Source organism: Chiloscyllium punctatum, chromosome 31 (assembly GCF_047496795.1).
Source record: "Chiloscyllium punctatum isolate Juve2018m chromosome 31, sChiPun1.3, whole genome shotgun sequence".
Classification (NCBI taxonomy): domain Eukaryota; kingdom Metazoa; phylum Chordata; class Chondrichthyes; order Orectolobiformes; family Hemiscylliidae; genus Chiloscyllium; species Chiloscyllium punctatum.
The window spans coordinates 32,034,230-32,106,318 of NC_092769.1; the positions used below are offsets into that span (position 1 = coordinate 32,034,230).

At 42.0% G+C, this 72,089-nt stretch overlaps 2 gene segments (V, D, J or C); both read left to right on the plus strand.

The window, feature by feature from the left end:
* Positions 1–32,391: 32,391 nt before the first annotated feature.
* On the plus strand, positions 32,392–37,567 carry LOC140456868 (Ig heavy chain V region-like). The segment is given in 2 exon segments: positions 32,392–32,407; positions 37,200–37,567. Coding segments are annotated over 2 exon segments (384 nt in total).
* On the plus strand, positions 36,921–58,359 carry LOC140456931 (Ig heavy chain C region, membrane-bound form-like). The segment is given in 9 exon segments: positions 36,921–37,071; positions 37,200–37,514; positions 37,869–37,959; positions 48,187–48,492; positions 51,582–51,887; positions 53,827–54,135; positions 54,589–54,918; positions 57,742–57,869; positions 58,009–58,359. Coding segments are annotated over 7 exon segments (1,407 nt in total).
* Positions 58,360–72,089: the final 13,730 nt, after the last annotated feature.

The following is a 72,089-nucleotide window of genomic DNA, read 5'->3' on the forward strand; positions in this document are numbered from 1 at the left end:
ATCTCCCCCTGTCTGAGGAAATCCAGCCCAACAGACCCTGACACCAATCTGCACCTGTCTGATACAAACCAGACTCTCAGACCCTGACGCACATCTCCCCCGTCTAATATAATACAGCCCCACAGACATTGACCGCAATCTCCTCCTGTCTGATATAATCCAGCCCCACAGTCACTGACGTCAATCTCTCCCTGTCTGATATAAACCAGCCCCACAGTTACTGATGCCAATCTCCCCCTGTCTGATATAAACCAGGCCAACAGTCCCTGACACCAATCTCCCCCTGTCAGATATAATCCAGGCCCACAATTCCTGACAACAATCTCCACCTGTCTGATATAAACCAGCCCCACAGTCACTGACACCAATCTCCCCCGGTTTGATATAAATCACATCCACAATCACTGACAGCAATTCTCCCGTCTGATATAAACCAGACCCACAGTCACTGACACCAATCTCTCCCTGTCTGATATAAAACAGACCCACAGTCACTGACACCCATCTCCCCCTGTCTGATATGAACCAGCCCCACAGTCACTGATGCCAATCTCTCCCTGTCTGATATAAACCAGGCGCACAGTCACTGACAGCAATCTCCCCTTGTTTGATGTAAACCAGCCCGACAGTCAATGACACCAATCTCCCCCTGTCTGATATAAACCAGCCCCACAGTCCCTGACACCAATCTCCCCCTGTCTGATATAATCCAGCCCCACAGTCACTGACACCAATCTCCCCTTGTTTGATATAAACCAGCCCCACAGTCCCTGACACCAATCTCCCCCTGTCTGATATAAACCAGCCCCACAATCCCTGACACCAATGTCCCCCTGTCTCATATAAACCAGACCCAGTCACTGATGCCAATCTTCCCCTCGTCTGACATAAACCAGGCCCACAGACACAGACACCAAACTCCTCCTGTCTGACTTAAACCAGCCCCACAGTCCCTGACACCAATCTCCCCCTGTCTGATATAAACCAGCTGCACAGTCACTGATACCAATCTCCCCCTGTCTGATATAAACCAGCCCCACAGACACTGACACCAAACTCGTCCTGTCTAATATGAACCAGTCCCACAGTGCCTGACACCAATCCCCCACCTGTCCTATATAAACCAGCCCCACAGTCCCGGAAACCAATCTCCCCTGTCTGATATAAAGTAGCCCCACAGTCACTGACACCAATCTCCCCATGTCTGATATAAACCAGACCCACAGTCACTGACATCAATCTGCCCCTGTCTGATACAAACCAGACCCACAGTCACTGACACCAATCCACCCCTGTCTGATATAAAGCAGCTCTACAGTGACTGACACCAATCTCACCCTGTCTGATATAATCCAGCCCCAGAGACACTGACACCAATCTGCCCCTGTCTGATACAAACCAGACCCACAGTCACTGACACCAATCTCACCCTGTCTGATATAATACAGGCCCACAGTCCCTGACACCAATCTCACCCTATCTAATATATACCAGACCCACAGTGCCTGACACCAATATCCCCCTGTCTGATATAAACCAGACCCACAGTCACTGACACCAATCTCCCCCTGTCTGATAAAAGCCAGCCCCACAGTCCCTGACACCAATCTCACCCTATCTAATATATACCAGACCCACAGTGCCTGACACCAATATCCCCCTGTCTGATATAAACCAGACCCACAGTCACTGACACCAATCTCCCCCTGTCTGATAAAAGCCAGCCCCATAGTCCCGGACACCAATCTCCCCCTGTCTGATAGAAACCAGCTCGACAGTCCCTGACACCAATCTCCCCCAGTCTGATATAAACTAGACCCACAGTCACTGACACCAATCTCCCACTGTCTGACATAAACCAGCTCTACAGTCACTGACACCAATCTCCCCCTGTCTGATATAAACCAGACGCACAGTCACTGACACCAATCTTCCCCTGTCTGATAAAAAAAAGCCCCATAGTCCCGGACACCAATCTCCCCCTGTCTGATAGAAACCAGTCCAACAGTCACTGACACCAATCTCCCCCTGTCTGATAGAAACCAGACCCACAGTCACTGACACCAATCTCCCCCTGTCTGATATAATCCAGCCCAACAGACCCTGACACCAATCTGCCCCTGTCTGATACAAACCAGACTCTCAGACCCTGACGCACATCTCCCCCGTCTAATATAATACAGCCCCACAGACATTGACCGCAATCTCCTCCTGTCTGATATAATCCAGCCCCACAATCACTGACGTCAATCTCCCCCTGTCTGATATAAACCAGCCCCACAGTTACTGATGCCAATCTCCCCCTGTCTGATATAAACCAGGCCAACAGTCCCTGACACCAATCTCCCCCTGTCAGATATAATCCAGGCCCACAATTCCTGACAACAATCTCCACCTGTCTGATATAAACCAGCCCCACAGTCACTGACACCAATCTCCCCCGGTTTGATATAAATCACATCCACAATCACTGACAGCAATTCTCCCGTCTGATATAAACCAGACCCACAGTCACTGACACCAATCTCTCCCTGTCTGATATAAAACAGACCCACAGTCACTGACACCCATCTCCCCCTGTCTGATATGAACCAGCCCCACAGTCACTGATGCCAATCTCCCCCTGTCTCATTTAAACCAGGCCCACAGTCACTGACACCAATCTCCCCTTGTCTGATATAAACCAACCCTCGAGTCACTGACACCAATCTCTTCCTGTCTGATATAAACCAACCCCACAGTCACTGACACCAATCTCCCCCTGTCTGATATAATCCAACCCCACAGTCACTGACACCAATCTCCCCATGTCTGATGTAAACCGGACCCACAGTCACTGACACCAATCTCCCCCTGTCTGATATAAACCAACCCCACAGTCCCTGACACCAATCTCCCCCTGTCTAATATAAACCAGACCCACAGTCCCTGACATCAATCTTCCCCTCGTCTGACATAAACCAGGCCCACAGACACAGACACCAAACTCCTCCTGTCTGACTTAAACCAGCCCCACAGTCCCTGACACCAATCTCCCCCTGTCTGATATAAACCAGCTGCAAAGTCACTGATACCAATCTCCCCCTGTCTGATATAGTCCAGCCCCACAGACACTGACACCAAACTCGTCCTGTCTAATATGAACCAGTCCCACAGTGCCTGACACCAATCTCTCCCTGAATGATATACACCAGCTCCACAGTCAGTGACAAATATCTCCCCTTCTCTAATATAAACCAGACCCACAGTCACTGACCCCAATCTGCCCTGTCTGATATAAACCAGCACCACAGTCACTGACACCAACCTCACCCTGTCTGATATAAACCAGACCAACAGGCCCTGACACCAATCTCCCCCTGTCTGATATAAACCAGCCCCACAGACACTGACACCAATCTCCCCTTGTTTGATTTGAACCAGCCCCACAGTCCCTGACACCAATCTCCCCCTGTCTCATTTAAACCAGGCCCACAGTCACTGACACCAATCTCCCCTTGTCTGATATAAACCAACCCTCGAGTCACTGACACCAATCTCTTCCTGTCTGATATAAACCAGCACCACAGTCACTAACACCAATCTCCCCTTGTCTGATATAAACCAACCCTCGAGTCACTGACACCAATCTCTTCCTGTCTAATATAAACCAGACCCACAGTCACTGACACCAATCTCCTCTTGTCTGATATAAACAAGACCGACAGTCACTGATGCCAATCTCCCCCTGTCTGATATAAACCAGGCCCACAGGCCCTGACACCAATCTCCCCCTGTCTGACATTAACCAGTGCCACAGTCACTGACACCAATCTCCCCCTGTCTGATGTAAACCAGCCCCACAGTCACTGACACCAATCTTCCCCTGTCTGATATAATCCAGCCCCATAGTCCCTGACACCAATCTCCCCCTGTCTGATATAAACCACCTCCACTGTCACTAATACCTAATCTCACCCTGTCTAATATAAACGAGACACACAGTCACTGATTTATATCAGACAGGAGGAGACTGGCATCAGTGACTGTGGAGTTAGTTTATATCAACGCTACCTGTGCTTTTCCAGCAGCACTCTAATCTAGACTGTGGTTTCCAGCATCTGCAGTCCTTGTTTTTATCTAGTTGGTTTATATCAGACAGGCAGACATTGGTGTCACTGACTCTGGGTTTGGTTTATATCAGACAGGGGGAGATTGGGGTCAGTGACTGTGGGTCTGGTTTATATCAGACAGGGGGAGATTGGTGTCAGTGACTGTGGAGTTAGTTGATATCAACGCTACCTGTGCTTTTCCAGCAGCACTCTAATCTAGACTCTGGTTTCCAGCATCTGCAGTCCTTGTTTCTACCTAGTTGGTTTATATCAGACAGGCAGAGATTGGTGTCAGTGTGTGTGGGGCTGGATTATATCAGACAGGAAGAGATTGGTGTCACTGACTCTGGGTCTGGTTTATATCAGACAGGGGGAGATTGGTGTCAGTGATTGTGCAGGTGGTTTTTCTCAGACGGGGAGATTGGTGTCAGTGACTGTGGGGCTGGTTTATATCCGACAAGGGGAGATTGGTGTCAGGGACTGTGGGACTGGTTTATATCAGACAGGGGGAGATTGGTGTCAGTGACTGTGGGGCTGTTTTATATCAGACAGGGGAGAATTGGTGTCAGTGATTGTGGAGGTGGTGTATATCATACGGGGAGATTGGTGTCAGTGACTGTGGGTCTGGTTTATATCAGACAGGGGGAGATTGGTTTCAGGGACTTTGGGCCTGGTTTATATCAGACAGGGGGAGATTGGTGTCAGTGTGTGTGGGACTGGATTATATCAGACAGGAAGAGATTGGTGTCACTGACTCTAGGGTTGGTTTATATCAGACAAGGGGAGATTGCGGTCACCAATCTCCCCCTATCTGATATAAACCAGTCCCACAGTCCCTGACACCAATCTCTGCCTGTCTGATATAAACCAGTCCCACAGTCCCTGACACCAATCTCTGCCTGTTTGATTTAATCCAGCCCCACAGTCCCTGACACCAATCGCCTCAGGTCTGACATAAACTTTGATTCCCATTCTTCCTGGTAGGAAAGTATGGCCATGTGTGGAATGTTCAAGTCAGTAAGAATCGTCAGCAAGGATTCAGTAAGAATTGTCAGCAAGGATTCAGTAAGATTTGTCAGGAAGGATTCAGTCAGAATTGTCAGGAAGGATTCAGTAAGAATTGTCAGCAAGGATTCAGTAAGATTTGTCAGGAAGGATTCAGTAAGAATTGTCAGCAAGGATTCAGTAAGAATTGTCAGGAAGGATTCAGTACGAATTGTCAGGAAGGATTCAGTAAGAATTGTCAGCAAGGATTCATCAACACTGGAGATTTTAATGCCGGGAACCTTTCAGATATCAAATTTCAGTTCTTATCACAGGGAGCAAGTTCCATTTGAAGCAGAAATTCAATATTAGTTGCACACTAATTGCTTGTGAAATTTTCTGAATTTTACAGAATAATCACAGAGAGCTGGTTTTAAAGGGTCACTATACCCCGATGAACGCTGTCAGCTACAATGACAAGAATCTCCAACTCTACTCTCGTGATAAGGAAGTAACTTCAGCAGAAACAAACCCTAACTGTCAGGACATACCTGATTCAGTGCTGGATGTCACGAGCAACAGGAGTAATGGAATATTCCAACCTCTGCAGTCACATGCAGACTTGCTGGTGTATGCGCTGACTAAATCCACTTGCACTGGTTGAACAGGTCACTCCCAGGTGTGAATCTGCTGATGTGTCAGAAGTTGGATGAAGTTGTGAATCCTTTCTCTCACACAGAGGCAGGAGAATGGCCTTGACACAGTGTGAACTCACTGATGGGTCAGAAGGTTAGATGGATTCGGGAACCCTTTCTCCCACACGGCAGATGAATATTCTTTCCGCAGTTTGAACATGCTGATGGATCAGTCGCTGTGACAGTTGAGTCAATCCCTCTCTCAAATGGAGCAGGGGAATGAATAGCTTCTCCCCAGTATGAACCTGATCTACCAGTCACTCTGAGTGAATCCTTTCTCACAGAGACAACAGTTGAATGGTCTCTCACTTGTGTGAATTAGCTGGTGTGTCAGCAGAGCTGTTGACTGAGTGAATCTTTTCCCAAACTGAGTGCAGAAGAATGGCTTCTCTCCAGTGTGATTGTGCGGATGAATTCCCAACAGGAATGAGTATTTGAATGCCTTTCCACAATCCCCATGTTTACATTGTTTCCCTGTGGTACTGGTGTTATTGCTTGTCTCCAGGTTGGGTGATCAGTTCAAGCCTTGCCCACACACAAGCAGGGCGGTGGGAAATGGGAACTTACTGTCTGTAAGGGTGACAGAAGGAGAAAATCTCCAAATATTGAAGATGCTTTTATGAAGTTGAAGGTGTCTACTGTAACTTTAAGGGAGAGTGAAGGCTGTTTTGGAAGTGAGAGCAACTGCTGTGTGACTGACTAGCAGTCTCAGAGTGTTCTGGAAAATTGAAAATATGCAACATTTGGTTGTAAATTAGATACCTCAGTATTTTGACCACAATTTGAATTCAGCCAATCTGTTTAAATTATGCCCCAGTATACTAAAACCCAAAGAGAGAGAGAGAGAGAGACTGCCATCCAAAACACTCTTGATCAACAGTACTTTTTTTACCCTTGCAGCAGAAGTCCAAAGACGACCCAGGGAGATCTACAATCAGGTCTCCTCTCTTCCCCCTTCTCTCCAGAGAGAAAAGTCTGAGCTTCGTCAATCTCTCTTCATAAGGCAAGCCCTTCAGTCCAGGCAGCATCCCAGCAAACCTTCTTTCCACCCTCCCCAAAGCCTCTGTATCTTTCCTACAGTAGGGCAACCAGAACTGGACACAATATTCCAAGTGTGGTCTCACCAGGGACTTGTAGAGTTGTAGCAAAACCTCACGGCTCTTAAACTTGATCCCCCTGTTAATGAAAGCCAAAACACCATATGCTTTCTTAATAACCCTATCCACTTGGATGGAAAATCTGCGGGAACTATGTACTTGAACACCAAGATCCCTCTGCTCCTCCACATTGCCAATAATCCTGTCTTTAATCCTATATTCAGCATTCGAGTTCGACCTTTCAAATTGCATCATTTCGCATTTATCCAGGTTGAATTCCATCTGCCATTTCACAGCCCAGCTCTGCACCCTGCCTATGTTGCGCTGCAGCCTGTAATAGCTCTCGATACTATCAACGGTACCTCCAACCTTTGTGTCATCTTCAAATTTACTAACCCACCCCTCATCCAAGTCATTTATAAAAACTACAAAGAGCAGAGACCCAAGAACAGAGCCCTGTGGGACACCACTTAAGACTGATCTCCAGGCAGAACTTTCCATCTCGCCTTCTGTCAGCTAACCAATTCTGAATCCAAATAGCCAAATCTCCCTGTAACCCATACCTCCTGACTTTATGGATGAGACCACCTTATCAAATGCCTTGATGAAGTCCTCATACACCACATCCTCTTCATCAATCTGTCCTGTCACCTCCTCAAAGAACTCAATAAGATTTATGAGGCATGACCTTCCCCTCACAAAGCCATGCTGACTGCCTTTAATCACGCTATGCTTTATCAAATAGTCATAAATCCTATCCCTCAGAATTCTTTCCAAAACCTTGCTGACCACAAACATAAGACTGACTGGTCTGTAATTGCCAGGGATTTCCCTATTACCCTTCTTGAAATGGGGAACAACATTGGCCTCCTCGCAATCCTTCTGTATGACTCCCGTGGAGAGTGAGGATGCAAAAATCTTCACCAGCGGCTTTGCAACCTCCTTTCTTGCTTCCCGGAGTAGCCTAGGATAAATCTGGTCTGGTCCTGGGGACTTATCGATCTTAATGTTTGCCAAAATTTCCAGCACATCAAACTTATCAATCTTGATCGGTTCCAGCCTGTATCCCAGCTCCTCAAAGTTCTCATTCACAACAACGTTCCTTTCCTTCGTGAAAACCAAAGCAAAAAAACTCATTTAGGGCTTCCCCTATCTGCTCAGATTCCAAGCACAAGTTCCCTACGCTATCCCTGATTGGCCCTACCTTCTCCCTGATCATTCTCTATTCCTCATGTAGGAGTAAAATGCCTTTGGATTCTCCCTAATCCTTCTTGCCAAGCCTTTTTCGTGCCCCCTCCTGGCTCTCCTCAGTCCATTTACTGAGCTCCTTTCTAACAAGCCTGTAATCCTCTAAAGCTGTGCTATATCCTTGCTTCCTCCCCCTAACGTAAGCTGCCCTCTACCTTTTGCCGAGACGTTCCTCTGTTCTCGTCATCCAAGGTTCCTTAATCTTACCCCTTCGTACCTGTCTCACAGGAACAACTTCGTGCATCACTTGCAACAACTGCTCCTTAAATAGCCTCCACATGTCTGCTGTGCCCTATCTGTGGAACAATTGCTCTCAATTTGTACTTCCCAACTCCTGTCTGATCGCATCATAATTTCATTTTCCCCAATTAAAACGTTCATTTAAATGTTCATTTTTGTTTAATGTTTCATATTCACTTTTAGGGCTAAAGAATGAAATTGATAATTTTCTTTAAATAGTGGAATTTGGGAGTCCTCTGTCACTCATACTTTAACATATTACGAGGCAAGGTGAGTTTTTCTGTGTTTGGTTTAAATTGCAGAAGGGCTCAAGGATCTTATTCTGTTCTGTAGATCTCTGTAACTCTATGCTGTCCAGGTCCTGTCTGCTGCGAATGGTGCAAAGCTTTTTCTAGTGCTGAGCATCTGTTTGTAACACTCCTGCTTTCAAGTTCAAAGACCGATAGCATTCAGTTCCTGATTAATTGTGTTGTATCAGATTTTGACTGTTTTTGGTTTGGTTTGAGTTTCCTTTCTCTAGCTCTCTCCTGATGCCTGTAAAAGAAGTTTTTAAAGTGATCACTGTCAATACAGGAGAGAAGTTCAGACCATTCCAGTATTGGTGAATTATTTGTTCCTGTCCTGTTCCCCCACCCCCAGAGCTGTGAATGCGTATCACCCCCCTCCACCAGAGCTGTGAATGCCTGTCCCCCCACCCCCCGAGCTGTGAATGCCTGTTCCCCCCCAACCCCAGAGATGTGAATGCCTGTCACCCCCCCTAGAGCTGTGAATGCCTGTTCCCCCCTCCCCCAGAGCTGTGAATGCCTGTTCCCCCCTCCCCCAGAGCTGTGAATGCCTGTTCCCCCCCAGATTTGTGAATGCCTGTCCCCCCCAGAGCTGTGAATGCCTGTCCCCCCTCCCCCAGATGTGAATGCCTGTCCCCGCCCCTCCCCCAGAGCTGTGAATGCCTGTCCGCCCCCCCCAGAGCTGTGAATGCCTGTCCCACCTCCCCCAGATTTGTGAATGCCTCTCCCCCCCAGATCTGTGAATGCCTGTCCCCACCTCCCCCAGAGCTGTGAATGCCTGTCCCCCAACCCCTCCCCCAGATCTGTGAATGCCTGTCCCCCACCCCCTCACCCAGATCTGTGAATGCCTGTCTCCCACCCCTCCCCCACATCTGTGAATGCCTGTCCCCCCATCCCCCAAAGCTGTGAATGCCTGTCCCCCACCCCCTCACCCAGATCTGTGAATGCCTGTCCCCCACCCCCAGATCTGTGAATGCCTGTCCCCCCTCCCCCACAGCTGTGAATGCCTGTCCCCCACCCCCTCCCCCAGATCTGTGAATGCCTGTCCCCCCCACCCCAGGCTCTCCCTCCTCCCTGGGTCAGTCCCACAGGCCCCTCCCCGTCTCCATTGTCTCCATTGTCTCCGTCACTGGGACTGTAGGCCCCGCCCACCCCCTTGCGTCACCAATATAACCGCGCATGCGCCTCGCCCCAAACAAAATGGTGGCCACGGCACAGGTCGCGCGCCCTCTTCAGGAATGTTCTAGAACTTCATCCTGCAGCCAGGTCTCAGGGATGACCATTCAGTCAGATTGTGGCCTTCTCACTCACTTTCCTTCTCTTTAATTAGCTTCATAGATTATGTGAAGGAGACACTCTGTGGTCAGGAAACAGAACCAGGTATCATATTAGAATTGGAAAGATTGATTTTTATTTTATGTTTGGAATATTGTTCAATTCTGAATTTGGAAGGAGAAAACACCAAGTGAGGAGAAACTGTGCACCTGTCCTGTGTGTGGATGAAATCATCTGAACTCTCGAGATATAATCACAGTCAAGCTGGGGAGAAAGTATGGAAATATGAGGACAGTGAAGGAGGATTCAAATCCCCACCTCAACTGGAAATTCAGCAATGCACTCACACTGAGGAAAGGCCATTCATCTGCTCCAAGTGTGGGAAGGGATTCACTCAGTCTTCTCAACTGCAGGCAGACCATAGAGTACACCCAGATAAAAGACCTTTTTAAATCACAAGACTGTGGAAAATGCCATAGAAATTCTGGGCAACTGATGTGCCATTGATGTATTCGAACAGAGGAGAGACCATTCAGGAGTTCTCACTGCGGCATTAAGTTCAGACAATTATTTCAACTCATTACACACTAGCGAGATCACACTGGGTAGAGGCTGAGAACCTGCTCTGACTGTAGCAAGGAGTTCATTCAGTCATCCAGCTGCAGATATATCGGCAAACTCAGACTGAGCCGAATGAGAAGGCATCGTGTACCATATCCTATGTGCAAAAACACTGGTGAGTTCACACAAGCGTGAGACCATTTCATTGCGACGTGTTTAGGGAGGGATTTACTCACTCTTCTGCCCTACTGGGAGGCCAGTGAGTTCACACTGAGACTAGGCCTTTTAAATGTCCAGACTGTGGGAAGTGCTTTAAAGGTTCCAGGAAACTGATGTTCCATCGACATGTTTACAATGATGAGAAACCTTTCTGGGGCTCTCACTGCAGGACCAGGTTCAGTCAATCATCTGACATCAAACATCAGTGAGTTCACACCAGGGAGAGGCCATTCACCTGCTCTGTGTGTAAGAAGGGTTTGCTCGCTCATTCAACCTGCTGAGACACCGATGTGTTCATAAGGAACTGCAGCAATGAGATTGTGCTGTTAACCACATCCAGGCCCAAACCATGTTCACTGAGTCTGTTTATGCTCAGGTTAATTAACCTGTGTGAGACAGGTTAAATATTTTGGATAAAAGTCAAATAAATTAGTTTTGCATTAGCTATATTGAGCCATTTTAGCATCTCTGACACAAGTTAGTTCATTTTTGAAGGCATCACCCCCACTGTGGTATTTCACCATTGGCCCTATTGAAGGTTGAAGGTTCATGGATTAAGAACTCCAGAAATGGACTGGAGGACAGCCAAGTTTCAGTATCTTAAGGAATAGCTGGTGAGAAACAAGAGAAAACCTGACTGAAGTCTGGGCTTTCCTTGTCAGTGTAAGTCTGGGGTGAATGATGCCTAACTCCCTGATCTGTCTGACATTCAACCAGTTTGGTACAAGATGAGCTCAGTTTCTACGAGAATAGGGACAAATATTCTTCACAACTGAAGGCAATAAATATAGCCATTAGAGAAGTGGAAAGGACTTTAAAAAGAAGATAGTGAATTATTGTAATAGAACTGAACAAAACCAAAATGTTGCGAAAAGAAAAACAAAATTGATCATTTCTGCCCTACACTGGTCAGGATTAGAAGACAAGTAAGCAAACTGAAACAGGGAGAACCAATTAATGAGTGATAAGGATTGACATGGAGATGGAGCAAAAGCTATCAGGATTTGGGTAATCCAAGATGGAGGATGGGAAAAGTTTTGGCTGTAAGAACTGCTCGCTTTTGGAGTATTTTACGTGTTGGAAGTGAGTTCCTCGAATTCCACAAGCAGTAATTACTGTTTTTAAGCTGTTGCATTGTTTTGGAAGTTTGGGAGAAAAGATCAAAACAATGGCTCTTTAAAAAGGAGGAAGTGAAGAAAGGTAGTGACCACATGGTCAGGGAGAGAAACAGAGAGGGAGAGAGACAGAGACAGAGACAGAGAGAAAGAAACTTACACTGCTAACTGACTCAGCAGTGAATCTGCACAGTTACTGCCTTTGCTGTTTGAGTTCAAGTGTTTCCGGATATTGGAGTGTGTTGAAGAAAAATTGACAAACAGCGAAATTCACAGCTGACATTTGAGGAACCTATGTTGGAGAGCACACAGCACAGGAGCAGATAAGTACATGGTTTTTAAGTGTAATATTGCTGTCATTTTTAATGGTCAGTGTTTTTTTTGAGATCTGTCCTTTGATTAAAATTTAAAAATATGAAACATAGATACTAAGTTAGACTGGATTACTTTTTTTTTAGTGCATATGACTATGCTATTTTCTGTAGGTTGTTAAGGTACAAAGATGGCCTTGAGTAGAGTGATGTGCTCTTCCTGTCAGCTGTTGGAGATTAGGGACAGTTTCCTTAATACTGATGATTATGTCAGCAGTAAGTGTGTTTGGTTCTGAATCCTATCAGATCGCATCGATCAGTTGGAGCGGCAGTTTGAGGCAAGGAGGAATTTACAGGAACTAGGGGCATCTGACGGATGGTAGTTTTAAGAAAGGGAGAAAAACCAGGAAAAGTAGGAGAGGGAGGCAGGTAGTGCAGGATCTCCTGTGGTTAACCTCATCTCAAACAAGTATGTTGTTTTGGAAAATGTAGGGGGTGATTGCCTTTCATGAGAACGCAACATGAACAGCCAAGTTTCTGGGACCGAGACAGGCTGTAATGTAACAAGGGGTATGTCAGGTACCAAGCGATCGATTGTGAGAGGGGACTCTCTAGTCAGAGGCACAGACAGATGTTTCTGCGGTCGACAGTGAGAAATCAGAATGGTGTGTTGTCTCCCTGTTTCCAGGATCAAGGCAGAATATTCTCAAAGGGCAGTGGGACCAGCAGCAGGTCACTGTGCACACTGGAACGAATGACACAGGAAGGAAAAAGGATGAAATGCTGAAGAGAGGAGATAGAAAGTTAGGCAGGAATTTTAAAAGGAGGTCCTCGAGGGTAGTAATATCTGGATTACTCCCGATGCTGTGAGCTGGTGAGGCTCGGAATAGGAGGATCAAGCAGATGAACGTCTAGGAAAAAGTGAAGACCGCAGATGTTGGAGATCAGAGTCGAGAACGTGGTGCTGGAAAAGCACAACAGGTCAGGCAGCATTTGAGCAGCAGGAGAATCGACATTTTAGGAAAAGGCCCTTCATCAGGAATGAGGCTGTGAGCCAAGGGGGTGGAGAGATAACTGAGAGGAGGGGGTGGGCCTGGGGAAAGGTAGATGAGAGTGCATTAGATGGATGGATTTGGGGGTAAAGGTGAAAGGTCGGGGGGAGGGTGGCGTGGATAGGTGGGAAGGAAGATTGACAGATAGGATAGGTCATGATGGTGGTGCTGATTTGGAAGGTTGGGGCTGGGATTGGGGGGATGGTGAGGGGGAGGAGAAAAGAGGAAACTGGTGAAATCCACATTGATAGTGTATGGTTGCTATGTCCCAAGTTAGAATGTGAGGCATTCTGTCTCCACGAGACGAATGGTTAGGGTTTAGTGATAGAGGAGGACCAGGAACTGCATGTCCTCAGCGGAGTGGGAGGGGTGGGGGGTGTTGAGAGGTTTTCAGCCACAGTGGTGGGGTTGGTTGGTGCGGGTGTCCTGGAGATGTTCTCTGAAGCACTCAGCAAGTAGGCGACCTGTATCCCCAATGTAAAGGAGACTGCATCGGGAGCATCGGATACAGTAAATGACGTGTGTGGAAGTGCAGCAAAAGCTCTGTTGACGTGGAAGGCTGCTTTGGGGCATTTGAGAAGTGAGAGGGAGATCGGGGCACAGGTCTTACAATTCCTGTGGTGACAGAGGAAGGTGCCAGGAGGGGAGGGTGGGTCGGTGGGGTGTGGGGTGTGGACTTGACAAGGGAGTGGCGGAGGGAATGGTCTTTTCAAAACGCAAATAAGTGTGTGGAGGGAAATATATCTGTGGTGCTGGGGTCCATTTGTAGGTGGCGGAGGATGATGAAATGTATCCGGAAATTGGTGGGGTGGAACGTGAAGATCGGGGGATTCTGTCCTTGTTTAGCTGTGGGAGCCGGTGGGTTTGTAGAAGATCTTGTGTTGAGTTGGACACTGTTGATGGAGATGGAGCGGTCTAGGAAGGAGAGGGAAGGTGGTGTCAGAGATTAATATGTAGCCAAGGAGCTTGTGTGTGGGAGAAAGATTCACATTTTAGATCATTGGAAGCTCTTCTAGGGCTGAAGTGACCCATATAAGAGGGATGAATTGCACCTGAATTCGAAAGGGACTAATATACTGGCAGGGAGATTGCTGCAACTGCTTGGGAGGAATTAAATGAATAAGGTGGGCAAGGGGATGGGACCCAGGGCGATAGTGAGGAAAGAGATCAATCTGACACTGGTACAGTTGGGAAAAGGAGCAAGTCAAACAGTCAGGGCAGGCAGGAACAAAGCAGAGAACAACGTAGGACTGATAAATCAAACTGCATTTTCATCAATGCAAGCGACCTAGCAGGGAAGGCAGATGAACTCAGGACATGGTTAGGAACATGGGTCTGGGATATCAGAGCAATTGCAGAAACGTCGCTCAAGGATGGGCAGGCCTGGCAGCTTCATGTTCCAAGATACAAATGCTACAGGAAGGAGAGAAAGGGAGGCAGGTGAGGAGGAGGAGTGTCATTTTTGATAAGGGATAACATTATGACTGTAATTAGGGAGGATATTCCTGGGAATACATCCGGGAATTCATTTGGGTGGAAGTGAGAAATAAGAAAGGGACTATTACCTTTTTGGGATTGTACTATAGAGCTCCACATAATCAGTGGGGAATTGAGTAACAAATTTGTAAGGAGATCGCAGTTATCTATAAGAATAATAGTGTGTTATGGTAAGGATTTTTAACATTCTAAATGTAGACTGGAACTGGCATAGTGCTCAGGGTTTAGATTCGATTAGATAAAGTTAGATTAGATTTGATTAGATTACTTACACTGTGGAATACAGGACATTCGGCCCAACGAGTCCACACCGATCCTCCGAAGACCAACCCACCCAGACCCATTCCCTTACATTTACCCCTTCACCTAACACTACAGGCAACTTTGCTTTGCCAATTCACCTAACCTGCATACTTTTGGACTGTGGGAGGAAACCGGAGCACCCAAGGAGCGGAATTTGTTAAGTGTGTACAAGAAGATTTTCTGATTCAGTATGTGGATGTACCTACTAGAGAAGGTGCAAAGCTTGACCTACCCTTGGGAAATAAGGCAGAGCAGGTGTCAGTGGGGGAGCACTTTGGTGCCAGTGACCATAATTCGATTAGTTTTAAAATAGTACTGGCAAAGGATAGACAGGATCTAACTGTTAAATTTCGAAATTGGATAAAGGACAATTTTGGCAGTATGAGGGAAGAACTTTGAAAATGTGATTATATGCGGATTTTTGCAGGTAAAGGGATGGTTGGAAAATTAGTAGCCTTCGAAAATGAGATAATGAGACAGTATGTTCCTATTGGGGTGAAAGGCAAGGGTGGGAGGTGTGGGGAATGCTGGATGACTCGAGAACTTGAAGGTTTGCGCAAGAAAGAGAAGGAAGCATACGTCAGGTATAGACAGTAGAGATTGAGTGAATTCTTCAAGTATAAGGGCAGTAGGAGTATACTTAAGAGGGGAAATCAGGAGGGCAAAAAGGGGGCATGAGATACATTTGGCAAACTGGGTTAAGGAGAATCCAAAATGATTCTACGAAAAAAGCATTAAGGACAAAAGGGTAACTCGGGAGAGGATCGGGCACTTCAAAGATCAGCAAAGCAGCCATTTGTATCAAACTGCAAGAGATGGGAGGGGGATATTAAAGGAGTATTTGCGTCAGTGCTTACTGTGGAGAAGGGCATGGAAGAAATAGAATGTGGGGAAATAAACAGTGACATCTTGAAAAATGTCCACATACAGAGGAGAAGGTGCTGGATGTCTTAAAACACAAATGTGGGTAAATCCCCAGGACCTGATCAGGTGTACGCTTGAACTCTGTGGGAAGCTCGAAGTGATTGCTGGACCCATTGCTGAGATATTTTTATCATCGAGAGTTACGATGAGGTGCTGGAAGGCAGCAGGTTGGCTAACATGGTGCCACTATTAAGGAAAGGTGGTATGGAAAGCCAGGGAGCTATAGCCCAGTGAGCCTGATATCATTGGGGGCGGGGTGCATTGCAGTTGAAGGGAATCCTGAAGGACAGAATGTATTTGGAAAGGCAAAGACTGATTAGGGATAGTCAACATGGCTTTGTGCATGGGAAATCATGTCTCTCAAACTTGATTGAGTTTTTTGAATAAGGAGCAAAGAGATTTGATGAGGGCAGAGCAGTAGACGTGATTTATATGCACCTCAGTAAGGCGTATGACAAGGTTCTCCATGGGAGACTGGTTAGCAAGGTTAAATCTCATGGAATACAGGGAGAACTAGCCACTTGGATACAGAACTGGGTTGAAGGTAGAAGACAGAGGATGGTGGTAGATGTTTGATTTTCAGACTGGAGGCCTGTGACCTGTGATGTGCCACAAGGATCAATGCTGGATCCACTGCTTTTCATCACTTACATTTAAGATTTGGATGTGAACATAGAAGGTATATGTAGTAAGTTTGCAGATGACACCAACATTGTACGTGTAATGGACAGCGAAGAAGGTTACCTCAAAGTATAACGGGATCTTGATCAGATGGGCCAATAGAGCAAAGGTTGGTAGATGGAGTTTAATTTAGATAAACGCAAGGTGCTGCATTTTGGAAAGGCAAGTCAGGGCTGGGCTTACACACTTAATGGTAATGTCCTGGGGAGTGTTGGTGATCAAAGAAACCTTGGAGTTCCTAGTTCCGTGGAAGTGGATTCCCAGGAAGACAGCATAGTGAAGAAGGCATTGAGTATGCTTCCCTTTGTTGGTCAGAACATTGAGTATAGGAGTTGGGAGGTCATGTTGCGGCTATACAGGGCAATGGTTAGGCCACTGTTAGAATATTACGTGCAATTTCCCTCATAAAGGAAGGGTGCTGTGAAACTTGAAAGGGTTCAGAAAAGATATACAAGGATGTTGCCAGGGTTGGAGGGTTTGAGCGACAAGGAAAGGCTGAAGAAGCTGCAGCTAATTTCCCTGGAGTGTCGGTGGCTGAGGCGTGACCATATAGAGGTTTGTAAAATCATTGAGGCATGGATAGGGTAAATAAGGTTTTCTTTGTTTAAAGGCAAATGTGACATTGATGTTCCAGATGTGATGCAACTGGTGAAACCACTCGGCATTAAGCCAAACAGAATTGACTTAAACACTACGGTTGAAACACAAACAAAAGAAAGTGGCATTAAACGATTGGAAAACATAACCGACTACTTGATACAGTAACTCACTAATTTCCTGATCCAATGTTGTAACATCTCATAAACACACCCCTTGGCAAAAAGGTAAATTCAAACTCGTATTCGAACAGGCAGGAGGGAACAACATCCAGAGAAATGTCCACGTGCTCAGTTAGGAATCATTTACTGAAGCTTGCAACCTTCTGTAACTCAAAACATCTTGGGAATGCTGCAGCGAGACCAAAACTTGAAGAACTTGAACTGGCCACTCCTTTTCCATTGTTAAACATTTTTAAAGAAAAAGCTACAAACACTCTGGATTCTTCAGCACCTCTGCCCTTCCAATCTCTCTTCAAAAAACACAGGACAAAAATAACCTTTTTAAGATAACAGTATCCTCACATCACCACACCCTCACTCCCCCTGCCCCCGACAAACAAACACACGCACACACACACACACACACACACACACACACACACACACAGAGTCTTTTGCTATCTCTCTCTCACGCACACACACAGAGGCATGGTCTCTCTCTCTCTCTCGCTCTCTCTGACTCACTCGCTTACACACACACGCTCAGGCACAGTGTTTTTCTCTCTCTCTTACACAGATTCCACATTGTCGAAGCTAATGTCCTAAAAAGAGATGAACAAAAATACGTGACCAGGAATTGAGATATTTTTGCTCAAATATTGATCTTGGTTTGCTGCTAATTAGCCTTGTCGACTTTCAATGAGTTGCTTCGTAAAATCTGGGACCGCCAGCAGAAGGTGAGGAGCGAGAACATTTGTGGAATTGCTTACTCAGTAAATGAACATAGATACATTTTGTTGAGATTTTCACAGTAGATGCAATGACAGTGCTTCTCCAGCAGTTGGAAGTGAGGGCTGATAGTAGATCCTTCACCCAACACCTTTACTCATAAAAAGTTAAGGCACACAAAAGATTGACTGATGTTAGTTTAACATCATTGATTGAAAAAAAAATGGTGGAGTCTTTAAAAAAGGATGTTCTCGCAGAAAACTGAGAATGGCTTTACAAAATGGAAATCTTGCCTGAGAAAAGTATTGGAATTCTTGGAGAAAATGGAGGAAACCATGATTGTAATATGTTTTGATTTTCTGAAGGTGTTTGATAGCACCCATGCATAAGATTACTGAATAAGATAGGAGCCTTGGCTTTGGAGGTACTGTATTAACATGGAGAGAGGATTTTTGAAATCCCAATCAGAAAAGTTTGACTAAGGGTTTTATTTTACAGGATGTGAATCTGTGGAGTACCACATAAATCTGTTCTGGGGACAAAAAAAATTACAAAGTATTTTGATGACTTCGATGAGGAAAGTGAATATATTGTAGGCAAGTTTGCGAATGACTCAAAAATTGGAGCAGAGACAAGTGGTGAATATGACACAAAAAGAAGTTTGCGGAGGCATACAGATAGGACAAGAGAGTGAACAAGGAGCTTTGCATAATAATGTAATGTGGATGAAATAAATGAGAACAGACATAAACCGTGAATTTATGCATTTTAACAGGCAAGATAGAGATTGAATTCAAAAATCTACAGGGAGTCTGCATCTCCGAACCACAAAAAGTTAGCTTTTCATTTCAACTGACAATAAGAATGGCAAATGTCATGTTAGGGTTTGTTTAAAAACTAATGGAATATTGAGATTAGGAACAATCAGATAGAGCAGCTAATGTGTAGCTGAGGAGCTGGTGCAGGGGTTAGGATTCCCATTTTTCAATCATTGGGATCTCTTCAGGGATAGAAATGACCTGTATAAGAGGGATCTGAATTGGAAGGGGACAGATATTCTTGTGGGGAAATTTGCTAGCAGTATGCTGAAGGTTTTAAACTAGTAAGGGGGATGGTGGGAACTAACAAGATAGTGAGAAAAGAGAAATGTTTGAGGTGAGATGCGGTGAGCAATTCTAGGGGTCAAGGCAGATAACAGTTTGGCAAGAGCGAGGGAAGACTGCTAAACTGCATTTACTTTGATGCAATAGGCCTGACATGTGAGACAGATGAAAGTAGGGCATAGATGGGAATGTGGGACAAGGATATCATTACCATTACAGAAATGTGGCTCAGGGATGAACAGGACTGGCAGCTTAATGTTCCAGGATATAGATGCTATAGAATGTATAGACAGAGGAGCAAGAGAGGAGATGGAGTGGTGTTTTTGGTTAGAAAGAACATTACAGCTGGATGTAGAGAGGTATTTTCTTGGAGACTGCCCAGTGAAGTTATATGGATGAAACATAAAAATAAGAAAGAGGTGATGAACTTGCTGGGATTGTAAAATGGGCCTCCTAATAGCTAGTGGGAAATTTACAAGCGATTACGCTATCTGTAAGAAAAAAACGGATAATGATAGTGAATTTTAACTTTCGAAACAGAGTTTGGGGTAGTGTTAAGATCTTGGAATGTGGAGAAATTGGTTAAGTGTGCACAAGAAAATGTTGTTATTCAATATGTAGATGCACCTACAAGACAGTTCGCAATACTTGACCTTCTGTTGGGAACCAAGGCAGGGCAAGTGACTGAGGTGTCCATAGGGGCACGCTTCAGGGAAAGTGATCATAATTCTATTGGTTTAATAATAATGATGAGAAAGGATAGAATTGATTTAAAAATGAAAGTTTCAAATTAGAGTGTGGCCAGTTTTGATGGTATTAGACTTTGAGAAGTCGGTTGGGGGAGGTTATTCACAGGTAAAGGGACGGCTGACAAGTGGGAGGCCTTTAAGAATGAGACAATGAGAGTTCAGTGATGGTATGTTTCTGTTTGTGTGAAGGGCAAGGCATGGGAAAAGCACATTGATGAGGGAAATTGTAACTCCTGTCCAGAAAAAGAAGGGGGCATTCATCCGATATAGACAGCTGGGATTGAGTGAATCCTGAGAAGGGTATAAGGGCAGTCGGAGTATACTTAAACAGGAAATCATGAGGGAAAAAAGAGGACATAAAATAGAATTAAGGAGAATCCGAAAAGATTCCAAAATTATTTGAAGGTTAAAAGAATAACTAAGGAGAGAATACAGCCCTTAAAGATCAACATGGCTTTCCATGCATGGAACCACAGGGGATGGCAGAGACACTAAGCAAATATTTTGCATCAATATTTACAGTAGACAGGAGCATGGAAGCGAAGAAACTTGGGAAATAAATAATGTGATCTAAAAATGAGTTCATTTTACAGAAAAGGAGATGTTGAAGGTCTAAAGTAGAAAAATGGAAATAAATCCTGGAGACCTGATTAGGTATTTCCCAGAACTTTGTGGGAAGCTAGGGAAGAGATTCCTGGACCCCTTGCTGAGATATTTGTATCGTTGATAATCATAGATGAGATGCCAGAAGACTGGAGAGTGACTAATGTGGCAGCATTATTGAAGAAAGTTGGATGGAAAAGCCAGGGAACCATAAACTGGTGAGCCTTTCACCCCAGAGATGCTGCCAGACCTTCTGAGCATTTCCAGCAGTTTCTGCTTTTGTTTCTGATACACAGCATCCACAGTTCTTTCAGTTTTTATTTAGTAGTCAGAGAGCATTACTTTTTGAATTGGAGGCCTGTTAGAACATAACAACATCCGAACATAAGAAATACAATCAGGAGGAGGCCATCTGACTCCATGAGTCAGCTCTGCTTTTCAATAATATCGTGGATCATCTTTCAATGGACTGAGACTCCACTTACCCACCCCTCACGATAACCCTTCATTCCTTTACTGTTCACAAATCTATCTTCACCTTTAAAACATTCAACAGGTTAACCTCAGCTGCTTCACTAGGCAGGGGATTCCAGAGATTCACAACCCTTTGGGTGAAGACTTTGGCTTGACCAGCTATCCTTAGTAGCCACACATGCAGATGACAAGCACCATGAGTTCGACTGGGACAACACGACTATTATAGGACAAGCTAAACAGAGAACAGCCAGGGAATTCCTAGAGGCATGGCACTCATCCACAGATTCTATCAACAAACACATCGACCTGGACCCAATATAGCGACCACTGCAACGAAAAGCTGGAACTGACCACCGGAAGCGGCAGATACCAATCAATATAAATACCGGAGGAAACGTCACAGAAGCGCTTCACAGGAGGCTCCCAAGCACTGAGGATGTCACCAAGACAGGCGATGAAATGTTTGCAACACAAATTCCCAGCTCGGCAAACACAACCACAACGAGCACCCGAGCTTCAAATCTTCTCCCAAACTTCGAGCCTCCCTGCTTCTGTCTTATCTATCCCATTTATAATTTTACAAACCCGGTCCCCCATTCTTCTGAATTCCAATGAGTATAATCCCAGTCTGATCAATCTCTCCTCGTAAGCCCACCCCCTCATATCCAGAATCAACACAGTCAACCTCCTCAGCAAACCCCACCCCCAGTGCCATCTCATGTAAGGCGATGAAGAGTGTACAGAGTACTCCAGGTGTGGCCACACCAGCGCCCTATACAGCTGCAGCTCCTAATTTTAAACTCTATCCACTGGCAATGAAGGACATTATTCCTTTTTTCTTCCTAATTAGCTGCTGTACTCGCAAACCATGCTTTTGTGTTTCATGCACAAGAACACCCAGGTCCCCCTGCACAGCAGCATTCTGTAATTTTTCACCATTTTAAAGTAGTCCACTTTGTTATTGTTCCTACCAAAATGGATGACCTCACATTTACTAACATTGTACTCCATCTGCCAGACCCTTGCCCACTCACTTAGCCTGTCGAAATCCTTCTGCACACTTTGCCCTATCACTCATTTAAGTGGCTTCTGTGAATTACAACACTCTACACTTGGTTCTCTAACTTGAAGCAATCTATCTGAATTGTAAACAATTGCAGTCCCAACAATTGTAAATAATTGCTGTCTCAACACTGATCCCTGAGACACATCACTAGCCACTGATTGTCAACCAGAAAAACACCCATTGATCCCCAATATTTGCATTCTGTTAGTTAACCATTCTTCTGTCCATGCTAATGCATTGCCCGTAACACTATGCATCTTTATCTTATGCAGCAGCCTTTTGTGCAGCACCTTGCTGAATGCCTTTTGGAAATCCAGATACACCACGTTCACCAGTTCCCCATTGTCTACCACGCTCGTTATAACCTTAAAGAATTCCAATAAATCAGTTCAAGATGACTTGCCTTTCATGAACCCATGCTTCATTAAATAAATGTAGGTGTTGCGTTTTTGTAAGGCAAACCAGGGCAGGACTTACACAATTAATGGCTGGGCCTTGGGGAGTGTTGCTGAGCAAAGAAACCAAAGCGTGCAGATGCATCATTCCTTGAAAGTGGAGTTGCAGGGAGACAGAGTGGGGAAGATGGTGTTTGGCATGCTTTCCTTCATCGGTCATAACATTAAGTGGAGGAGTCGAGATATCATGTCTCAGCTCTACAGAACGTTTGTGAGGCCACATTTAGAATTATTACAGACAAATCTGGCTGACCATTCCTATGAAGGATTTTGTGAAACTTGAGAGGGTGTAGAAAAGATTTCCAAGAATGATGCTGGAACTGGAGTGTTTAAGGTATAAGGTGAGGCTGAATAGGTTGGGACTTTTCTTTTCCCTGCAGTGAGAGGAAAGGAGGCTGAGGAGTGGCCTGAACAAGACCTATAAAATCATGGGGGGCATTGATATGGTGAATAGCCAAGGCCTTTTTCCTCGAGTGGGAGAGTCCAAAACTAGAGGACAGCGGATTAAGGTGAGAGGAGAAACGTTTGAAAAGAACCTGAGGGGTAACCTTTTCATGGTTGTCTGTATGGTTAAAGCTGCCAGTGGTAGTGGTGGAGGCGGGTTCAATTACTGCATTTAAAAGGCAGCTGGATGGGTGTATGAACAGGTAACATTTAGAGGAAGATGGGCCAAATGTTTGGCAAATGGTACTCAGTCAGATTGGGATATCTGGTCAGTGCAGTTGGTCCGAAGGGTCTGTTTCTTTGCTGGATGTCTGTATGATTATAATCTTTGTTAAAACTGAAAAAAACCTCTATTCTTACCACAGCTGGAATACTGTGAATTGTTCTTTGGATTCATATCACAAAGGAAATGTACACTGGAATGTGAGACAATCCACACGAGGTTTAGTCGACTGATCCTGAGGATGCAGGGACTGTCTTGAGAGTAGAGATTGAGTCATTTGGGAACATAGAAGATTCAGTACTGACTTTCTGAAACATCTATTATTTTCAGGAAACTTGATGGTGTAAATGCAGAAATGTTGTTTCTCCTTGTGGGAGAGTTTCGGACCAGGGAGTAGAATCTCTGAATTAGAGGTCACAAATTTCAGGCAGAAGAGAATTTGTCTTCCAGAATGTAGTGAATCTGTGGAATTCATTTCCACCGAAGACTGTCGAGGTTGGGTCATTCAGTATTTCGAAGGCTGAAATGGACAGAATTTGATTTGGTAATTGAATCAATGCTTACAGTTAAAACGCTGGAAATTGGAGGTGAGGATTATCAGTTCAGCCCTGATGTCATTGTTTGGAAGACCAAACTCCATTGGCTGAACAAGCTGCTTCTGGTTCCCTATCATTGACCTTTGCTCTAAGTTACTCTTTTCAGAATTATATAGGCCTCATTTAAATTTCATGTTTGAAGCCCAGCTGCTTCAATCTCTCCTCATCATGAAAAAAGACAGGGATCATCTTTCTCCCTGTTTGATGGCATTGCATTCTTCCTCGAATGCAGTGACTGCATTTATAGTCATAGAGTCCTCCAGTTCTGTTGGATATTTGTCAAACACAACGACGACTGTCAAAGAAAAGGTTAAAGACAAATCAAAACTACATTTAAACTACCATATCAAGCACACTGTCGGCATATGTTGCATGGAATAGACACGTATTGCATATTAAAGCTCTCTCAGCACTCATCCATTAAACACTGCAAGGGTTGTTCATAGATGATTTGCGTATGTGCCTGTAGATGATAATCTGCATGTATAACAACGTTTCGGTGCATAGTGTTGTTCCTTTTTATTCTGGTATCAAGCATTTCAAAACCAGAAAGACAGTGGGTAGGAGTCCAAGCCCCTTTACACGGCTACATCAAATGTTTTCTGTGATTGTACAGCTCATGTAATGTGCTGGGTAAATCTCCCTCTATATTGTGCTGTCCAATGCAATCATGTCAAATATATTTTAGTTTAGACATAGAGTAGAGCTGCATCCAGGGTTCCCTAAAAAAAAACCCTCCCAGAGAAGGTACAACACAGAGTTGATACAGAATAAATCGACCTCTACAATATTAAACATTCCATGAGATGTGCAGTAAAGGTTAATTATAGTCTAAATAAGCATTGCCCTGAACCATTAAACATTCCTCAGCCAAGAATAATACTGCTGAGATACAATGAAAACGCTATCACAGTCTTGCAGCCTCATTCCTATCAAGTATTTCCAGATCACTCAATACTCAGACAGATTTTTGAGAAAATCTTGACTCAAATCCCTCTAATGAAATGGATGAATTTGGCTGAGAGGATATGTTGGTGAGGTGTTGGCTTCAGGTTATTAAGGAAAACATCTTCCGATTGTGGAGAGGCAAAACACGGCATCAGATATAAAGAAAAAAGGGGAGAAGGCAGGAGGGGAAGAGAGAAAAATAGAGACAGAAATATTAGCTGTGCCAATGTATCTCTGAATTATAGACTTTTGACGAAACATGACAACTGATACCTCTGTCATTCAACAGTCATACAACTTATGTGTTAAAAAGTCCTAACATCAATTAGTATTGGAATCCATTGAGTTATTTGCATTTTTTCCACAATTCGTGTGCTGTGCTTGTGGGGAAATATAAATTAGGGTTTTGTGGTTCTGTAATCTATTCTGAGAATTCTATTTCTGTGTTTATTTACATAAATGCTTAATTGGCTTCAAAGAAGTGATGATGACAGCAAAACCAGATGAACAAAGTGATTTGTTGGTAAGATTCAAATCGAAACAAGTATGTTTTAAGAATATTGACCATTTGTAGAAGTGAATACAAATTTATGAAGACGAATTGCAACAGATTTTATTGATTGAAAACTTTTATTTAGGTTAAAAATTCAGTGCTGAAAATTCTGCAATTAAACTTAAATGTTAAACTGATCTACTCTGAATGACCAATGATTTATATTGTAGTCCGTTTAGACGGTGCAGCATCACTCAAACTGTGTTAGAACATTCACATGAAATACTTGAAATGACATCAGGAACTGCCGCAACAATTGCATTTAATTGATATAGTTGTTGTGAGGTTTTGTTACACGTACTACTTTCTGGTTAGGGTCAGCGATGAGTCCCTATCCCCAATTGTCCATTGAATAACTTGCTAAAGCCACTTCAGAACACAGTCAGTTACTTCCCAGTGGGTCTGGAATCTCATGTCGGCCAGACCATGGAAAGGTGACAGATGCCTTGGCATTCGTGCAGCAGCTGTTTTTGTATTTTTCCATTGACTCGGGCTACATGGTCTCCATTTGGCTTTCTTTCCGATTCCAGGATTTCTTTAAATTTAAATTTCACCCTGGGCAAACGATGGTATTCCAAACCCTGGCCATTCAACATCAAACTGGAGTTCGAGAATCCTGGTCTCATGATATCACCACTGTGATCCTAATGTGGGAAATGCACAGAAAGCACAGAAATGCAATAAATCTGACACTTTACTTCATGAACAATTATTGGAGTGCAATACTGGCAAGAACTCTCTTGCTGTTCACAGCAACACCACAGGAGACTTTGCATCCAATCATCAATCTTAAATGTGTACCGGACTCTGAACAGCCTGACTCACCATAATTTGCATTTTTGAATTCTGCACTGACTTATGAAAAAGTTAGTCACATATCCCAAGAAGGTGGTCATCAGCTACCTTTTTGAAGGACTGCCAACTTGCTTGGCTAATTATGGTTGATCTTTCTTAAGCTTTATTACAACCAAATGGCTTCTCAGTCGAGACTGTAGTGCTGGAAAAGTACAGCAGGTCAGGCAGCATCCGGAACAGGAGAATCGGCGTTTCGGGCATGAGGTCTTCATTAAGATACCTGATGAAGTTGTTATGCCTGGAACGTTGATTCTCCTGCTCCTTGGATGCTGCCTGACCTGCCGTGCTTTTCCAGCACTACACTCTCAACTCTGATCTCCAGCACCTGCAGTCCTCACTTTCTTAGTCAGGTTCGTCGCAGGAAAGGAACCATCGCCTTCTTGTTGAACAGGTAGGAAAGTCACACATCCTCCTCTGAAGGACAATACTGAACCATGTAACGTGTTTCAAAACTTTAGTAGGTCTGTGATTATCATTCATTACCCCAGCATTTTCATTTCATACTCTTTCATTAATTGAAGCTACCATGGTAGAGATTGATTCTGGAACTTTGCTCCAAACCTTTTGATTGCTTATTACATACCCATAATGCCTCCTCAACCACTTTCTCAAACTGTCATGTTAGCTTGAATGATTTTTTTTATTGACTCATGGAACACGGTGGTTGCTTTCAGTTGTCTGTAGGTGTCCTTCAGAAGATGGCAGTAAGCTGCCTTTCTGAAATAACATGTTCCAAAATTGCCTGAGGAAGGGAGTTCCAGATTTTGACCCAATTACAGTAAAGGATCGATGATATATTTCCATGTCAGGAGTGGATTAGAGAGGACCTTACAGTGATGCTGTTCCCATGTATCTGCTGTTCTTGTCCATCGAGATGCAAGTGGTAGTGGGAAGGTACTTTCTAAGGAAGTGGCTAAGTTTCTGCAGTGCAGTATTTTAGATCGTGCATATGGCAGGTATGCCTGAAGAAGGGCTTATGCCTGAAACGTTGATTTTCCTGCTCCTTGGATGCTGCCTAACCTGCTGCACTTTTCCAGCAACTCATTTTTCAGCATACGGCTGGTACTAAGCGTCAGATATGGAGGCAATGGACGCTTGTGGATGTGCTGCTGATCAAGTGGGATGCTTTGTCCTGGACAATGCCTAACTTCTTGAGTGCAGTTGAAGGTGCTCCTATCCAGCCAAGGGGCGAGCTGTGCTATTACTCTCCTGACTTCTGTCTCTTAAATAGTCAATTGATTTTGCAAGTCAGAAGGGTGAGTTACTCGCTGCAGTATTCCTCACCTCTGTCCTGTTGTAACAACCATTGTATTTATATGGAGTGTCCAGCTCAATTTCTAATGAACAATAAAACCCAGGATGTCGATAGTGAGGGATTCACTGATGGTAACAATATTGAATGTCAAGGGGTTTTGGTTAGATTCACTCCTATTGTCAATGGCCTTCGTCTCGCAGTTTTGTGGTGTGAATGCTATTTGTCAGTTGTCAGCTGAAGTCTGGATATTGTCCAGATTTTGTTGCGTTTGAATGTGGACTGAGGAGTCACAGAAAAAGTGCTAGATAAATGCAGATTTCACTTCTGACCTTCTGATGGAGGGAAGGTCATTGCTGAAGCAGCGGAACATGATTGGGCCAAGAACACTTTCTTTAGGAACTCCAACAGAGATTTGCTTTGGCTGAGACGACTGACCTCTAACCAGCAGAGCCATCTTCCAATGTGGGAGGTCTGACTGCAGGCAGCAGGGAGGTTGTCAACTGATACCCATTGAATTTGGTTTTGCTAGGACTCCATAATATCACACTCTGTCGAATGTGACCTTAATGTGAAGGGCTGTCACTCTCCCCTCATTTCTAGAATTCAGTTCTTTGACCATGTTTAAATCAAGTCTGTAATTCAGTCATGAGCTGAATAGGCCTTGCATGACCCACATTTACGCAGGTTATTGCTGAGATAGTGCTGCTTGATAGCACTGTGGAAAGCACTTTCCTACACCTAACTCATGATTGAGCATGGACTGATGTGGCAATAATTCACCAGGGTGGTTTGACCTGTTTTCTGTGCCCAGGACATGCCTGGCCTATTTTCCACATTGTCCATGCCAGTGTTGTAGCTGTACCGGGAGTGCTTGGCTAGCACAAGTCATCAGTATTATTGCCAGAATTTTGTCAGGCTCCATAGCATTTACAGTAACCAGTGCCACTCGCCCAACAGTGTCTTGATTTCACGTGGAGCGAAGGGAATTCTCTGCTGACAGGTATCTGTAATATTGGTGATCTATGGAAGATGCTGAGATGGATCAGACAGTTGGCACATCTGGCTGAAGGTTGCTGTGAATGCTTCAGCCTTAACTTTTGCGCTGATGTGTTGTTCTTTCCAAAGCAGAGCAAGGGAATATCTGTGGAGCTTATTCCTTCAATGAGTTGTTTAATTATCAACCTTAATTCATGACTCAATGTGGCAGCACTGTGGGCTCAGACCCCAGCTTCCTGAATTAATGGTCTAGCCACAATATCGAGGAGAAAGTGAGGACTGCAGATGCTGGAGATCAGAGCTGAAAATGTGTTGCTGGAAAAGTGCAGCAGGTCAGGCAGCATCCAAGGAGCAGGAGAATCGACGTTTCGGGCATGAGCCCTTCTTCAGGATTCCTGAAGATCGCTTATCGTTTGTATTTTGTAGATTCCAACAATACATCATATATTCGCTTAACTTGTTAGTCTCGAAAATGCTTTACTTCACAGACTTTAGGATATAATGTTCTGTTTTCAATTCTTCTCTCCGACAGGCGAGGTCATTGATGTCACACTCGCTTTCCTCCTCACTAATTGCAAAACCAAACGTTTTTCACCTCATCTTTTAACTTACTAATCACATTTGCTCCATTCTTGACTAAACTATTCATATATGCTGCAAACAGCAAAGGATCCAGCACCAAGTCATATAGTAAGCTACTGGACACAAGATGTCTTCACAATGACTACCTTCGACCATTACCTTCTGCCAACAAATAAACCTTCGATGCATTTGCCAAACTGCACCAGATCCCATGAACCCTTACCTTATTGAAGATGCAAGATCTGGTCAAAAACCTGATTGAAGTCAAGAAGCATTACATCCACTTTTTACACCCGATGTCACATCTCATTGCCTCTCCGAAAAACAGAATCAACCACTTCCGATATGATATCACTTCCACAGTGTCAAGAACAAACGGACAGATTGCTGTAGGTCTCAACATTGTATTTAATTCCATTCCCATTTCCCAGAATGAAACAGAAGAGACACAAGATTATTTCAGCTAGAGTAAATTATCTGTCAGAGAGATAAGAAGAGTTACCATGCTGAATTTTATTGTTTAAACTTTACTTTTCCAACTTTTAATGAATGCTGTCTCTTAGATTTATTTATTAACTTCACCCAAGCTTTCTACATTTAAACACAGGTTTATGAGCGAAACTACATATTGTCATTTAGCTCCTTTCACCCGATGGTAACTCTTCTTATCTCTCTGACAGATAGATAATTTACTCTAGCTGAAATAATCTTGTGTCTCTTCTGTTTCATTCTGGGAAATGGGAATGGAATTGATTACAATGCTGAGACCTACAGCAATCTGTCCGTTTGTTCTTGACCCTGTCAGTGGGTGTTCACCCTCAGAGGTAGGAAGACTGTTTGTGCTGATAATACGGAAAGTAGCGCCTGATGTATCATTCTCAGCTGGCGCACAACTTCCTGTTTCTATGTGCCAGCAGCAAGCCACACATCTCACTTCTGATCAGAAAATAAACCCAGGGGATGCAATCTGGCGGAAACATCTGCCAATGTAGGCAATATCAGGACACAGAGTGTGAAGTGATCACATCGAAGTGACATTTGCAAATCGACATTTCGATCTCTGTTTCATGGTTTAGATTAGATTAGATTACTTACAGTGTGGAAACAGGCCCTTCGGCCCAACAATTCCACACCGCCCCGCCGAAGCGCAACCCACCCATATCCCTACATTTACCCCTTACCTAACACTAGGGGCAATTTAGCATGGCCAATTCACCTAACCTGCACATCTTTGGACTGTGGAGGAAACCGGAGCACCCGGAGGAAACCCACGCAGACACGGGGAGAATGTGCACAGTCAGTCGCCTGTGGCGGGAATTGAACGCGGATCTCAGGCACTGTGAGGCAACAGTGCTAACCACTGTGCCACCGTGTGGTCTGAGTCCAGGCCGTCATTGGACGAGTCTCTCGACCATCGAACAAGCTCATTCGAAACACTAGCGTCTGGAACATATCGACATGCACCTTGTCATGTCTTTGATCTTGTACTCCTTGTTACTCTCTCTTCAGATTTAATGTTCCCAGTTTTTGATTCTGTCTTCTGTATCCATCACCTTCCCAGCTGAATACATTCTGTTTGATCTGTTTCCTAAATTTTAATCAACTAAACAAATAATACAGTTTTGTACAGACAGGTAAGTCGGTGTGTCAGATTAACAGAATCAATATATGGAGAGATCACCTTGGCTGTATCTAACTCTGACCGACATTGAATTCAAATAAACCACAGCACTGTATGGTTTCAAACTTTGCAAATCCTCTCTCTTTGAAAGAGCTTGTTCTAACGGTTAATTATTTTCTTGATTATTTCAGAAACTATGACTAAAAATCCCTATTTTTAACAAAGTTTCAAATATTATTAAAAGTTGCAGTTCTCGCATTTCCTACAGCGAGCTTTGTGGTGTTTAAATGTTCTGGTCAAAATTTGCTTCATGCAGAAGACCTAATCATTGGTTTCTCCGAGTTCCCAGCCATTGCACTTGCAGTTCCATAATAACTGCAAACAATTGATAAGCCCCAGAATGAACAGAATGTCCAGGCCGTGTACACATCCAAACGCCATGATGTAGGCCTTCTTCCTGTCACCCCAACCCAAGCAGTACATGCTCAACCTCAACTACATTTCCTTTCAATCCTCCCACTTCCTCCAAACCAAAGGGGTAGCCATGGACCCCTATATGGACCCCAAGTATGCCTGCCTCTTCGTCAGATATGTGGAACAGTCAATCTTCCACAGCTACACTAGTACCATTGCCCACCTTTACCACCGCTACATTGATGACTGTATCAATGCCACCTCATGCTACCACTAGGAGGTTGAACAGTTCATCAACTTTAATAAGACCTTCCACCCTGACCTAAACTTCAGAGGGACCATCTCGGACACCTCCCTCCCTTTCCTAGACCTCTCCACCTCTATCTCCAGTGACCAACTAAACATTTACTACAAGCCTTCTGACTCCCACAGCTACCTGGACGACACTCCTCCCACCCGACCTCCTGTAAAAATGCCATCCCTTTATTGTCAATTTCTCTGCCTCCACCGCACCTGCTCCCAGGAGGAGCAGTTCCACCATAAAATATCCCAGATAACCTCCTTTTTCAAAAATTGCAATTTCCCCTCCCACGTGGTGGATGATGCCCTTGAACCCCATTCCTGCAATCTCAACAGGGAGCCCTCCTGGTCCTCAACTTCCAATGCACCGACCTTGCATACATCATATCATCCTCCGCTGCTTCCACCGCCTGTAAACAGACCCCATAACTCGGGTACATTTCGCTCCCTACCCCTATCTGCATTCCGGTGGCACATTCCCTCCGCGACTCCCTCGTCAGGTCCATGCCCCTCCACCAGCCCACTCCCCACACCTATCACCTTCCCTTGCCACCACAGGAAGTGCAAACTCTGCGCCCACACCTCCCCCTCACCTCCGAAAAGGCCCCAAATGATCCAGAGAAATTTATCTATACTTCCACAAATGTCATCTGCTGTGTCTGTTCCACCTGATGTGGTCTCCTCTACATCAGGGAGACAGGACACTAACTTGCTGATCATTTCAGAGAACATCTCTGGGACACCCATGCCAAGCAACCCCACGGCCCAGTGGCTGAACACTTTAACTCCCTCTCCCACTCCACCAAGAACAGATCAGTCATATTCTGTTCATTTCCAATGAATAAATACAAAATAACCGAGCCTGAATTTGGGATGATATTAACAGGATTCCTTTCGAACTAAGCATGAACAGATTATTTTGACGTAACAGGTGGAGAGATTCACTTCCTGAAAAAGCAGCTCAAGTGATATAAGCTGGCACCAAACCGAGTTTGGTCAATACTGAGGCAAGAATACAGCATACAGTCTTGAGTGAAGTAAATAAAGAAACTATCTTAACACCGGAACAAGATAGAGTTTATTAAATATGAACGAAGACGCAAGTATTTTAGGATATAATAGAAAAGCGATCTATAGTATATTGAAATGCAAACAGAGATGTGAATTTGTGTCTCTACATCTATCCTAGCTAAATTAATCATTTCAGAAATGCCTTTGTTAAATTTCATGAATCATTCGTTGGTCCATTCACGAACCTTGTTAGGTCCTTGTTAAATTCTGAACCATCACCTTCCAGGTTCACAGTGTTTGCGAATTTCATGTTACAGCAAATTGTGAAGTTGTGCACTGTATGCCAATGTCTTAGTTAAAAATATAAGCAATCACAGCTCCAAACATTTACAAAATATCACTATGGATCTTCCTTGAATCCAAAAAAAATTGTCCCTTTGATCAATGATTTCTAAAATTTACTCACATATCTGTTATGAAGGACGTTTTCAAATAACTTGAAGTGCAAATGGTTCACATCAGTCGGAATACAGTAACATTTCATGTGTTACCCCAGACAAAAAGAAATCAAGTAATATTTCACGAGTTGCTCTAAGCAAGTCTATGATGGACTGTTTTATCAAACAAAATCATTCCCAATGTTGTGAGGGCTTGTCTATCTTCTGTACAATGGTCTGAATTTTTTGTCTGACTGCAGATGACACTGGCTGATCTGGGTATAAGTACAGTTTGTGCCTTTCACATTTTTAATGTATATTGCTGACTTTAGTTGAATAAAGTGATGTTGTCCCAGGCATCGTCTGGCACCATTAATTTGACCATTAATTTCTACATCACGAGCCAGACTATCAGGTGGAGTGTATTGATCTCATTGAAACGAATGCTTGGAATATTTCTGGTATGAAGAGCCTCTGAACGAGACAAAGTAGGAAAGATGAATTTAGAGTAGTAGAAAATTTTTCACGACAGAGAGATCACTTCGCCCATCACACCTGTATCACGTGAAGACAGAGGCTTCCAGCCAACACCCAATTTATAGCATGTTGTCCATAACCCTGCAGGTGATAGCACTGTAAACATTCGGGAACATTGTGTAGGGTCTAATCCATTATAAACATAGATATGATCTCCAATGCTGTAAATCCTGGCTTATGGGGAAAAAGTAGGGGCAGAACTGTATCAATATTCAAACAGTTGGTACAGCCCTGAGGAGCTAATAGGCCCATTTCTAAACGTTGTTTCTCAGAACATTTTGACAATTCTTGACTTAATATCATTGTAAACTGACATGAAAAAAATGCAGACATGATCCCCAGAAATGCTGACAGCAACATACCTTTACTCAGCCAAGATCAGCAACATGAATTAAGAAAGTTTAAAAAAAAACTTTCTTTTAACTGATTATCGACAACACGGATTTCACAAAGTGCAAAGTCCAGAGGGGAATGGTGGACGGTTGGGTGTGGGCGATGTTCATTGTTCCCTGATGTCTGGTTGCATTTGTGAGCAACAGATGAACCTGCGAACCAGATTCAGGATGGTATGGCAGCTATTTCAGCAGATATTGTGTACACGGCATTCTCCCATAAATCAGCAATGATACAAACATTTATTTTTGATGGTGTTTGAAGCCAAAGAAAATTGAAAAATATGGTGGGACAAGTTCCTTTCATTTCTTTGAATTAGTATCAAGGGACACTGTCTGTGGACCTGGGGTGGCCGGAGGATCTTAAATAGCAGAATGTGAGGGAACAGAACCACCGTTGGAAATCCAGATAGACTGGAACCTTTATCACTGGAGGGTGAGAGTGCGGGGGGGCGACCTCATATAAGTTTATCAAGCCATGAGTGGAAAGGTGAATGGCTCTAATTGACATGATTCTTACTGGAAATGTACGAAGCTTTCGTTTCAAAAATATCACATATCAATAAACTCCACCTGATAATCTGGCTAGTGATGTGGAAATTAATGGTCTAATTAATGGTGCCAGACGATGCCTGGGACAACACCTCTTTATTCAACTAAAGTCAGCAATATACATCAACAATGTGAAAGGCACAAACTATACTTATACCCAGATCAGTCAGTTCCATCTGCAGTCAGACACAACTTAAAATTCAGACCATTGCACAGAAGACAGACGAGCGCTCACAACAGTGGAAATGATTTTGTTTGATAAAAGAATCCATCGTAGACTTCGTCAGAGCAAATCATGTTAACAAAGTAGTTCTTTTTTTGTGTGTGGGGTAGTGCACGAAATGTTACTTTAATCCGATTGATGTGAACCATTTGCATTTAAGAAGTTATTTGAAAACATCTATCACAGCAGATACACGAGTAAATTTTACAAATCATTGATCAAAGGGGACAATCTTTTTTGGACTCGAGGAAGATCCATAGTGATATTTTGTAAATGTTTGGAGTTGGGATTGTTTTCAATTTTTGACTAAGACATTGGCGAATTTTCCCTATGGTGGGGGATTTCAACAATAGGGAACATGTTTTTACAATGAGAGGAGAAAAATAAAAAAAACATATCAGAGACAACTTTTTACACAGAGAATGGTTTTTGTGTGGGATGATCTTACAACCTTTAGAAGACATTTGGATAAGTAAATGAATATCAAATGTTTGGAAGTATATGGGCCAAGTACACACAGGTGGGATTAGTTTAGTTTGGGATTATGACTGGCATGGACTGGTTGGACCGAAGGGTCTGTAACCATGCTGTATCACCACATGACCCTCTGACTATTTATCAATTTTTCTCAATATCAAACAGTGCTGTAGTGATCCTCGAATGAACTGTTGATGTTAAGGTTGTGTCTGAGACGCTGCGAACATTTCCTTCAATGAGAGGAGTGACTAGTTCTCCAAGTTACATAACTGAAAAATAAACTTTCCTCCAGCATTGTTGCTGAGTCGATTTGTTTCTGAGGAGGCGGTGGTTATGGTTTGCAGTTTGCTTTCCACCAACTGGTCAACAGTGAGACAAAATATCTTTGATCCACTGCAGAAACTCCACCTGCTTCCAGTAAATGAAACTGGGAACTCAAGGACCTTTTCTGCAGTCAGTTTAATTGCTGCCAACTATTGTATCTGGCCTATTAAAGGGAAAATGAATCAACTAAAGTAAAATCCTAACAGACAAACGATATTTTCCCATTTACTCACAATGGATACATTTCACTTGGCATTTCTTCTTTAAAAAGGAAAGTCACTAAATACAGCATTCACTGTGTGACTGTCAGAAAACAGGACATTGAATGCAATGACGTTCTGGTTAGTTCAGCCTGTTTATTGAGTATCTTTAAAGCTCCTGAATATGAAGTTAATGGATCCAAAATCCCACATTGCAGTAACATTTGTTATCATCTCAAAGTAAATTAACAAACTTGAATTGGTTCAAACTCACATCACTTGTTACACCATTCTCGGATTCATACATCTCATTCAAACTGAGTGGGCCCTTTGTACATGATTAACACTGGTGTCGTGTAACAGCAAATTTTTACTGATTTTTATGAGTTATCTGCCCCTGTCAGAGCTATCAGTGAGCAGAGACATGTACTGTTTATAACCTACATCCGTGGTAATGATTATTGTAATACTCTCTAATTTAACCAAACATTCCTGATGTACCCAGACTGTTAGATATGGATGTATGGACTGTGCTGTTCTAGTTCATTAGATGCTCTTTCAAAAGTTTACCTAGGTGTTCTGTATCCCTGCCAACTCACTTTTTATTTCTCAGGCACACAGCTTTCCTTTACTATGCATTTTAGGGTCGGAGCAATTTGAAAAAAAAGGTGCAGGGAGAGACATTCTGCAATGTAAGGAGCTGCTTCTAATCTCCGAGTCCAAACTGTTTAGTGACACACACTCACATTCTGAACATAATCACTTTAGACATGCTCCATATTAGGTTGCCAAAACTGAATTTAGAAACGCAGATTAGAAATGGTATGTTATTTTGTAAAGTGAGAGAGACTTTGAGTGACAGCAAAAATAAAGTCACTAATTTTGTTGGTTAATAATATTATTGAAGTTCTTTTTAGCTTTATCTGCTTGTGGTGGAATGTAGGATTAAAGGGAGTTAACTTCTAATTGAATATTCTAAATATAATCACTTTGGACAAGCTCTATGTTCAGTTGTCTAAATTGAATTTTGAAATGTTTAGTATGAATTACATGTTATTTTGTATTGGGACAGAGACTGTCAGTGTCCTGGGAAGACAAGCTCAATTGTTTTACTAGCTGGTAATATGTTTGAACTTTGATTTTAGTTTTATCTGCTTGTGAATGAATGTAGAAATAAAGGGAGCTAACATCCGAATGAATTTGTTTTTTTTAAACAAAATACTTGCAACTATCATGTGAAACAGACCTGAAGCTACTCAATTTTACTTCCACCATTTAAATAAAAACACTCCCAAAGAAGCTATTCAGCAAAATAAATATCCCAAGGTGTGTATATGTCCATGTTTCAGCGTAACCTCGTAAATACATGATCCCATGTGTTCGGGCTGTACAAGCTGAGACCAGGATCCAGTCTCAGCCTCCAGCATGAAACCAACAGGCGGAAGCTGTAAGCCTGCCCTTTCCGATGGCCATATAAATCCTGGGCACTAGACCGTAATTCAACACTCCTGGGTCGGCTCTGTTTAGAAAGATCTTGACAGAACCGCTTCCCACAAGTTATCAGAATGATTGTGTCGACAATTTTTCTCAGTTTATTCCTTACTTTCTTATCATGTGAGTGTTTTTTGTTCAAGTCTGTCTTTGTCACTGTCTCAATGTTAGTCTACCGCAGGAATGCAAAAGACTCAGCCATGATTTCATCTGTATTAATGCTCATGGTTTATTTGTTTTCTTTTTTAAAGGTGTCCAGTCGGAGGTTGTTTTGACTCAGCCAGAGGCAGAGACTGGCCGTCCCGGAGGCAGCCTGAAACTGACCTGTAAAACCAGCGGCTTCGATCTTAGCAGCTACTACATGAGCTGGTTCCGACAGGTTCCCGGACAGGGTCTGGAGTGGCTGCTGTACTACTATAATTCATCCGACAGTAACTATGCACCAGCGATTAAGAATCGATTTACTGCGTCCAAAGACAATTCAAACAACATTTTCGCGTTGGACATGGGGAACCTGAAGATCAAAGACACCGCCATCTATTACTGTGCAAGATACTACAACTGGGGTGACACTGCAATTATGATCAATACAAAAACCTATTCAGCCTCCACTGTTTGAAACTAGTCAGTGATTACTTCTACAAACTGCCTTAACTTGCAGTGCAGTATTAGTTCTGTGCGGTTTAATGCCAGTATCATTATTTAATTTGTAAAAGTGTTGGGTAATTATCAATACACCGTTGGGAATTTTGAGAATCAGCTCATGTGTTCCTCTGTGAAGGATAAAACAGTATTAAAGTTTATCAAGAATGATCAGAATTCACTAGCGCAATTATGTGATGATGATTTATCGTGACTTTATTTTGCCTGTGGTTCTGAAAATTTAAAATGATGGTAGACTTTTGATTTGTTTTATGCAGAGCTAGTTATTGTGTGACCCAGTCCAGAGAATGTAACACTGTAACTATCTTGATTACTGGGGCCAAGGGACCATGGTGACAGTGACTTCAGGTAAGAACTTTGAACTTTCTTAGTGACTTTTTAAAAACTTTCTATTCATGTGACTAATTTCTGAATTAAATGAAACTCAGATTCTGTGCTGAGTTTGGTTTAGTTCGGATTGATTTTTGTTCAGACTGATTATAGACTTCAGTTAAGGCTCAGCAAATAGTTAAAATGGTGATGATAGAGTCAGTTGCTCAGTGTATCTCTTTTTTGTTTGATCAGATGGGCATTCTGTGTGGCTGGGTTACTTGAAACACCTAATGTCTCTTAATCTGTCAGCTATAAATAATGTTTAATGTTAGTGACACCCTGACTGTGTGTTTTATTATCAACAACAAACGCTAAGAATTCAAAGATGTTCAAGATATTACCAAACATGATTAAAATATGCAAAAATATCATTATTCATTTCTTGAATATATGTTCTTATCATGATTATATTTTCTCATTTATTTTGTTATGTTTGTTGGTGACAAGCAGGTCAGAAACTCACACAATTTTCTTGCAGTGCTATATTGCATGAGATTGAGTTTGTTTTACTCGATTCTGTTGAATTGAGTTGATTGGAGTTTGGCTTTGCTTTAGTTGATTCAGTTTGAACTGTGTTAATTGGATTCTGAATTTTGATTTTACTCGGTTTTGTTGAATTGTGTTGATTGGCTTTTGAAATTGTTTTATTTGATTCTGTTGAATTGAATTGGTTGGATTCTGGTTATCTTTCATTTAAATCTGATGTTTTGAGTTGATTGGATTCTGATTTTATTTTCCTTGATTCTGTTGAATTGAATTAATTGAATTCTTATTCAGTTTGTGAAATTGATCAGCGTTTTCATGCTTTCTGTAATTGGTGTTTTCTTTCTGGTGAGGAGAATGACTCTCTGAATTACTGTTGATTACCAATATTTGTGAAGTAATTTTGTTTTTCATTAATCATTTCTGCATTTGTTAAACTTATATGACACATTTTCTCTGCTTGATTGAAAACATTACATCCATTTGTAACTGAAAACTAACTTAAGGAAGAAAGAAGTGTGAGAAATGAAAACAACGAGTTTTTAATGTATTGACTTTTTAAAAAAAAAACTCAGTTCTAATTGTAAACTAGCTGAATTTTGTTTTGAGTAGCCTCATTCAAAATAAATTTTGGGACTAAAATCTGAAACTGCAGAATTGATCAGATTATGTAATTGAAACTAACTTAAAATTATAATGTGGTAATATTTGTCCATTCAGTAATTTTGTTTTGACCATGAAGTGATTAATCAATATATGCCTTCAACCGCTCAACTGTGTGCTGCACAGGATTGTCATGATCAAGAAGGGTGTGCAGGTTGGAAATAAATTGAACTGTTGCCAGAAACATTACAGCTTTAAGTGTTAAGTCCCCTCACAAACAAGGTTGTTGTTATGACTTGTTATTTCCATCCAATTTAATCATTAGTTTGCTGGATTCTGAGCAGCTTTGTTCGATTTCAATTTGTTTTTTTTGTGAGGTTACATCATGTTCTTGGTTCTGTTGAAAATGTTTGCAGAGCCAGTTCTGCTGCAAACACACCATGTTGTGATCTGGTGATCGTTCATCTGTTGAGGAAGGACTGTGCTTGGGTGACATTAAATGTGTTATATTTGGGAAACCGTTTCTGGTTTCGACATTGTTTTGCAATGTTAACACGGTTGGTGACAGTGAACCGCTCCAGGTCCCTCATTCAATGCAATCAGCATGCGAGTTGAAATTTCATAAAGCCTATTATTAAGTGAAAGGCAAATCGCAAAGGTTTTAGAAATGAAGGGAAAACAGATACCTTCGGGCGCCATTTTTACTTAAATGTAATAATTAAGGATTAATCTAATCCATGCCTTCCAATCCAAATTCAGAACTCCACTGTCTAGTTCAATCACAAGGTCTGTCTTTAAAGAGTTTACAAGTCATAGAGAAATATAAATAGCATTTCAAAAGTCTAATGTTCTCATAGTTCTTGCTCTTGAGCAAAAATGCCATGACTGTGTTATAATTGATCAAGAAACACCTTTCAATTCCGCTGTACACTACATACATATTTTTCTGACTAGAAAAGATAATTGACAAAGACCATTTGGAAATTCTGCACAATTCTATGAAGAACAGATCAGTTTCACTGCTTTGATCAGTTTCATACGTAACTTGAGTTAATTCATTGTTATGTCCCTGATTAAACTGGATTTGCAGGATAAAAATAAACCATTAACTGAATTATTTAATCTGCACAGTGCTTTATGTGTTCCCAATCTGTGCATTTTAATTAAATAGTTACATTGTACAAAAAAATCAACTGAAGAGTCATTCTTTCGGAAACATCTGCTGTCGTGAATTATGTGACCAAGGACAAATTTTGAATTAATTAAAATAATTCACTCATCAATTCGCAGGGCAGCATGGTGGCTCAGTGGTTGGCACTGCTACCTCACAGCGCCAGGATTCCAAATTCGATTCCACCCTCTGGTGGCTGCCTCTGTAGAGTTTGCACATTCTCCCTGTGTCTGCGTGGGTTTCCTTCGGGCGCTCTGGTTTCCTACCACAGTCCAAAAGATGCGCAGGTCAGGTGATTTGTGCAATTTAGCACAGCCATAGTGTTCAGGAATGTCTAGGTTAGAGTGCATTAGTCAGGGGTAAATATAAATTATGGGGAATGGGTCTGGTTGGGCTACTTACTGTTCAGAGGGTCAGTGTAGAATTGTTGGGCCAAATGGCCTGTTTCCATACTGTTGGAACTCTACTCTCAAAACCATGGGAGTACTTGCTGCAAACGCAGAGAATTCATTTTACATCGATGTGTTCAAACGTATGCAGAGTTCACAAATTTGCAGAAGACATGAACTAGAGGATAACGGAGCACATTGTTTATTCAGACACTGAAAATAGAGTAATATTTATTAAAATTAATATACTTGACCGATTTATTGCAATGTAGCGATCCGAAGGAATCTGCTCACATTTGTTAAGTGTGACAATCGTTTAGATTAGATTTCCTGCAGTATGTATCGGGCCATTTGGCCCAACAATCCACACCGACCGTCTGAAGAGTAACCCACCCAGACCCATTCCCCTACCCTATATTTACCCCTGACTAACGCACCTAACACTATGGACAATATAGCATGACCAGTTCACTTGACATGCACATCTTTGGATTGTGGGAGGAAATCCACACAGACACAGGGGAGATTGTGTAATCTCCACATAGGCAGTCACCCAAGGCTGGAACCGAGCCTGGGTACCTGGATCTGTGAGGCAGCAGTGCCCACATTTACTTAGACATCTGTTAAAGCGGGCAACTCCAGACAGAAGCATGTTTTCAATTCATACCTTTTTAAACATTTTCGTTCATTAAAAGCAGTAAACAAGAAAATGACCTTGCCCTGATTCCTTCAACAGAAATGCTTTCCACACTGGAATGCAGTATTGACTTTATGCAGTGCATGCAAAATCTCCCCAGTTCAAGGAACGTTTTAAGAATATGTAAAAATAATTTAGAGAATAATCCATTGCCTCCAGATCTGTGCTTTAATTGGCGATATTTCCCACCTCAATCATTTTATTAAATACAATGACTTATTAAGTTTATTAACTCAGTGGTTATTTATGTTCAAGGTGAACACATTCTCGTTCACATTAATCCACTGGTTAGTTCCTCTGATGAATGTTCAAGTACAGTAAATATATTTGACGTGAGGTGCTGAGAAATGTATCCTCTAGGATTAAGTCTGTTGTACAGTTTGTTTCAGTGCTATCTCTGACTAACTTGTCAACGGTCCTGACCATTTGTAAATTGTCCAGTTCGGATCCCTGAATCTCAGACAGTTCAATTTCATCTCGCGCTTCAAAACCATTTTTATCGGCCAGAAATACAATATTCGATTAGGTGCCTCAGAATTGAGAGCCCTGACCATGTTGTTCCAATCAGAACGAACGTTTCAGGAACAAAAGGCAGATAGCAAGAGTTTTGAAATTGGTTGTTGGCAACAAGAGATATTTGATTGAGTGAGGCAGATGGAAATATGCTGTATATTTTCTTTGTGCCTCAGTTATGCAGGACATGTTTCATGGCACAATGTAGAATCAGAATTTTTTTGCATCTTATTATTTGAAAACCTATTATCAGCTTTTAATGTCACTGGCAACGGTCATATTACACTTTAAAACATTTTAATCTTTTTCAGACTAAGTAGACCATCTGGTGCAGCAACATTCACAGGGGAAAGAGGAAGGGAATTGATGGCAATACAATTCCTAGTTTTATTCCTCTGTAGTTCCCATAGAATTTGAACAATTCGGAGCTGCTATCAAAGTATTCTTGGATAAATGTTGAAATGTTACTTTCATTGTACAAACATTCTGGAAAAATTCCTGAATGTTGGAAGGTGTTAATAACGAACATGGTTTATGTACTGTCAAAACAGGTGGGCTGTGTTCTCTGTGATAGTGTCGAGCTCATTGTGTTCAGGTCTGTTGTGATGTTGTGGTAGTGTCCCTGATTCTGTGCCAGGTGGCCTGTGTTCACTTACAACCTGTAAGAGAGGTATGTAACACCATCTCTTATCAGGTTACTTCAGCGCAAGAAAGAAGATTGAGATGTTTGGATGTTTGTTGGAATTCCACTCACAGAGGCCAGTGAAATCTATTCAATCGCTGTCCTGACTTGTGTCTCTTAGATATTAAACAGAATTTTGGCAGTTAGCAGCTTTTTCCAGATCAATATTTGTTCACAAGCGTTTGGGCATCGCTAGATGGTGTTAATGGAGTAAGTGCTCAAAGAAATCCCAGCTTTTGACTTGCTGTTCTCACAATATAATTTATAACTAATCCAGATTGAATCATTTTCGAAGCATATTTGATTAGATTATGCTTAGGCTGTTTTACTTTATATTTAAACCAGTGCTGTAGCTGAATTTGATTGTCCAGTCCGGTGGGAGTTCTGCTGAATCCAACACTTGCAGCAGATGGAGATAGCTTTTCAGTTGGTCTTCAATTGCTATCTCCGACCATCCAGTACCTCTGCTAAGAATCCTTTCTCCAGCAGGAGTCAAGCCAACGTCATCACTGTTTATCTCAACAGGTGTGAGCTCTTGTGTCAAAAACATGAAAACAATTTGGTGAAGAGGGGGGTCTCTGGATGCGAAAGGTTAACCTTGCCTTCTCTCCACAGGAGCTGCTAGACCTGCTGAGTTTCTTCAGAAATTTCTGTCTTTTCTTTTGGTTTTCTAGCATTTAAAGTTTGTTGTTTCATTGAAAAAAGTTCTGTTCGATTAAACACGTTCTTCAGAGAAAAGATGCATTTGAACAAATTGCAAATGTTCAGAGATATTAAATATCAGAGAATCATTGAATTTGAGCGCCCTGATCTCGAGCTGGAGTTTCACAAGAAACTATTATGAAGTAACAACCCACTCCAGAGTGCAGTGGCTGCTGTAATTGGGTGGAAGTTATTTTGATCACTCAAATAGAGAATGTCAATGATCTCGTTCCAAATAATCAACAGAATTTTTTTAAAAGCATGTGTGAAACAATTAATTTGTTGAAATATTTTAATAAAAAGTGTTCACCGCCAGTGCTAGCTTAATGAATGACACAATGATAGGAACGTAGGAGCAAGAGGAGGGCACTCAGCCCCTCGAGCTGTTCCATCACTTACTTAGATCATGGAGCATCTGTGAGCTAAATCCGCAGGTCTCCCTTTGGCTAAAACTCTTTAACACCTTTGATTAACAAGCAAAAACTATCCCAGATTTACTGATTCAGTAAACAAAGGGAGACACCATTTCTGAAAGACATTCCTGTGAGTACTGTGAAACAATGGGGCTGGAATTAATTGCTCATGAAAGTAAACTTTAAATCTCTGACTATTTCCAATTGAAACATCCCAATCATCATATTTCATTAATTTAACACTATACTTCCCTGGAATAAAGAAATATAATGTGTGATTGCCTTGCTAAAAATGAGGGATGCTTGATTCCTATTATATGATTAAGAAATAGCTCTGTTCCTTTAGTGAAAACACAGTCAAATCACACAAACGGAAACCATGTCATCTTGTGTAGACACACAAGTGCCTCAAATAATTTACAATTTTTCCAGTGGTTGTTTGAATCTCTAGACCGGTGAGGAAGTGTCAGACTTTTTATATTGCCTTGAGAAACCAGTTGTCATCAGTCTATTTGAATTGCTGAAGTTGGTGTGGTATTAGCACATTCACAGCGCTGGTAGGAAGTGAGTCCCATGTCTATGATTGAGGAAGAGGAAACGGGCAGGGAAATAGTTGAGAGTCAAGTTGAAGTCAGATTTGGAGGAAAGCTTTCAGGAGAAGCATTTACATACATGTGCGCCCTTATCCTCAAGGGTCACAATTTTGGAACATGCTGCCGAAGGGACATGACAACATGCAAAATGGAAGCTGAAGAAGGCACCTTGGCCCCTCTAGAAGGCTATTCATGGGATCATCATTAATCTTGCTGCTCACCAATCTTCCCAACACTCGATAACATTGAACCTGATTGTTTACTATTCAGCAAAAGAATGGTGAACCTTTGGAATTCTCCACCACAGAAATTGATTGAGGACAAAACATTAAATGATTTCAATAAGGAGATAGATTCCTTCAATCCTTAAAAAAATGCTACACATATGTGGGAGAAAGGAAAACAGGCTACAATATTGGTTGAAAGCCATGAAAAATTTGAATGGGACATGGTTTGTAAGTTTGCATGTAATGCCAACATTGGTGGTATAATTGGCAGTGAAAGTTATCTAAACGTACAATGAGATCTTGATCAGCTGGGCCAATGGACTGAGGAGTGGCAGAAGGAGTTTAATTTAAATGAATACGACGTGTTGCATTTTGAGAAGATAAATCAGGTCACAACTTACAGAGTTAATGGTAGGGCATTGGATAGTGATGTTTAAACACAGGGCCTTGAGGTTCCAGACTCATAGAGTCTTACAGAGTTAATGGTAGGGCACTGGATAGTGATGTTGAACACTGAGGAACCTGAGGGTTCAGACTCATAGATTCTTGAAAGCGTTGTCTCAAGTACCTAGTGTGTTGAAGGTGTTTTGCACATGTACCTTCATTGGTCAGAGCACTGAGTGCAGGAGGTAGGCTTCATGTTGTAACTGTCCAAAACATTGGAATGAACTGCCAGAGGAAGTGGTAAATGCAGAGATAGGTCCAACATTTAGAAGACATTTGAACAGCTACAGGAACAGGATAGGTCTGGATGGATATGGGCCAAAGGCAGGCAAGTGGAATTAGTTTAATTTGGGAACTCTGGTCAGCATGGATGAGCTGGACCAAAGGAACTGTTTCTGTGCTGTACGACTTTATGACTCTCTGACTTTATGTTGGAGTAGGCTCAAAGTTGGAAGGTGGTGAGCAAGTGAGGGGCTAGATTGGGCATGTGGGAGAATTTGGGCTGGTAGGCTGTGAGGTATTGGCTGGCTGCTGGGTAAGCTTGCATGCACTCTGTCTGGCAAGGTGGCATCAAGGTAAGTGGTAATGGTCACAGGATAATTTGTTCGAATTGTGCTTGGTAGGTGAGGGGTAGTTTGAACTGAAATGCAGGAGGTCTGTCTTTGCCAGACAGGTTTATGGAGAGGTGGGCAGGATGCCAGGCTTGTTAGTGTAGCGGTGGGCATAGTGCCAGGATGTTTCAGGGTGGAAGGTCACTGTAATGAAGTGACAGGTGGACGTGTTGTCAAAATGCAAAGCTCCGAGTCTGGCAAAATAGTAGGTTGTAAAGCACAGATGCGAAAGTAGCGAGGATGCAATGTGCACAGGTTGACTTGGGTAAGATGTAAGGTCAGTGATCAAGGGCTGAGGTCATGTCTTGGGTAGTGGGCTTTTGTCAGAGGTTGTGAAAATGATGGTGCCAGGTCCAGTCAGGGCCAGATTCACCATGGGCCAGGTGCAGGGCGGCAGGAGTGTAAATGAGTGAAAGGAATTGAGATCATATGTCCATCTGGAATATAGAATATAGAACATTACAGTGCAGTACAGGCCCTTCAGCCCTCAATGTTGCGCTGACCTGTGGAACCAATCTGAAGCCTATCTGTCCTACACTATTCCATTTTCAACCATATATTTATCCAATGACCTTTAAATGCCCTTAAAGTTGGCGAGTGTACTATTGTTGCAGGCAGTGCGCTCCATGCCCCAACTCCTCTCTGAGTCAAGAAACAACCTCTGACATCTATCATCTATGTCCTCTCCTGCGAGCCATCACTATTCAAGGAAAAAGACTTTCACTGTCCACCCTCTGTTTATCTTTTATGTCTCAATTAAGTCACCTCTCAACCTTCTTCTCTCAAACAAAAACAGTCTCAAGACCCTCATCCTTTCCTCATTAAACCTTCCTGTCATACCAAACAACATCCTGGTAAACCTCCTCTGATCTCTTCCAAAGCTTCCACATTCTCTCTATAATGTGGTGACCAGAACAGTGCACAATACTCCCAAGTGCGGCCACACCAGAGTTTTGTACCGCTGCAGCCTAACCTCGTGGTTCTGAAACTCAGTCCCTCTATTGATGAAAGCCAACAGAAAGTATGCCTTCTAAATAATTCTTAACAAACTGGCTGGCAACTTTTAGGGATCTATGTACATGGGCACCGAGATCTCTCTTCTCAGCTATACTACCAATATGGATTGCCTTGGATGTGTTTTGTGTGATAGGGGTTGTGTGTTCCGGGCATGAATGGGTTGGGTTTGTCAATGTGAGTGGAAATTTAGGTCTAGACAGAGTAAGTGCAGTGGTTCGTCTGAAAGATGAGGTTTGGTGGTGAACTGCGTGTCAATTTGATAGTTATTAAAGTTAAACATTACCAGTTCATTTCTCAAATCATATTTACGTAAATACTCAGCTGTAACACTCCAAAGCCTCTGAACCTTAATGGTCCTCCATTTTTCAGAGGCCTCCAGAATTCAGATAATTGTAAATTAGATGTTTCAACTTCCAGACAATTGGCATGAGTTCAGCCGTGACAGCCCTCCTCCCAGTCCCAGTGCTCAGCTCCTGCCTGTGCTGCTGCTGCAGTGACCTTCCTCCCAGAGAGAACATTCTGCCTTGCATTGATAAGTGAGGAAGGCTCACTAGACCTGATTTCCAAGTATGGGGACAGCAAACACGAGGGGACACAACTTTAAAGTGAGTGGAGATAGGGAAAAGACAGATGTCAGAGGTAGTTTCTTTTGTCATTGAGTAGTAAGGGAATGGAATGCTTTTGCCTGCAACGGTAGTAGATTCGCCAAGATTAAGTCATCATTGGACAGTCTTGGATGCTGCCTGAACTGCTGTGCTCTTCCAGCACCACTAATCCAGAATCGGATTTCCATCATCTGTAGTCATTGTTTTTACCTAGGCATACAGACGTACATGGAATGGTGTAGGTGGGATGGGCTTCAGATTAGTATGACAGGGTGGTACAATATCGAGGGCCGAAGGGCCTGTATTGCACTGTTCTATGTTCTATGATTCACTCTGATTTCTCTCCGGGGGTACTGCCAGCGGTTGGGTATTTCCAGCAGCACAGTACCTAGTGGGACAGCACGCTGGTTCCGTGGTTAGCGCTGCTGCCTCACAGTGCTAGGGACTCCGGTTCCATTCCAGCCTCGGGTGACTGTCTGTGTGGAGTTGGCACTTTCTCCCCATGTCTGTGTGCATTTCCTCCCACAGTCCAAAGATGTGCAAGCTGGGGGAATTGAAAATGTTGTGTTCAGTGATTGGGAGGTTGGGTGCATTATTCAGGGTTAACTGTAGCATAATAGGGGAGGGGAATAGGTCTGGATGGGTTACTTTTCAGAGGGTGGGTGTGGACCTGTTGGGCCAAATGGCCTGTTTGCACACAGTGTAGAATTTTGATGAATCTGCATTTCCTTGGTTTGTATTTTGTGAAACTTCTTTGCTCTTCACAGCAATCAAGTGAAAGTGTCAGTTGGTGAGATCTTCAAAGTTACTGGGGTGGGATCAGGATGTTCTTCTTCCTAAATTATACGGCAATGGTCAAGGTCCAGGCCATGTTTCTAAAGAAGGAACCAATGATCATGATCAGCAACTGGTAGGAAACAAAAATAAACTCCAGTTATGCTGTAGACTCAGTGGGAGCATACTGGCAAACGTTTACAGCTGAGGATACATTTGAGTAACTGATAAGGTCAAATGAACAGAAACTAACTTGCTCAATTGGTCATTCTATTGTAGAGACACAGTCTCCCCCCACGCTTTATGGCCTGGTCTCCTCCTGTCAGGAGCACGACACCGGTTCTGCGACCTTTGGTTGTTTGGCGATGTACTATTCCCCTGACGTCACCAAGGTAACCTGGAAGAAAGATGGGGAGTTAATCACGACTGGATTTAAGACTTACCCATCAGTGAGAAACAAGAAGGGAACCTACACCCTGAGCAGCCAGTTAACCCTGCCCGATTCAGCGGCAGATTGCCCCAGCAAAATCTACTGTGAGGTTCAACACAGCGGGTCACACAAGAGCAAAGAAATGCCATGTCCAGGTATGTGTTGTGGGAACTGAGATAAACAGAGCATCTGGGATTAATATGAAGAAGGCATTATTTATAACCGTTTTCACAGAATCACCTTATACAGCACAGGAACAAGGCCCTTTGATCCATTCAGTTCATGGCTATCAATAACAGCCACCTAACTATTCCAGTCTCATGTGCCAGCACCTGATCCATTGCCTTGTGTGATTTGCCCTTGCAAGGATGCATCGCAATACTTCATACCTACTATGAGGGGCTCAGTCTCTACATGACTTAGAGGTGCTGAGCTCCAGGCAAACACCACCCTCTGTTTGATTTTGTTTTCCCCTGAGATCCACTTGGAAGCTCCTGGCCTTACCTTCTCTCTCCATCAAGGGGAAAGGTTTCATCCAGTTTACCCTGTCTATGCCTAAAATAAATCTAGACATTATGATAATCTTCTCCCTAATTCTCCTCTGCTCCAAGGAAAACCCCTGTCTATCTAAACTAGTTTCATAACTAAAACCCTCCAACCCAGGCAAGATCCTGGCAAATCTCATCAATACTGCCTTCAGTGTAATCACATTCCTTCGATAACATGCATACAACGCTTCAGTATGGCCTAACCAGTGTTCTATTAAGTTCCAGTATCATCTCCCTACTCTTCATTGTCAATGTCTCGGCTCAGAAAAGCAAATATCCTCTCACCTTCTTAGCCTCTTTATCCAGACGACACAGTACTATAGGGGATCGGTGGGTACATGCACCAAAGATCCTCAGGTCTTTCCAGGGTTTCAACATTCAAAACGTCATACCTCACAGATTCTTCTGCCGAATTACATCACCTTACATTTATGCAGAATAATTTCCATTTGCAACTTCACTTCACATACAACCAACCCTTTTATATCCTCCTGCAATCGAAAGCCATTATGCTCATGACTTACCAGCATGACAGTTTTCATTTCATCTGTGAATTCACTGGTTAATACTCCTAAATTTGAGTCTTAATCATTAGTATGTAAGAGAGATAACAAGGAAATCAAACCAATCCCTACAGAGCACCAGGAGACATAGATTTCCAGTCACGCAGACACCCGATGACTATTATCCCCTGCTCCCACCACTCAGCCAGTTCTCGATCCAATCTGTCAAATTAACTCCGATCCCATTGGCTCTGATTATTTCTATCATCTGGACATCGAGTTATCTCTCTGAAAACTACGATCAAATTCTTACACATGACTTCCTCTCAATAAAACCGTGATGAAAATTGTTGATTTATCTTCCAAATGAAGACTAACTTCACTTCTCAATAGTTTCCCTACCACTGAGATGAGCTTGACAGATCTGTGTTTTCATTATTTATACCTTCCTTCGTCCTGCATGACAGTGCAACTTTGGCTGATCTACACTCACTTGGCACAAGTGCTGTGGCCAGACAGGAATTCTAAATTATTGTCAGCGACCCAACTATTTCATTCTTTGCATCACTCAACAGCTCGGTATACTTTTCATCTGCCCTGGAAATATAACCACTTTTCATTCAGCAAGACAACACAGAACATCACGTCATGTGTCCTAATTTCTGAAAACTACATCACAACACCCCTCCATGTTTTCTGTCCCCACATTGTCCCTCTTACTAGTGAACACTGACAGAACACGTTCGTTTTGACCACAATCTAATCCTTCGGTTCCACTCCAATAATACACTTAATGAGCATTACTGTTTCCCGAATAATTATTTTATTTTGAATGAGCGTGTAACTTTTAAAAATATTTTCCTTTATTTTGACTGCTATTATTTTCTCATGGTCTCTTTTGCTCTTCTAATTCCTCTGTCTTTCAAACTCCCCCTTGCACATTCTGTACTCCATACTAATTCCTATTGTTTTGAGATTTCAGTTTAGACCGGAAGCCTCCCTTGTTTCTCTTTATCTCACCCTCCATGCCCTTTGGTGTCCAGAGCCCACTGCATTCTTGGTCCCACTCAGTGGCTTCCTGGGAAATGTCCTCCCTGTGATTTTCTTATCTCTCTCTTAAATGTGTCACACTGCTCTGACTCAGATTTACCAATAAGTGTCAGCTTCCAGTCCACTCTGGTCAAGTCATTACCTGATCTTACTAAAATTGTCCTTCCCTTTTTCAAAACTTTGGGCCAATTTCTATTCCTTTGCAGTACAATCTGAAATCCAACTGATTTACGATCACTGTCTGCAAAGTGCTCCACCATTGAGGTTTTACCCACTGGGTCGACTTCATTCCCTAAAGTTAAGTCCAGGTTCACCCCTCTCTTGCAAGGTCTGGATTAAAATTCTCAGTATTAAACACATACTTTGTTAAAATATTCTCCTGGGGGCATTTTCAGAATTCTGCTCCCTCTAAATTTTTGACAAAATGAATATCCAAGCCTATGCTGAGGAAGTTAAAAACCTCTTTTCTCATTCCCCTATTTAATTTACATTTCTCTGAAATTTGCCCATGTATGTTCACTTTCTCTTTTGGACCTATAGTAAGGTCTATCATGCTCTCCCAGTAGTTATGTTTGCTGTATTTTGGTTTTGAAGTACTGTCCATTTGCCTTTGTTCGAGGAGGTATCCATGGTTTCATTTCTCTTTAAAGCCTAAAATACTCTTGTCAGAATTGCGACAGAAGCAACATTCTGCACTGTACACCCCAGCCCTCATCCTTTTCCATCTTTCCCTGTCTCGCCTGAAGGCACTAAATCCTGGAATGTTGAATAGCCACTCCTGCCTGGCTCTCAATATGTCTCTGTGATAGCAACCGCATCATTTCCTCATTTATGCCAGTAATTTGTCTGCCTTGTTCATCAGACTCTGTCATTAAAACGAATACCATCCAACATTGCTATCTCCCTTTTGATGTTACCGGCCTATAGTTTCTATGCCTCCTTGACTCCCTTGCTGTGTCCTATAATTTTAGCTTTTCACATTGTCCTGCTGATCTTTCTGTGTGGATCCCAGCTTCTGCAGCACTCTGCACAATTATGATTCTTGTATCCATTAACCACAAGAAACCTTGATATATGAGAACTGATTGTATTTGTTCTGAAATTCATCAGATAATTTATGCGATGTGTTTCCTAATGATCTAGGTATTCTCCCACCAACTCTTCTCCTAACCGTGAGCTCCAGTGAAGAAATCGCAAGCAGCAAGTTTGCAACCGTCGTCTGTTCAATCATCGATTTCCATCCGAAGTCAACCTCCGTGAGTTGGTTGAAAAATGGCCGACCCTTGGATTCTGGCTTCTTCACGTCTCCTGTGTGTGAGGCAAACGGGAACTTCTCGGTGATGAGTCGGCTGATGGTCCCTTATGGTGAATGGTTCAACAGCGCAGTCTATACCTGCCAGGTCAATCATGGAGAGAACATTCAAAGTAAAAACATCACCGCACTCCAAGGTAAGAGACACACACTGAGAGAGCTACAAATACTTCTAAACTCTGATGTGAATCAAACACGCTCATTTATCAGGCGTAGTAAACAGTACGGTACAGCTTCTCGTTTCCCAACATGCAACATATCGCATTTCACTTTGAGTGTGACATTAGCATCGCTCATGACTCAACATTTTGGCAAGTCAGAAAAGCATGTTTCCTCTCTGTTGAAGATAGATATATAGACAGTGAGCTTTGTTAAATAGTTTATTGCCTGACCATGCTGGGAGAGGCGTTCAGAGGGCCCCTTCAAGGATAGGTTTGGGGGTGGAGGGGGGATATTGGAGAGATATCTGATTGAAACATAGAAAATACTGAGAGACTGAGGTCGAGTGAACGTGGAATAGATGTTTTGACTGGTCGGCCAGACTAGGACCCCAAGGGCACAGTCTCAGGGTCAAAGGGGCACCGTTTAGAACTGAGATGTGGGGAGAAATGTCTTCAGCCAGAGGGTGATGAGGCTGTGGAACTTGTTGCTGCAGAGGGCTGTGGAGGCCAGGCCATTGTGTGTATTCAAGCCAGAGATAGATCGGCTCTTGTTTAGAGATGACAGTAGAATGGCTGTAGCCCGAAACGTCGATGTTCCTGCTCGTCGGATGCTGCCTGACCTGCTGTGCTTTTCCAGCATCATTCTGATCTAAACTCTGGATTGGCCGTACAGCCTTATTCTGATCCTCTATCTTATGATGTTGTGGTCTCAAAATGACGTGGTTAAAATATGCAGTGACCCTTACTTGAAAATAAATTAAAATGCGTTCAGTGCATCATCCCCTGCTCAGGAATGACCTGTTGGCCTTGGACATTTTACGACATCGATTTTTATCTGGTACTGAGCTCTTTAACTTCATTTATGGGATCAGACTCCAGACCAAGTGGGTATCACATCAACTGGGATAAACGTGATCTCAATGAGCTTCTTTAAGATGGTCTCTGTAATTAGTGGATGAGGCAGGAGAATAAATTCTGGTAAGAACGGTCCAATAGGGATGAATGAACTAGGAACTCGAGACAGGCTGATTTAGCCTGGTTTGGGGTAGCGATGTTTACACAGTGAGTAGTGGATGTCTATAAAATTAGTGCACATTTCCATCGCGTTTGTAGATTGATTTAAGACGCTTTTGTTTGTTTTTTGCTCCCCTGCTCTATGAAGAAATTAAAAAACGCACCTTAGTAAATAAAGTGAAAGTACAGACCAGTTACGAACAAACTGAATGGAGGGAAAGACTTAAGGAGATGGGTGTCCTTCTCGATATCCAATGCTGTACTCAATGTCTTGTTTTCTGATCTACTCCAAACACAGCTCACGAGGAACAATGACATAAATTAGAGAATGACATCACACCAATAACGCAAAGTATTTTTGATCACGTTAAATATAATGAACAGAATTTCCATGGCTGTTCACCGCTCCTGTAACACTTTAGAACTCTGCAAAGAGAATAATTATTATTTATTATAATTTGTCTAAAATGTAGGATGTGATTTGGCAGTCAGAATGACCAGCAGCATTTGCAACAAAGGGTTATGAACATGGAAATGAACTCATTATATTGAGATTACTCTTGTCACAAGTATCAATAGATGGTGTTAAGTGAGAGACAGACTCTGAAAGAAAGGTAATTCCATGGGTTACATGATGGTATCTTCGATTATTTTATTTTTTTTCAGGTTTCACTTGTTACAAAGCCAGTGTTCTTTAGGAGTAATTACACAGGGTATGTTATACGTAATCACAAATGCTTTCACAAATCAAAATACATCAACAACATGAAGCATCGTTTCAGCAATAGTTGGAGTTGCCATTTTGAAGGTGGTGTCTTCACCCTGTGAAGAAGTAATCTGAAGATTGGCTGTTTTTATCATAAAGGGGCATTTTTCATTGACTTTGATTTTTCTTTCATAGAAGATACCGAGTGCCACCCTAACACCGTTAAAATCCTCCCACCGCCAGTGGAACAAGTCTTACTGGAGGCGACGGTGACGTTAACCTGCGTTGTGTCCAATTTTCCTTCTGGAGTCAACGTGACCTGGAAACAAGAAAAGAAGCCTCTGAAAACAGAGATTGCTGACCAGCCTGGACAGAATCCCGACAGCGTGATCAGCAAATTAGACATTTCTACTGAAGCCTGGCTGAGTGGCGTTACTTTTGAATGTGTGGTGTACCATCAGAATCTACCGACTCCGCGGAGAGACTCCATCCACAAGGAGAAAGGTGAGCGGTGAGATTAAAACACAAAGGATCCCATGTGTAATCCAGATGCAGTTACATCAATGTCAGGGTTTGATTGGTATGAACAAACACCATTGGGAGTATTAATGGTGCATCTGAAGGCAGGATAGCTGGGTAGCTGATTAAGATAAAGATGGACCAAAGGATATTGTATTCTGATTCAGTCAGATAAAGTGGGAAGAAGCCTGGGTTGTGACGTCACCATCAGCAATGACAGTTGGACAGAATGTCCTTGTTGTGGGCTGGAAACATGGAGGCAACTTTCACATTAAACTCGACTTTTTTTACTGAACAGAATGTGTACCATTCTGCTCCTTTAGTAAACGGAAGTGAATAAATCCCAAATTAAACATGGCATAGTTTAATATTTAGTGAAATTGTGATATTGGTTCAGGATTTTTTGGTTGATTTATATTTTTCTCACATATTCTGCAGTGATTAATCCGCTGGAGCCATCAGTGTCGGTCCTCCTGCCACCAACAGAAGAAATCTCCGCTCAGAGGTTTCTCTCCCTCACCTGTTTAGTGAGAGGTTTCTCCCCCCGAGAGATCTTCGTCAAGTGGACAAACAATGACAAGCCGGTGAATCCCAGTAACTACAAGAACACTGAGGTGATGGCGGAGAGTGACAACATCTCCTTCTTCATGTACAGCCTGTTATCCATTACAGCGGAGGAGTGGGCCAGCGGTGCTTCTTACTCCTGTGTGGTGGGACATGAAGCGATTCCACTGAAGATAATCAACAGAACAGTCGATAAATCCAGCGGTAAACCAAGTTTTGTAAACATTTCGCTTGCACTGATGGACACTGTTAATTCATGTCAATAAAAATTTCAAAGTTGAATTTAATAATTCAACAGAAGTAATAGAAGTGTTTTTTTCCCTCCAGTTGTGAGTTAAATACTGAATTAATTGTTTCCCACCCTGACTTCCATTCCATCTGTGTAGTTAAAGTGGATTATCAACAGGTCTAGGACGAGTGTCTTGTGCAGTTAATGTTCTCTGCTCAGATACACCCTGGGTCAGAGACAGAGTAAAGCTCACTCATTGCAGGATTCCGCCAAATACCTTATCCATCCTAAATCCCTCTGTGACAAAATCTGACAATGTCCATTTTATGTCAAGGGTAGAGCACGAGTTATGAACTTGGTGTTCTTGATTCCCCCGACTGGACACTCTTACAAAATTCATGTCAGTTTTAAACTGCCACATTGCACCAATTGGAAATGTAAATTTAAGACACTTTAAAATTAAATTTGATTGGAACATACCAATCGTAAATAGTGCAGAAGAGTTTGAATGTAACCTTTGTTTCTGGGGAATTGCCAGGGATCTTGCACCAGTGCATGAGTTGACAGAACGTATCTTCACTTTCACACCAAAGAGAATCAACAGATAAGTTGTCGTGAAGCAGAGGGGAGGGGAACGATGAATGGTCTGTCCTCTTGCTCCCTGTGAAGAGTTTTCATGGAAGATGTCCTCTGTAATGTAACCCAGTTACTAACAGGAACAGTCAGCTTCTTGCTTACTGTCCAAAGATTTAACATTTCCATGCAAAATAATACCTTTGAAGCATGTTGGACATGCTTGGCTCTGTTAACAAATGATGAACATTGATTCCCATAATCCAAAACTGGTGTTTGCATCGTCCCGGTTTGTATTCCATAGGTTTGTCTCAGTTTTCTGGAGCACATGGGGTCAATTCTGGTATTCGAATACCTGATATCATTTTGTTTCACATACAGAACACAAGTGGACATTTTCTAATAAACATATTCAGAAATGTTATCTCTGGGGCAGTGGGGATTTGAACTCAAGACTTTTCTCTCAGAGACAGAAATTCTATCACTGCAACAGAAGTGTTGCTCATAAAACATTTATCTCTCCATGACGATGGGAAATGTTTCCTACAACACCAAGGTCAGATCTAATTATGGGCAATCCATTAAAATTCGAACAATAAATTAGAGCAATAAAAATTGCAGTCTGGTATAAGAACAGATACAGAGAGATGATCACAAATACACTCGTAATGACACATATACGAGCTCTCACCTAAAGACACATATTTATGTGCACACTCAAATGTGCATATAGATAAGATGTCACACATGCATACTCACACAGAGCCACAGATGCAAGTGGCACTTGAACACTCTCTAAGCTCATACAAAAACTCACATACACTGAATGAAAATCATTTGCACAAATGAACAGGGGTACTCACACATAACCATGAGAAACAAAGACACACGGTAACACACAAATACATTTACATTCATACAGCACAATGCGTACAGACATACACGCATGAACACAGATTCAAATTCTGAAAAATGTCCTCCCACTTGTCAACTCACACAGGCACGTAAGTGCACAGAGATAAATATTAATATCATAATTTTCCCATTTTCAGAATCACAAACATACAATGACAGAGGCAGCTTAATTAGTTATTTTTAAACCACATTGATCAGCATGGATACAATATCACACGTACACACAAATTCAGAGTCTCACATGCAGACACACAAGTGCATAGATCAACAAATAGAGGGGTGTTTATTAAATAAGGATAATGGGCACAAGCATCAGCAAGCATCCACAAACAATAACACAAACAAGCTTCTCAGGAGATGGTTTGGGAAAGATTGTCACACAGCAAACATCATCATATAAATATAAACATCCATCAAAATATATCATTGCATGCTAACATTTATTAAGCATAAACATGAAAATAACCTAATGTAGGTAGGATCTGAAACAGACGCATAAGCACACATTTTAGATAGCACTAATGAAAAGTGAACACTCACAAAGAAATTACAAGATAAGCATAGGGGCAGCAACGAGGTGGCATATTAGCGTGATGATGCTTACACAATGTGAAAAGACCAAAATTTAGGTACACAAACACATGAGCACACCAGCAGTAAAGGAACAGGAATTTGTTTATTCACGCACAAACTCCAACATGGGCAAGAGTGAAGAAAGAGACTCTCATAACCACATACACAAACATTAAAGGAAAACCAAACACACCAAGCAGTAGATCAAATAAATTAAGGGACACATGTACAAACACTTATTCCTAAATGTACAGATCCGACAAACAAAAATATGAAGCAATGTCCTGACTGTGATGTCACTTATATTCATGATTTGCCAAGTAATTGGTCACCAATACATAAAGATGAGAACCACATTTGAACTTTTATTCAGTGATGGCCACAATTTTCAACTAAAGTGCTATCACAGCCTATATTTTAAATATAATGATTCAATTAAAATAATCATTAGTTATCAGCATTCCTCAAATAATAATATCCTTAAATAATAGATTAAAAGAAAAATAATTTAAAGCGTTCTGACATGGACAATGAAGAAAGTACATGTGCAGTTAGTATTTGTAATTTCTTGCTGAGAGTCAATGATGCACTAACAGATACAGATAAGAGTCACACTTGAGAAATACCTGACTGCTTTATGAAGATGTAATGGCCTCTAATTACATGACTTGGATGCAGATAGATCGATCTGGATCAATAAACAATCTAAATGCGTTCTCTCGGCTTTATATTCATAGATTCAATAGATCGCACTTGGATTGAAGACTATGATGATGATAACAGCAACATCTGGACAACTGCTTCCACGTTCATCACCTTGTTCTTCCTGAGTATTTTCTACAGCGCTGCCGTCACTCTGGTGAAGGTGAGAATAATCACATCTTTCTCACGCCAAGCTGCCCAATATGTTTTGTAAAATCTCTAAGTGTGCCATTGAATAAACATTAAGTCTGAAAGTCCCTGATCATAAATATCTGCGTCATTGCTTTTTGCCTCTTTTCCAGGTTAAGTGAATGAATTGTGGACCCCCTTGATTTTCGTGATCTGCTTATCAAGGTCTCTGAATTCCCAATCTACAATCTGTCCTGTTGCTGACTCTAACAGTGAGATTACTTCAGTTTATCAGCGTGTTACTGAGACAATTATTGATGGATTTTCCTTTTTACTTTGATATCTTTGAGATGGTTGTGGATGGAAGAATTTGTAGCTTCCCAGTTGTTTGAAGCCCCATTTGTTTTGCTTTTATTAGTTCCTTACTCAGAATGGTTACCTACCCTTTCTGATGAGCCTTTGTACTCCCTTTCTTGTGACTGTTACTGATGTAACCCTTTCTGATGGGCCTTTGTACTCCCTTTCTTGTGACTTTTACTGATGTAACCCTTTCTGATGGGCCTTTGTACTCCCTTTCTTGTGACTGTTACTGATGTAACCCTTTCTGATGAGCCTTAGTACTCCCTTTCTTGTGACTGTTACTGATGTAACCCTTTCTGATTAGCCTTAGTACTCCCTTTCTTGTGACTGTTACTGATGTAACCCTTTCTGAAGAGCCTTTGTATTCCCTTTCTTGTGACTGTTACTGATGTACAGAAAACTCCCAGCTCACAGCGCATGTGTTCTCATCTGAATGTGGCATCCAGCCATTATATTCACTTCTGTTAGCTTTTACATCAACTTTTTGGATAAAAATGCTTTCTGAAATGGTTAATAAATCTCGAATGAATATGCACTAACCTTGAGTTTACTTAATTCTTTCTTCAAGACCAGTCAGTAATAATAGATTTTCCCACATCCTACTCCTTTCCCAGCCAAATGCTTTCACTTGTTCTGTTTGGTTGTGTTTCATCCAGTCATTTAGTTTAATGCTGCGCTACCATGCAGCCCAATAATGTAAATACATCTATCACACGATATGCCTGATGGAACACTCCAGAGGCAGAATGATAAGAGAACATTTCCTCTTATGCACAAAGGGTCACGACTTTGGGTCATCTAATGATACAAATGAGGAGCTTTGCTCCACCAGAAGCCTATAAAAGGCAGGCAAAGGAGTTTGAAACTTTACTCTACACTGTCTAAACTAAAAGTACTCCCAATGTGGGGACAGCCTGGGTTAGTAATGCAGAAATCACCACCTAAAGCGCCCAACGAAACATTCATCAGCCAAAAATGTCAACGTTCAGTCAGGTATTCAGACACAACACGTGCACAATCCAAGGGCAGATTCTCAGGACTGGAGTTTTTCTCACACCTAAATCTCATGTATCACAATTCCTGGGGTCTATTTGACACACCGCATCTGTCAAATCCCAGGGAATGAGACTGAGATCTATCTGAGACAGGGATATTACTGAACAGCAACCCTCATAAATAATAAATCAGAGGTCGATGTTGATCAGGCAGAGCTCATGAGTACTTGAAATATTCAGCCATTGGGATCTATGTGACGCAAGACGGAATTGAGAACCAATCAGAGCAACTGTTCACAGAGTCTGGAAACTATCAGCAGAGGAGAACAGTCCCAACGTCTCAGGGTTGGTGAGGTGTATCATTCCGGGAATAGTGTTGTGAATCAGTCACGCACCCAATCTCATAACTTCGCATCTTTTCAAAAACGTGGCATCGGAAACAAGATGCAACATTCCAGGTGAGACAAGAGACTGTTTTATTTGAGTTTAATATAATTGCTTTGTGCTTGTTCTCTACAGCGTTATTGATGAAGTTGGGTTTATTTGCTCTTCTGTCCACGTGTCATGGTACATTCCCTGATTTGTGCACATACACACGGGGGATCCTCTGCTCCTTCACCCCTTTGGGTTTACTCCTTTACTATTGTATGTTCCTCTGAGTTCATCACAAAACAAAGAAGCACGCCACACCTCCCTGAGACTGAGATCTATCTGACACACCGATATTAATGAATAACAATCCTCAAAAATGATAAATCACAGGTTGATTTCGATCAGGGAAGGCAGAGATGAGAAGTTTTGGAAACCCTGCAGCTTTCCATGTCCTGTCCCACAACCCTCTGTCAAACTTGATGCTCTTAGCTGTTCTTCCAATATCCTAACATTTTACCTTAAATTGCTATTAATATTTTTCTGTAATTTTGCATTATATACCAAAGCACAGGGTGAACCAACAAGGACCCCAAACACTGAACTCTGAGAACGTACACAATAAGGTAACCTACATTCTGAAACGGCAAACCCCCGTTAACAAATAGTTGACAAGTACAAAACAGCGGCTGAGATTAACTTGAACTCATCAAAATAAAAGTCCTCTGGAGGTACAGCGGTGTAGGCAAGACCTGGGCAGACAGAATGGAGATCGGTTTGTAAAAATCTTGTTTATATCCAGAATTTTCCTTCCACACAATGTAACCTTTTATTTCCCATCACCCAAATCACCCATGGTATCTTTATTTTCAGCTACGAACCATCACCAGTAAACTGAATAATTTATGTTCAAAGCCCCTCCCACCATCAAAGGTACGGCAGAAATAGGAAGAGCTAGAAGGAGATTGGAGTCAATTTTTCTTGTGGTGAAATATAAGTGCTGTTCTAACACAAGGGATTTCTGAGGGATGGTCCAGTGAAGCTATGTGGATGGAACTCATAAATAAGAAGGGCGTGATTACTTTGATGCAATTGTAATAGTCCCCCCAGTAGTCAGAGTGAAATTGAGTAACAAATATGTTGAAAGATCTTATTTATATGTAAAAATAATAGGTTTGTAACAATCGCAAATTTTAAACTTCTAAACATACAGTGGGACAGCCATGGTCTTAAGAGCTTGGATGGTATGGAATTTGGTAAGTGCTAAAGTCAATGTTCTTCATTAATATGCAGATGTAACTACCTCAGAAGGAGCAAACCTGACCTACTCTTGAGATACAAGGCAGGGCAAGTGACTGAATGCTTAGTAGGGGAGCTTTTTGTGGCCGGGGTCATAATTCGATTAGTTGTAAAATATCTATGGAAAGGATTGGCATTATATATAAGTTAAAGTTCTTAATTGGACGAGGGCAAATTTTGATAGTATGAGACAAAAACTTTGAAGGGTTGATTGGAGTAGACTGCTTGCAGCTCAAGGGACGGCCGGCAAGAATGAAGCTTTCAGAAGTGAGATAACGTGAGTTCAGAGGCGTGATGTTCCTGTTAGTGTGAAGATAAGGCTGGTAAGAGGAGGGAACACTGGAGGAATAAAGATATTGAGGCTCTGGGTCAGATTAAGAATGAATCATATATTAGATATAGATAAATGAGATCAAGTGAACTCGAAGAGTCCAAGAGGTGCAGGGACATTCTAAAGAGGGAAATGAGGAGGGCAAGAAAGGAAAATGAGAAAGCCTTGGGAGATAATGTTAAAGATAATCCAAAGAGATTCGACTAGTACATTAAGAGCAAAGGGGTAGATCATAGAGTCATAGAGATTTACAACTTGGAAACAGGTCTTTCAGTCTCACTTGCCCATGCTGACCAGATATTCTAAACGAATCTAGTCCCATTTGCCAGTACTTGGCCCATTTCCCTCTAAACCCTTCCTATTCGTATACACACTCAGGTGTCTTTTATATGTTGAAATTGCACCAGCCTCCACCGCTTCCTCTGGCAGTTCATTCTATACACACCATCCTCTGCATGCACATGTTACTCCTTAGGTACTTTCAACTTTTCCCCCTCTCACTCTAAACCTATACTCACGAGTATAGGTTTAGGTGAGACTCCACCCGCCTCAGGGAAAAAAACCTTGTCTATTCACAATATCCATGCCTCTGATGATTTTATAAACATTTATAAAGTCACGCCTCAGTCTCCAATGCTCCAGAGAAATCAGCCCCAGCCTATTCTGCCTCTCCCTATATAACTCTACATGGCTGTGAATATGTATAAGCCTAGAGGGATGGCTTCATAAATCATGTTACATTTTATATAAATGCTGTTTTGTTTTAATTATCATTTAGCTTAAAATGGAGGATGGGTGCCTTTTCAATTTCATACCAGTAGCACAGAAAGACCTGAGGAAATAAACTGCAACAAAAAAATGGAGAAAAAGTTATTGCACTACGGATAATCTCACCATATCATTCGTGTAAAAAATAATTCCCTGTTTTGACCTTGCAGTTAATAGAGTCTATTAATTAGTCCTGTGTTTGTAATAATTTTCATCTATCTGTCATTCTACATTTAGTTGTTATAGTTACCGTGTGGATTACTGCACGTCTCTAAAAATTCAAAACAATATAAAGTAAAACTGCAAATTAAATATTGTATCTAATTAAGACAAAAAAAGTTAGCAATTCAATGATACCAAATTGGAAATAATTAGCAAATGAAGATCCACACAGATAAATGTAAGGTGTTACATCTTGGTAGGAATAATGTGCAGGTCATTTTTCAAAGATGCACATCTAAGGGAGGGAGACAAACAAAGGGATTTCAGACAATTACATCAGTCACTAACAATTTCACCACAGGTTCTAAAGGCCATAAAAATGCAAACAAAGCTCTAAGCTTTATCTCGAAAGGGATAGATTTGAAAGTAGGGTCCCTCTTAAATGTGGGTGGCTTGGTGGCACAGTGGTTTCCACTGCTGCCTCACAGCGCCAGAAACCTGGGTTCAATTCCTGCCTCAGGCGACTGACTGTGTGGATTTTGCACATTCTCCCCGTGTCTGCGTGGGTATGCTCCGGTTTTCTTCCACAGTCCAAAGATGTGCAGGTTAGGGTGGATTGGCCATGCTAAATTGCCCGTCGTGTCGGTTAAGGTTAGACGTATGGGTGGGTTGTGCTTCGGTGGGGCGGTGTGGACTTGTTGGGCTGAAGGGCTTGTTTCCATACTGTAAGTAATCTAATAATTTGGTTGACTATAATTAAGAGTATTGCCTGCAGTTCCAGTTGACATTTTATAGAATGTATGAGAAAGAGTGAAAAGAAGATTTATAAAAATGCTACACAAGTTTCTGGCTGTGCATGTCAAGGAAGAATTCTTCTCTCTTGAAAAGAAGGCTGACAGTTCTAAAATTATGAGAGGTTTTGAAGGAGAAGGTACAGAGAAAACATTTCACTTTGGGATAGAACATAACTAGAGGCTGTCAATATAAGGCGGTACCTCAAGAAATCCAAAAGGGAATTCAGAAGAAACCTCTTCACTGAAATAATGATGAGAACGGGGAATATGTGACCAGACGGAATAGTTGAAATCAATAGTTTAGATGTATTTCAAGGAAACTAGGCGAGCACTTGGAAAGGTTGGGAATAGAGAATTACAATGCGTGATTTCGATGAGGAAAGATGTGAAACACCTTGAATGGAACATAAGCACTGGCATGGACTGATTGTGCCAAATGGTCTGTTTTTCCTCTGTAATCCTATGTAGAAAATCACCATTGTATGAAATAAAAAGTGTGTTCAGAACAACTAGAAAAATTATAAAGTTTCTCACAAAAAAGTCTCGAGTATTCAGCAGTGAATGTAAATGATTTTATCACATGGCCACACTTCACTATTTGCGTAATAGCACTAAAAAGCATTAATCACAATACTCTTACTAGGAGTAGGAGTAACCCATTGTTCATGCACCAATTGGGGGATCTTAATGACTTATTAATGGCTTCAGTAGGACCTGCCAACCTGGTCCTGGGAATGTTGTGAACACTCTAGCCCTCACGGCTTCTTTCACTCACATACTCTGATTTCCAGTTCCCGTAATGATCGCTCACCTGGACAGGAGACTGTTCCAGTATGCAGATGGGATACCCTGTTGTGAGCCATGAGGTACTTCATTAGGAGGGACATCCTGCAGGCGTGTCTCTAGGATGCAGGAGGAGGTCTCCCACCCAATAGAGGACCCACCTACTGCTAATAAACTGCCAGCACTGGCGGGAACAGTCTCTACATTGACCACCTGAGTGGTCATCTTTTCCCTAATTTGGGATCAATAAAATACTACGGAGATGGAAATATGAGAGGCACTGAAACTCCTTCCTTCCCTTGTCATCTTCCACCGTATTATCCACCTAATGACCTTGCTGCCTGTCCCTTGAGGCCTGATAGACCCCAGTCCCATTCCAATATTCAAGAACATGAAGAGCTGGAAAACTTGTCCAAATTGATAAAGCTTAACACAAACAGTCTTGGCCTGACTGTCAAATTTTAAAGTGTAGCTTGAGATGAGTTCAATAAAAATGGCAGAAGTACAGAAACAACCGCTTCCATCCATCAGATACAAATTTCTCTGAATGGGAACGGGTGGTCCGCTATTTGGAATGGAGCAGTGTATTTGAAGAGTTAATGAGGAGCAGCAATGTTATGTGATGGATGTGCGCACAGTTTGAAGCTGTTTGCTGATTCAGTTTTGCTAAAGGTTTGGCAGATACATTCCAATTAAATCTACCAAAAGTGGACATTATTACTCACATTTATGATATGCTTTAACGGAGAACATAGAAAAGTACAGCGCAGAACAGGCCCTCAGACCCACGACAGTGTGCCGAGTTATAATCCTAATGTAAAATATAATAACAACCTACACATCCCTCAACTCCCTGCTAACCATGTGCATGTCCAGCAGTCACTTAAATGTCCCTAATGACTCTGCTTCCGCCACCACCGCTGGCAATGTATTCCATGCATTCACACCTCTCTGTGTCAAGAACCTACTCTAACGTCTCCTCAATACCTTTCTCCTAATATCTTAAAACTATGACCCCCTCGTACCTGTCAATCCTGCCCTGCAGAAAATTCTCTAGCTTTGATTTTATCTATTCCTCTCATTATTTTGGACACCTCAATCAGGTCTCCTCGCTTCCTCCTTCTCTCCCGAGAGAAAAGTCTAAGCTTATTCAACCTTTCTTCATAAGGCAAGCCCTCCAGTCCAAACAGCATTCTGGTAAGCCTTCTTTGCACCCTCTCCAAAGCCTGTAAATAATTCTTATAGCAGGGTGACCAGAACTGGACACAATATTCCAATCGTGGTCTCACCAGGGACATGTAGAGCTGTAGCAAAACCTCGTGGCTCTCAAACTCGATTTCCCTGTAAATGAAAGCCTAAACATCATATGCTTTCTTAACAACCCTATCCATTTGGGTGGCAACTTTGAGGGATCTATGTACTTGCACACCCAGATCCCTCTGTTCATCCACACTGCCAAGAATCCTGTCTTTAACCCTATATTCAGCATTTGAGTTCGACCTTCCAAACTGGAAAAGGATGCACCGAAAGCCAAACAGGAGAAGGTTGTTGACATGTATCAGTAGAGTTTGGACCAATGAGCAGAAACATGAAACTGCCTTTTAAGTAAGCTTTCAAAGAGAGAATGAGTAAAGAGGGCATCTGAGGAAGTTTATCAGTAAAGTACAGCTAATTAAGGGGACTTGACCATACTCGTGGACAAAAAGATATAAAGCAATCAGAGAACCAAAAGAACAGAGTGTGTATATAAAAAGTACAAGAGACAGCATGGATCAAGGCCTTGAAGAATTTACAGACAGACATAAGTTTAAACTCAATACATTAGATGATAATGAGCCAGTTAAGTTCTCTGTCTTTTCTCTATAAGCGCCAGTTTAAATTTACCAGTCTTGTCCAGGCCAGCAGTAAATGGGATGTTCATTTGCATTGTGCACATCTCCTGATTTCACAAGATATCTTAGTTTCGTAAATGCAATAGAATGTATTTTCCACCGGTTCAGCAATTCATTAAATTGAAGTTAACATAAATAAACAACTTTCCAAAGCTGCCTTTCAACAGCCAGACTGATACAATATTCAAAGTGGATCTGCATGTACAAAGTGGGCTTGTCAGGGGGTTAAATTAATTCAACTTCGAAAACTAGATTCCATTTTAATCATGGGAATCGACGTTTTGGCTTATGCCTGAAACGTCGATTCTCCTGTTCCTTGGATGCTGCCTAACCTGCTGCGCTTTTCCAGCAACACATTTCCAGCATCTGCAGTCCTCACTTTCTCCTCCATTTTAATCATATCAGCCGGATGTTGGATCCTCCATTTGCAAAAAGTTCCCATTTTCAAACAGTTGTTTGCAAATACAGAAATTGGGTATTGCTGTAAAATAGGACATACTTTTTTTTTGTCTTGCATGCATCATCATAGTAGCAAGGATTTTGATGTAAAGGGAAACAACAGTTTACACTGAACAGGAAAAGAGATCTGCAGCTTTGGAAAGTACACAACGATTGATGGAGATGTCACCAATGGAAATGGGCTTGTCAGATGGTGATGGACAGTTAACAGCTAAACTTTGTTGAGTTTTCAATTGGCAGGTTGCCTGAGTGGTCAAGGTATTGCCCTGACAAATGAATCAGAGAATGGCCATCACCAATTTAGTCGAATCACAACAAGCAATGGCAGTTAACTGCCAATCATCACCTGGTCCATTCTCCATGTCTTTACCAATCAGCACTCATTACCCAGACAGATTAAATGTCTTCTCCCTTCCCATTGGTATTCTTGATTGTGTCCTGATAAGTACAATACTAAAGATTTAAATTTAAAAAATCTTTATTTTCATCAATACTCAAATTTCCATGTTGTACCAGCTGGCAGAGGTGAAATTTAACTATAATGTATCAGGCCTACAATGAACTGGTGGAGTTCTGCACTGGCCTCAGAGGAAAACCAGCAACAATGTACTTCTGGAGAGAGAAGAATGGCTTTACTTTGCCTTTGATACTTTTTCAGTAAGAATTTCAAAGTCATTGAGGAACAGAAATAAATAGAAACAAACCACACACAGTACACTATTATTTAAAGTCATAGAGAGAAATTCTGCACAAGCAGAAAAACCAATTGTTATTCTGAATAGTGAATGTGGCACCAAAAGCACCCTTGTGATAATGACAGTTGGAAAATCTAGCCCACATTGGTTTGTAGCAGTTGTCGAGTTGGTCATTCTATTATGAGCCTTACTCAGTTCCGACACCAGTATGTGACCATAGATTCAGATTGTTTTTAAAGGCAGATATCAATATGAAGTTGCACAGTGGCAGGAACACGGCTCTCCTATAGACAGCACTAAAGAGATCTCACACACATTGGCTCTTTAATAAAGAAATGGGGCAAACCTCAGAGATAGGGAAATGTAAATAAATGAACCACTAACAAGATTTCATCCAATTCGATGGTAACTGATACCTGACCAACAAATTCAGCTGCCACTTGAAAGGATGCAGGAAGCCCCAAAAGGGGATACACCAAATTTCACTTGATTCTGTGTGACATTATTGCAGGAGAGCTTTGTAGTTGCGTCCTAGCAGACATTATTTGTTTCCACAAACCACATAGGTTTGACAGAGAAGCATTGGTTCTGATCAGAGATCAGACCCGAATAGTGCAGAACCACATCATAACCCATCTCGAGAAGCTGTGTCAATGGGTGCTTGGGTTTACAGTGCCTCTGTGTTCTGAGCTTCGGCCCCAGTCTCTCCCTGTTCCCTAGTTTTTCTGATAAGTTGCAGTTCCAGTCAGTTTGTATTTCATCATTGTCCCAGATTATAAAGGTTTCAGTCTCAGTGAGTTCACCAGTGTAGCGCCTGGGGTAAATCAGCAGTGGCCCCACTGAAAAGGCTTTTAAATCCTGAGGGGCATAGAACAGCACATAGTTATCCCTGTTAAATGACCTAATAACAGTTAACAACATTATATTTGATCTGCTATATTTTCCATTACTGATTGCAATGAATCGACCTCATGGGATACAGAAACTCACCAATGTGAGTAAAAACCTCTTAAACTTTGGGCAAAACCCAGGCTATTGACTTAAGAGAATAAACTCCACACAATAATGCAAAAAAGAAAAGCAGATTGAAGTCAAATGCAGCACAGGTTTGATGAAGAGCAAAACCCTCTCTACCCTCGCAGGAAGACAAGTAGAAAAGTTGTGCTTTTATATAACATCTTAATGCAATCTCAGAGTATCCTGTACATCTATTTCCAGACCTCTGAAACAAGTGCAGAACCCCTGGGGCCACTGTCAACTACATGTTATCAAACCCAGGGAGTCATAGATGGAAATATCAGCATGTGTCCATGTAACAGTTTAAAATGTGTGTTTAATACCTCCGCTCGAGTAACTAACATTATTGTTTCGAGGTATGAACAATGAACGAGGATAGGTCACTTGGCCCTTCGAGCCTGCTCCACCATTCAATAAGATCCTGACTGACCCGATTTGAACAGGCTTATAAAACATTCAGCCGACAATATCCCACTTCAGCTTCTCTCATTCTATCATTTTAGTATATTCCACTGCACATCTATTCTAACCTGGAGAATACTGTTCCCGCTGTTAATCACTGATCCACACTGTACTCCTTTCCTCATTCTCAAATTGAAGGAGCCCATAATGCGCTGTTCTTTTCCTCAGCCTATTCTTTAGACAAGATAAGTTAGATTGGAACAGACTCCACTGTTTGCTGGTACTTGACACAATGAGAACTATTGAAATATTTCAATACACTCCTTTGGTGAAATATATAATTTGTTTTAAACGTTTAAAACGGGTTCAATTCGTTTTATATTTGCATTGAAAGGTATATTAGTTTCATCCAGATGTTAGTACAAAGTGAAATATTATAGCACTGAGCTTTGTCTCATTCTCCTTTGGTGGAAGTTGGAAAGGAGTTTTTTTCTTACAGCATAGAGTGAAGAGAATAAAAAATGAACAGCAAAGTTGAGTAACAATACATCCAGGTTCTGACAAATCAATTTTCAATCAGAGATATTCTATACAACAACCGAAGTACTTTTGATCATGTAGTCACATGTCAGAAAAGTGATATTTAATTTGTGTGCCATGAGAAAACCAGGAAGGAGATGATGACTGGATCATCTGCTCATCGGGATTGAGCAATAAATATTGGCCGGGACACCAAGTATAATCTCCTCACGTTCGTTCAAAATAATAAGGGTCCCTTTAGCGGGCAGAGTGGCTTTGGTTTAATGCCTCATATACATCTGATGTGTAGGATTATCTCAGGACAGCACTGATGTGGCAGTATCAATTAGTCTATTTTAACCCCGAGGGTAGATCTTGAACCCTGAACGTTCCGACTTAAAGATCAGCACACTACTCAGTGACACCTGAGCAAAACACAACACTCTGACAAGTGGCTTATTACTTACATCCCCAGGGATTAATGAAGCAATTAAGGGCAATTGCATCGATTCTGTCTGGGATGCCAAACAGGCCTCTTATCGTCGAATGGTAGTCTCCCTACCCTCGATCAGTAGCTTAAGTTCCTAGGTTAGACTGAGTAGGCTTATCTTCCTGTCCCACCTACTCCAGAAGTGTATCATACATCGATGGGCATTTTAATTTTAAATAAAGGAAAACTTCTTCAACCAATGGGCTGTTGTCATTTGGAAAGTGCAACATGTGTAATTAGGAATCAGCACTTTGGGTCACCTTTGCTGATTCCCTGTGTGTTCTACGGGAGTCAGTAATTTCTATCACTGTCCACCATTACAACCAGAAAAAGTCCTCTAATATCTCTCCTGAATAGGTCATTCTTCCCTTTTGAATATGGGCAGTGAGCACTCAGTCCTATCTCTTCCTTAGCAACAAATGGCTACCTTGCTTCCAGCCTGCTATCAGCAAGAGGTTAACTTGCACTGTCAAAGTGTGGCAATACTGATAACAACCCTCCCCATATTGATCCATGCTAAGATCACAAGATGTAGTACAAGTCAGTGTTTATGTCCAGAATTCGATAATCAGGAAGGATGTTCTCTATGGCTGGGGAGTCCAGAACCAGGGCTCACGGTCTAAGGATACTGGCTCGGGCATTTTGGACTGAGATGAGGAAAACTTTCTTCACCCTGACAGTGGTGACTCTTTGGAATTCACTGTCATAGAAATTGATTGAGTCCAAAACGTGATAGTTTTTCTTCAGGCTAAAGGGATCAAAGCTTACAGAAAGAATGATGGAACAGGGTACTGAGTTGAATAATCAGCCATCGTCATTTTGAACAGCAGTGCCTGCTTAAGGGGCTGAATGGCTTACTGCTCCACTTACTTCTGTGACCATTCTGTGGCTTGAAGAGATGTGGTTTGTTCAAAAGCTATTTTGATAAGAAAACAAAAGAGAATGTGGTACTGGCTACAACACAGAGTGACGAAATAATTTCAGATGATTGTGAATTGGTCTCCTCAAATTAAATTGAACAATGAAGAAGTTCTGGGAAACTGGGATAAACGGCTGAGTTTCCTTTCGGATGAAAATCGAAATGACCCAATATAAATAGTATAATCACATGGGGAGATATGTGGGAATAACCTGGGAATTACTAATCTCACTACACATAATATTGATTGAGGAAATGCTGTTCCAATCAAATAACACCCTCCAGATTTAACCTTTGAAGGTTGGCACAGGTTCAGAAAGAGACTGAACACTTGCAGAAAGACAATATAATCAAAATCTGACGTAGTGAAAAGAGTTCACCTACATCAGTGGGACCAAAGCCAGATCATATCCAATGATTATGTGTGGACCTATGCATAATCCATGCAGTTACTAAATCTGATAAATGTCCTAAATCAAGTTTGGAAGACCATATTGAGAAGATGGGAGGAGCAATTTATATTTCTCTCTACGACTTACTCAAAGGACCCCTTCAGCTACTTCTATTCAAAAATGTGAAAACAATTTCGGCTTTCGTGACACCAAAATGCACTGTACAGTTTACAGCCATGTCATGTGGTATGAAGAATGTGCCAGCTACATTTTAAAGACTAACCAATGATGCAATTTCTTCGTTCCCCAATTGCGTGGTACACATTGATGACCTGGTTTTTTGTCACACACGGATGGAAAATTTGCAGAATTTCTCAAAATTATTCACTCAACTTTGAGAGGCAGGCTTGGTGATAAACCTGGCTGACAGCGAACTCAAGAAAACATAAATCACTCTCCTGGACCATGTTATTGAACATGGACAGGTGTCCTCATCGACCAAAAGAGCAGTACGACTACAAAACAATCTTGATTATCGACATTAGACGGGTGGGGATAACTAATTGTTCGGATAACTAATTGTTCAGATAATGCATTGCTCAGATAACTGATCAGATTGCAAACAAAGGACCTTGAGATCTTGTTCGGATAATCTGAAATTTGGATAATTGACGTTCATATAACAGAGGTTGTTCTGCATTTGGTAGTACTACAAGTGGGTTTTATCAGAAAGTTGTAGGGAGTCTTAGCAGTGTGGCTGCTTCACTCATTGAATTGCGTAGAAATGCAGGAAGTTTCAATGGATGGAAAACTGTCAGAAGGCATTTGTCAGCCTGAAAGTTGTGTTAACTACTGCCCCAATATTAGCGACAACTAATAACCCAAAGCTATTCAATGTAGTTATCGATGCAAGTGATAGACGTGTTGGTGCTATACTCCTACAGAAAGCATCAAGAAGATAAAAAGACTTATTAGTTGTTTCTCAGGAAGCTAAACATTCATCAACAGGAATATTTGACAGGTCAGGCAACATCCAAGGAGCAGGAGAGTCGACGTTTTGGACATAAGCCCCTCTCTTGTGATCATAGCATGGGTCATGTATGGGGAGGATTGTTCTCAGTATTGCCACACTTTGACAGTGCAAGTTAACCTCTTGTTGAGAGCAGGCTGGAAACAAGGTAGCGATTTGCTGCCAAAAAAAGATAGAGCTGAGTGCTCACTGCCCACATTCAAAGGGAAAGAATGACCCATTGAGGAGAGATATTAGAGGATATTTTGTAGCTGTAACGGTGGACACTGATAGAAATTACTGACTATTGCTTATGCCCGAAACGTCGATTCCCTGCTCCTTGGATGCTGCCTGACCTGCTGTGCTTTTGCAGCAACACATTTTTTATCTCTGATCTCCAGACTCTGCCGTCCTCAATTTCTCCTAGGAACATTTAAAGTTGAGAAAGAGACCTTGAGTTTGGTATTGGCGTTACAACATTTGCCAGTAATGTATCTGAGACAACCATACATATTGATCATAATCCTTGAATGTTTTTTGGAAAAATTCAAGGACAAACAATGTAGACTGGTTTTCGGGGCATGTCTTCATGAGAAAGT